Source organism: Polyodon spathula, unplaced genomic scaffold (genome assembly GCF_017654505.1).
Source record: "Polyodon spathula isolate WHYD16114869_AA unplaced genomic scaffold, ASM1765450v1 scaffolds_864, whole genome shotgun sequence".
Lineage (NCBI taxonomy): Eukaryota > Metazoa > Chordata > Actinopteri > Acipenseriformes > Polyodontidae > Polyodon > Polyodon spathula.
Genome location: NW_024472351.1, coordinates 1 through 72089, shown reverse-complemented (window position 1 = coordinate 72089; position 72089 = coordinate 1). Strand labels below are relative to the sequence as shown.

The 72089-nt window shown below is 40.9% G+C and overlaps 4 protein-coding genes across 7 annotated transcripts in view; 1 reads left to right on the top strand and 3 right to left on the bottom strand.

The window, feature by feature from the left end:
* The window catches only part of brd4 (bromodomain containing 4), a 42404-nt gene extending 22626 nt beyond the window's left edge, over positions 1-19778 (bottom strand). The window contains exons 1-2 of one of the 4 annotated variants that reach the window (XM_041241971.1): positions 19694-19778; positions 9514-9724 (exon numbers count right to left, since the gene is read on the bottom strand). Coding sequence is in view for 2 of the 4 variants with exons in the window: in XM_041241969.1 (XP_041097903.1) it covers positions 1359-1447 (89 nt within the window). In the remaining 2 variants the exon portion in view is untranslated. Of the gene's footprint in view, positions 1-1177; positions 1256-1358; positions 1495-9513; positions 9725-19693 lie in introns of those variants that run through there. The other 3 variants (XM_041241969.1, XM_041241970.1, XM_041241972.1) reach the window with 3 other exon arrangements.
* A 2299-nt stretch (positions 19779-22077) lies between these two features.
* LOC121309094 (volume-regulated anion channel subunit LRRC8C-like) lies at positions 22078-29189 on the top strand. Its single transcript, XM_041241973.1, has 3 exons — positions 22078-22503; positions 26883-27270; positions 27313-29189. Exons 1-3 carry the CDS (start codon positions 22366-22368, stop codon positions 29187-29189), a joined length of 2403 nt encoding a protein of 800 aa, XP_041097907.1. The 5' UTR covers positions 22078-22365.
* A 3825-nt stretch (positions 29190-33014) lies between these two features.
* akap8l (A kinase (PRKA) anchor protein 8-like) lies at positions 33015-45785 on the bottom strand. Its single transcript, XM_041241974.1, has 13 exons — positions 45730-45785; positions 44504-44557; positions 43893-44151; positions 41129-41636; positions 39117-39228; positions 37725-37777; positions 37399-37429; positions 36977-37082; positions 36429-36570; positions 35802-35907; positions 35400-35530; positions 34729-34824; positions 33015-34484 (listed from the first exon to the last, which is right to left on the bottom strand). The coding sequence occupies exons 1-13, from the start codon at positions 45752-45754 to the stop codon at positions 34008-34010; spliced, it is 2100 nt and encodes a 699-aa protein (XP_041097908.1). The 5' UTR covers positions 45755-45785; the 3' UTR covers positions 33015-34007.
* Positions 45786-55941: 10156 nt separating this feature from the next.
* Positions 55942-70465, bottom strand: LOC121309096 (G-protein coupled receptor 54-like). Its single transcript, XM_041241975.1, has 4 exons — positions 70369-70465; positions 62536-62671; positions 59671-59927; positions 55942-56320 (listed from the first exon to the last, which is right to left on the bottom strand). The coding sequence occupies exons 1-4, from the start codon at positions 70396-70398 to the stop codon at positions 56000-56002; spliced, it is 744 nt and encodes a 247-aa protein (XP_041097909.1). The 5' UTR covers positions 70399-70465; the 3' UTR covers positions 55942-55999.
* Between the last annotated feature and the right edge of the window lie 1624 nt (positions 70466-72089).

The following is a 72089-nucleotide window of genomic DNA, read 5'->3' as shown; positions in this document are numbered from 1 at the left end:
GAACTATTATTTGGCTGGCTAAATAACTGTAGTTTCAGACTGAAATTCAAGCAAAATCCCACATTTCTACTACACTTCAATTGACATGCTATGCCTGCACGTATGTAGGGCATGTTCTAATATTTAAGTGTACTGCCCACAAGTTTGGCCATAGCTATAAAAACACCTAAAATGTGTAGAAAACCTGTTATGAGAAGCTATTTTACAGCCAGTAGTTGATGCGTGTTATCATGGAAACTATTACAAAAAACTAAGCAGAGCAAAAGTCAAAAGTACAGCCTATTTTTCTACAGATCATCCAACTGGCAATTACTGAGACTATGTTTGGATGCAACCTACCTCTAGCAATGTTGAAATCAATGCATAACAGTTAAATTGTCCCCTTGAGGTTACTCTTGTTAGGGATGCATGTATGAACATAAAAAACACATTTTTTTGTTGTTCATAAGAGTGCTTTGTTTATTAAAATAAATAAATAAATAAATAAATAAATAAAATAAATACTCTCTCTCTATATAAATATATATATATATATATATATATATTTATATATATATATATATATATATATATATATATATATATATATATATATATATATATATATATATATATAAGGATAGAGAAGTTTGTATTAGAGACCAAAGCCATCAGGAGGCAGGTACAAATAGAGAGAAGTACCCCCCGCCAGACACATGCTGCATAACAATGCTGCCAACATTAGCAGGATTCTCATTCTAATTCACAGCACATACACAGGCAGCCATGGATTTAATGTTCCTCTGGCACCGGTACAATCTGTGTCAGTGGGGGAGTACCACAGGATTACAGGTTTCCACCTGACCGCCTCAGCCAGCTGCTGATAGCAGGATTCACTGCATAGCCAAGGAAGGTTCTTTGCTGCCTGGATCACAGCCGGCACTTTTGATTGCTTCTAAATTCACTGTACTCATATCAAACACCTTAATTCCTGTTTAAACCGCACAGCTATCAAACCAAGAGGAGAGGTTGGTGAGTGGGACAGACACACAGCAGGAATAACAAGCACCAGTTGGTCAAATTCATTTTTGCTAGTCTGTAATACAAGAGGGTTATAATATCCCCCACCAGTTTGCATCTGGTGCAAGTTTTAAATGCTGGGGCGAACTCTACCATGAGTTGCTTGATTTGATCTTACCTGGATGCTATTAACTGATAAACAATGTGCACTTATACAAAGTCCATCTCTAAAAATGCCTATTGATTTGGCAAGGCCTGTTGTCATTGACGCAAACAAAAAAACAAAAAAAATACAAAAAAAAGGGGCACAGGAGGAGACCATTAACACTCCCCAAAATAAATCGATCACAGAACAATACCTTAACACTGTAACAGAGTAATGCGCTATCTTTTCCAGGAGTTCATCCAAGGTTTGGAAATCCAACAGATCCTTTGACTTCGAGTGCATTTTTTGTAATCCAAATGCTCAATGTTTTGAAAAATGTTTTGTAATCCAAACAAACAGGCAGGAAGAGAGAGGGGGGGGGGGGGGGGGGGGGCAGTATTTTGTACTCCAAGCGAAATGCCTCAAGGGAAAATAAAATCCTCTCCATCCAACATCCAATCCCGAAAGAAACAAAAATTTAAGCTGCAAATGAAATAAAAAATAAATAAAAAAAGGAGGTATGTCCCATTCATTAATTCCAGAAACCGATGTCTATCCCATCACTTCCCTGTCCCCCCCACCCCCCCTTCCCTCCTTTTCTGTAGTGTCAATTTATCTTCCATTTCTTGTATTCATTTATAAACAAGGAGGAACTGAAAGTTTCCTCCCCACTTTCTGAAAAGTTAAAGAAAGAAGGTGAAAAAACAATACGCTACTTATAATCCCAAACAGATTTTTCAAGCACAGCAAACTCCTCTCAAACTCACAGCAGAATGGCTGGGCTACTTCCTCATTGCTGATAGCTGAACACATAAGGCCTCTCCCGCTCCCACCCCCTTCCTCTCTTGACTGAGTCAGCCCCCACCCCACCCGTCTAGACTAGCTGAGCACAGAAACAAAGGTCTAGGAAAAATAATGGATGTCGATCTATGGGTCCAAATAAGAACTACAGTAAACACTTTAAAGCAAACATAAAACAGGACAACGATAAATAAAAAAAAACAAACAGACAAGATACAGAAATGCAAATCGCAGAAATCAAGCTCAGTTGTAAGATTTAACAATGCACACACTTGTACGTTGAGAGCTACAGAAGCATACCATGAGGAACTCATACAGCCAGAGCCTGATCACTACAAGCCAGCTCTCATTTGTCTTTATAAAGTGATAAACTTTAAAGCAGGTATGTTTTTACAATGTAAAGTTATACTCCCTCTGTGCCACTCAGCCAATTACTAAATCACTGATGCAAAAAAAATAAATAAATAAAAATAAAAAGGGGCGCAATTGCACTGGTGGACTTCTAAAGGTTTACCCTTAACCTCACAGTATCAGGGTTCGAAATTAACAGCGGCCAAGCGACAATTGCCACAAGTGCCCTTGTCAATTGCCGTAATGCCCTACCATAAAGCGTATGTCTATTCATGGTCATTAAGGCCACAGTGCAATCTCAGCTACAGCAACTAGAGAGCCGCCTGGATATCCAAACAACACGATTACGTGGTTTGCTAGTTTGTTGCATCAACGTGGGGAAAAAACACAACAAACCAAACACGACCCTTTCAAGCACATGTACTTCTACCGAGCGTAATAGCACCACCTCAGAAGAGTCCAGAAAAAAGTAGCAAGTCTTGCTCAATCTGCAAAGAAATGTTTACAATACTAACAAGTGTTTTTTTCAGATTAATAAATAACTTACTGTAACTAACTTGAATAGGCTTAAATTGCCGTTATCCCATTAGTTCCTTATTTTTACCAAACCAGTTTTTAAAGCTGCCCCTAAATTGAAATAAACTTCTGTTAATTAAGGGTTAAACCTTTAAACTATTGACAGTGTTAACTAATTACAGCGAGGCAGCATGACGATACAACAGTCTTTTACAATATTCCAACAGTAAAACGCATCTTAAATATTTTTATTTTCATTATGTATTTTGTAAAATCAGGAGCGGCGATATAGAAAAACTAAATACTAGTTAACTTCAGCATAAAGGGCAGCTACACTTCATAAAATTTTCCAAAAATAAATCTGCTTACCGGCATTCTGTTTCCTGGCAGCCAGCTGGCAGTGCAGACAAGCTCAGGGCACAAAATATTATTCAACTGAGGTGAGGAAGAGTTTTCATTGAAAAGAACACTAGGTAACCTGTACAACATTTGCAGATTTGGGTTTCGGAAAGTTGGTATCTTTATACATACATGCAACTCAGTGACTCCGATTATTATATGTACACCATGGATTAGCGAGAAATGCCAATGCCTGGCTTCAGCGCAGGGAACTTTGTCTTCGCAGGCTCAAATCTACAGCTCTTTCCAAAGTTTGGCATGACTTATAGAATTAACCAATTTTGCATCAACGTCGAATGAAACCTGCTGAATAATGTTACGTTAACATATTGAAAAACATACTGCTTTGCAGTTTTCCATAGTACTTAATGTCAAACTGACCAATTGAAAAATGGTTCAGAAATCTAACATGAAATCCTGTACTACTAACAGCTTCTGGTAGACTTGTGATTTCATTTTGTAGTTTCTTTGATTACATGTTAAATAAAAGATCTAAATTATGGTTGTACAGTTTGTTTGTTTTGGTCTCGATTCTAAAATTCTAGGTGACGTAAAACTTTTGGCAATTGCTGTAGGCTGCTGGCTGACTTTTTTCTGAATCAATACATTGTTATTAATAAAGTTAAACTGTGTTGTTTCCTTCTGTGGTCAATAATTAGCTTTATATATGAAGCCTACACTTTGGCCTTGACTTAAGTTTAGTGGCCTTGGTGCCCTCAAGAAATGTATTGAACTGAAGGCCCTTTTAGCCATGCCCTTTCTGTTGCCAATGTAGAGTCCTGCCGCATATGATCCATATGAAAAAGGCAGCACCAATAAGGCCTCCATGATTACATCAGAGTAGATTGACTAATGAAAATGGGAGGTGGCATTAAACTGGCTCTGGAATCGCTGCTAGAAAAGGAAGGGTGGGGTGGGGGGGGGGGGCTGTACATCTGTCAGCCCCCCTGCCCGGGTCACAAATTAATGGTCCAGCAGGTAGTCACATTCATTCTCACAGATGGTCTGCAGATAAATGTGCACAGATCGTGTTATTTCAGGACACATACAGAATCAACCTCAAAAAACACAGAATTCCCCAGACTCCCCTTTCAGTGACATCAGTTTTTTTTTTCCCCCCCTGGAACTGACTCCCCAGAGACACATTCCCAATTTCACACAGAGGAGCCGATCTTTTCAAGTCCTGACTCAACATTTTATGCTTACTAAAAGATAACAGCCCACTCAATCAAACTCAATTGGAAGCCCCACAACTGCAATGTCCGTCCCCCCCCCCCCCCCCCCCCCCCAACAAGGTGTTTGATTAAGGAAAGGCGTGGCATCTTTAAATTCACTTGCATCTTCTCTACATCTAAGGACAGCCTAAACTGTTGGTTTGTGGTGCATAAATTTGGAACAGGTTTTCATACAACAAATACCACTATTTTTACAGCCCAATATAAATCTGTACCACTGCTCCTCATTACACAAATCCAAAATTGTCTGGCTGTTTTTTTTTTTAGATTTGTAGATTCCATCCACACATATAATCATGCATGGATGATAAACAAGTATGGTCCATTAATGATAATGCGTGACTAAGCTGTTATTTAAACTGATGAGCCCCTACGTGGCTGCAATAATCCAGGACTTAAGTTTAAAGCATAAGCCAGAACACACCCAGACACCTACTCGTCTAACCACACAGCATCTGGTAGTACCTCAGGGCACCAGTTCAAGTCTCCAGTTTACTATATAATCAAAATACACCAGCTAAGAACACCAGTTCAACAGAACAGAGGATAGGCAGGAAGCAGATCTAAAGCACATCAAAAGGAAGTTTAACTTAGTGTAGCCACTGAAACACACACCATATAACACCAATTTTTATTTATTTTTTTAAAGAGGAAAAAAAGTAAAACCACAACTCATTTCTTAAACTTGGTGCGAAAAATTCTGGGCCCTCCCATTTTAATAGCCATCATTAAATAATGAATTGGCAAGACCCGATTAAGGTATTTAAAATTAGTTCATTTAAATTTACTGTACAAAGATGGCTCCATCTTTCAAGGTCCAGAATTGTGCACCCTGGTCCTGAACTATAAAAAATATCTGGGTAGTAATATTTAATGCCACATTTACATAACCCCCCCCCCCAAAAAAAAAAAAAACCAAACAAACAAACAAATAGGATTGGGATTCAGTGCAAAACAAACCAATGCCAGTGTTCATGGCTCCAGAGAGAGAGAATGCCCCCCAGCACAATTCCAGTGAGACTGCAGAGGATTAGGTATCACTGTGAACTCCAGAGCTACTGACAGGAGATGAAAGAGCAGAGCAGTTCATCCAGTTTGATCTGGCCAGGATTTCACTCCTACTGCATGCAGTGCCTCAGTCATTTAGAGCCTGGAGGCAACTGTTCCTCAAGGCTCTGCAGTCAAACAGTGCAGACAAACATGCACTCTCCAGTTTAAAAAGAGTGGTCACCATACACTCTTGTGTCATGTTACGAGTGCACACTGCAGCAATGGACTGAGCTAGGAAAACACACAATCTTTTTAAAAAAAAAAAGATCACAAATATGTATTACATACAATCATGGCAGTTTCACGAAAGGTACAACAGGGGAAAAAACATAAAAAAAAGGAATTTACATAAAATAAATGACACACTTAATATACATTGCCAAATCAATGGCAGATGCGCATCAAAGCCAGTGAATAGGCCCTTTATGCAACTAACCCAGGAATGACCCTCTAGATGCACTATTTAGCCATAGATATACACCCACACGTTCCTCAAAGGTTAAAAGGGTGACAAACCTCAGTAATGAAAGTAATGGATACAATCCAAGCACTGGCTATGCCCCATGCTCTAGGCTAGCTTTAATATCATATGCAGCTTCTAATAATCAGCTACTCTGACCCACATTTGAGACATGTGGCCCAACATTTCAACCGTGAACAGGATTACACATATCTGACCACAGGCCAGTTCAGATCACTGCTCCTTTCATGACACTAGTAGTTCTTATTCAACCTAATAATTCTAAAATGTGAACCAAAATCCCTACAGGTCTTTGATTATGGTCTTTGGTACGACTGTTTAAGACTATAAAAAGGTCTGAACTGTAAAAAAAACAAAAAACACAAAAAACCTGCAAAACACAGCATTACACCTAACAATGAACTGAAAATGTGCCATTTTGTAAGTAATCTACAAAAATGTGAATTGCAAAAGAATATAAAAAGTGTACTATAAATATTAAAATCAGGTCTACTTTTTCAATACGTGTACATCAGTTTAAAAAGTAAAATGACCATTCACACAGGTTTAAACATCTTAAAAAAGCTTAAAAATGAGCAGGTTACATGTGACAGAGGAATGAGACTTGCATGCAAACCATACAACTACTGCATCACTGAAGCTGCGTTTGTTGATTTTTACTGGTGATCCTGTTTTGAAGCACTGAAGACTGTTCTTTAATATCCTTGGCTGTACCAATATTATCCCTGGATACTCTTTTACAACGTTCTGGTACCGTTTTGTGGAATCCTGCATGCCCCGACATTGCCCGATAAATAAATCTACAGTGCACTAGTGTTAGCGTGTGTGTGGTTTATTTTTTATAATTGAGGCTCATAATACTGTAAACATCTGTTACTTTGGGAGCCTCTTGTTTTCAGTTAATTACACTCATGTTTTAATTACCATATATGTTTCTAATGAATTGTTAATTTGAGTTGCGAGTGTTCTTATGTGTCTTGTGCAGACAAGCCTGTGCCATATTGCACTTTCATACCACTTCCATAAACCCTGGCAGCAATATCTTTTCAGCTCACAAACCGATCTCCTAAAGCAAACACTCAATTGTTTTTATCATTGCAAGATAAGACAAGAATGGATTTTGCCAGATTTCCACTCCAGTACATGTCAAAGGAGATTCTACAGAACAGGGTCTAGCTTCTCTAATATCTGCATAAAAATATAGAATTCAACTCATTGGTTTTACTGTGATTTTGCATTCCTACACTTCTACATTCATACTTACCAAGTTTAGCAATTTAATAAGATGAAATGAAGCTACAGTTCTCACAATATCAAACTCCCTAACCTGAAGACTGATTCCCATTGGAGAGTAAATACATTCAGGCAGTCTAAACAGCAAGGTTACTAAAAGCAGGCCTACATTAAGTCTTTAATGAATTTTTCTGACCGAAAACAGAGACACTGGTCTCAATAAGAAATCAATGCAACTACCCAAAGTTTGAAATCAACCTGGAGTCGATACAAGATGCTTTTGACAGCAGAACTTAACAAACCTGTTCTTGGCTAGTTACATTTTCTGCACACCACTATACAGAATGTGCAGAGTGGAACTAACAAGTTATCTAACAAAAATCAAATACCCCAGCACTATACTGTATCGCAGAGTCCGAGGGATTGTTAAAACCGATATACAAGACGAGTTTCTAAAACACTTTGCTAGTAGCAGTGTTAATTTGGGGTTCAACGTCTCAGATTAAGAACAAAATCTGCTGACATAATGGAAATGTGACTATTCTGTCATTTTATGCAAAAACACAACCACAAGTGTCATCTATGAACTCGAACTACATCAATAAGCATGCAGTACACACACATACTGAAAAGTATCCATGGTTGACAATTACTGACTTTCATTTGAATAGTGTTGTAAAGAGTGCAAAAGATTAAATAAATTATACAGCTGGCATATTGCTAAGCAAGTCTCTAAAGCAGCCACTGGAAAGCACGTTCCTGAGTGTTGCAGGATAGCATTAACCCTTTAAGGACCGGGATCATGTTAGCATCATCATACTGAAGAGGGTTTCTAGGATCGCGATCATGTAAACACAATAAAAAAAAGCACTTTGTTTTGACGACTTACAGGGTCACCGTAGGTTGCAGTAAAGGCTTGAAACACATATCAATGGATAGTAGAGGGACTGACGTTCACATCCTGATAGTTTATTTTTCGTGCAACGTCACTGAGAAGGGAAATTACTGTCTAAAGGGCAGAGACAGTTTACAGCAGCCCAGCAGACAAAACATCGCAGGAATTGTTTAGAGTGAATAAAAAAAGGGGAAACACTGTAAATCTGATGTATTTGACTTAATTATATTAGGGCATTTATTCAGTCATGTATTTTAATATATATGTTTTTACAACACTTATAAATATCTAGAAATAAATGGATATAAGCGTATACTATTTCATGAACTAAATGTATTTTTTTTTCCTTATTACTGATAATGGAATTAATAATTTATTGTATTTTTAAATATGATAAAATAGAGTAGTGTCCATTATTGCTTATAAAGGGAATAAACATGTACTAACAATGTCTTGTAATTTGGCCAAAGATCAATATTTTTTCAAGAAAACTTTCAGGAAGTATTCTAAGGTCCCTCAGGTCACAGAATAACACATTTTTATACATGTATCTCAAAGTAGAAAATAGCAAAAATCAAAATAGTGTTACAAAAGTGTAAAGTTTGTATGATCTCAAAATACTTCATAACATTCCCCAGTGTTCTGAAAAAAATGACACCATTTCCAAAAAAGACTGTGAATTGTATAGGAAAGAGTCAACTACATCCAAAAACCCCTTTCCTATGAGAGCATCCCACTGAAAAATGCTAGTCCCTGAAAGGGTTAACAGACATACTTCTTGACCCCCCCCCCCCCCCCCCCCCCCAAAAAAAAAAAAGTGATGCAAGACACGTAACAGTTATTTACATGTCCGGCCCACTCTCTCCTCCCACCCCTCCCTCTTTGTTGGCAGAACAGATTTACAGGCAGGCTCTCATTTCAAAGCACCCTGCCCCCAGCCTGACACGTGCACCCCTCTGCAGGACAAAGCAGCAGCAGCTGCCGGGGTGACAATAGCACAATGAATAGAGGAATGCAGGGCAGACAGACGAGGTGCTAATCCAGCCTGAAGGCTAATCAGGAGGAGAGAAAAATCAAGCAGTACACGCAGGCAGGCAGTCTGGAAACTACCCCCACCCTCAAACACCACTGACTTATACCATGGGAATGGGGGACGGGGGACGACAAGCTTACAATACAGAGGCAAGGTGCTGAATCGGTATTCAGTCTGCTCAGAAAGGAATGTGTTAAGATCCACACATAACTATTAAAACACTCAAGTGCTGCACTTAGAAATACATTTGTGAATGAAGACATTGAAAAAAATGGAAACTCTTGCCATTGAATTTATTACGTTTCTTTTAGCATTTCCAAAATGTCCCCAGCCAAACCCACAATATTAAAACATGTAAAATTCCTGTTTGCTTACATTTTGCTGCTCTTCGCTGGGTTGGATTTAGCGGGGTGTGAGGTGGGGGGGTTTCCTATTTAAAAGGGTTCATTTTTACAGGTCGTCGCTCTTTCAGGGGCGCAGAGGCTTTCTGAGGAGTAAATGCAGAACCGTCTATTTAAAAAAAAATAATCCAAACTTTAAAAGTGACCTCGGACAGCAGGTCGCACTGACAACGGTGGCGTCACACCTAGAAGGAAAAAGAAAAAGAATGTTTTGGTATTCTACATACAGTAACAACTATAGCAATATTACATCTCAGCAAGTACAAATAGCCAGACGTGGGCCTTACAATGCCAAACTTCATTTCTCTTTAGAAATAAAAACACATTTGTGCTACTTTATATCCCCAAGCTGCATTTAAAATGAAGTTTCTAAACCCTATTAAATAAAACTACTTAAGCAGGGAATGCATTTCCTACACAGAAATAAAGAAAAAAACCACACACACGAAAAGATGATGCAATCACTGTGAAACCTGGACCATTTGATGCTTTTGAATATGTATGACAATGCAGAATAAAGCAATGAAAGTCACAGCTGTGACTGGCAAGGGGAAATCTGTGAAAGCACAGCATTAAAGAAAAAATAATTACTTAGCTCAGTAAGCAACTGGTGCATCAAGACCATGGTAAAGAGCAGTTTGTTAAACGATCAGATAATGCACTTCCCTATTATGTTAAGAATTATATTTAAATGAAGCACATGTAATTCTGTAACAAAACAAATGGTCAATCAAAACCACAAGCACCATGAAAAAATAACGGATAGACAGTAAGTGGTTTAGTGGGTTTACAACCAATCAGTAAACCTACCATATATCACTCCACCTGAAGGACTGACTAGATTTGTGTAATCATCTTCTGGTGTAATTCAGCAAGAGGGGAGTGTTGAACGATGTCCAATCAGTATATGCTTTACCACACATCTTACAGGCTGATCTCATTGTTTAGGGATCAGATAAAGAACTTGCCATTGACTGGATATCTACTTCACAACGCTCTTTGCAAGTCATACTTATGCAGGTATTTGTAAGTACACTCTTCATCTTGGCAAGTACTGGTTGACCTAGCGAAACTGCCCGTTTCTAATGTATCGGCTACACCTGTTGCATTAAACTTGGAATCCACATCAAGCTTTTTTGTGCAAAGCTTTAATGCTTGCCCTCTAATCTCAAGAATGAGTCACTGTGGCTTGGTTTAGATGCATGTGAAAATTGAGTCATGACTGTGTGATGTTGTCACGCAAACACATTATGAAACAGCAAAAGGACGTCCTTTTGGCAGGGCGACTAAGGGCATGGTCAAATCATTTTCTTACGATAAAAATAGCTGTAAAAACCCATGTAAACCGAGCAGGAATCATGCTTGAAGCTCAGGAGATTAACAGTTAGAATCCTGTTCTCATTTAAACCGCGCCCCCCCCCCCCCCCCCCCCCCCCCCCACACGTACATTTATGGACTACTTCAACACTAGAGCCGCCGCGGTTACTCATTATCACATACATTTTAAACACCATCAATGGCAGGGAAACTATCAGATACAACTCAAAAGTTTTATTCAAGCACATCACATCAAAAAACTGCATAGCCGGAATGCTGTATTTAAATGAACAATTAAACAGAAGGGTGGTTATTTTCTAACTTACCACATATAAAGCACTACTTCAAAAAAATGAAAAACTAATAAACATTTCAAAAGAAACTTGTGTGTAAACAGGTCTATGTACATACAAAACTAAAAACCAAAGTAGCTTTTAATCGAAAATGAAAGTAACATATGATTTCTCTTGTGTCACTGGCAGCACAGAATCCAGGTTGAGCTGCTGCAGCCTGCAGCTTTCTGATCAAAGTTTCTGCTGAAGCGCTGTGGCTAGCTTCAAGATGAAATCTCTCATTTATATTTTCCCTGGTGCATTCCTTGTACAAAACGAAGGAATTGATGGCTGCCAGATCCAGTAGAGATAACAGGCTTGTATATAAAATAAAATTCAATATTGTAGGTTACATTCAAAATAAAAACATATCTTATTGTAAAAGGTGGTTCAAGCGTTAATGAAAGGTGCCTTTTAGATGTTCCACAAACACACAATATAAATTAAGTAGTAAAACTTGTACTAAGTAGAAATTATATTTTATATAATTGCATGTGCAAGTGTGTGTGTTGGAAAGGTAACCAGACAAACAAGTAGCTAACGCACAGCGTAATTCAGAATGTGCGTGACAACACGTGAATTCATTTCTCTTGTTAAATGTTTTTCTCTCCATGGCAATGCACGAAGCTCTCCTCGCGATATTCAGGGTCGTTCTTTTCCTACGTAATTAGCAGACACGGGCATTGAAATATCCCCTCCCCTAAATGACTATGAATTGGGTAATCTGCATTGGTACGGCCAATTTTTTTCATAAATCAGAACTGCATAGCAACACATTTACTGAAAATTATGGCAGACGTCGTGAGGAAAACTGTCATGACCTGTGCATGTAAACCCCGCCAATGTTGCCACTTTCCTTCCTATTTCTGTCTCTTCAAACACTGTTTCAAATATTTTACTATTTCAGCTTGTTAGAAACCCCTGTAGGGCACAATAGATTTATTAAAAAAAATGTAAAAAAAAACACATCTAAAATACGACCCCATCCCACTGAGGGGCAAAAGATTCAATTTACCCAAAGCGTTTTCATCATTTCATGTAAAAGTGAGATGAATTATTCTCCAGGGAAATAAAATACAATTAAAAAACAAATAAAAGCTTTAAAAACCCATTTTTGCTCAATAAATATTTTGCAGACCTTTTTTTTCTAAGGATGAACGCGTCAATTATAGTTATGAAACGTATTTGACAGAAATAAATGTTTTACTAAAAACATATTAGTACTCACTGGAACCGGATCCCTGATATTTGTATCCGGTTCATCGGTACCCAATCAGTAACTGGGTACGACATTTCAAAGGAACCGGTTCACACATCTCTACATTTTGGAAGCGATTTACACTAGCAGTGGAGCGGAGTGGGAGTGGAGCTGGCTGCAGAATTAGAAGCACCGGAGCGGAGCGGGGAAATAAAAACCTTGGAGCGAGCGGTTTCAAAGAGGGCGAGGAACGGCGTTTATGAGCGCTCCACTCCGCTCACATGCTCTGCTGTGGAGCCACAGCAAAGGTGGATATTATAAAAAGGAAGTCGTTTTTCTAATTGGTGCAACAGAAACATTGACACTGGGGCAGGTTTTATTCTCTGTCTATCTGGCGCTACATTGGTGCACTCTGTGTTCATGCTGTAGTGGGCGTGGTATGGTTCTGTCCTCACAGAGTAAGAAAAGCATTTGAAAAGCGTTTGTTATATATTTAATAAAACTGTATCTCTAAATAAGGAACAAGGCAAAGCCACATTTGGAACTATTTCGTGGAAATGGACAAAATACCACAAAAACAAATTCAATGCTTCATCATTCGAAATGAAAACATTGAGAACTACTGTGGATGGAGCAGTAAAAAGCAAAACATCCATAATAAGCAAAATGCTCTGGATGGCGACTGAATACATAAAACACTGTTTTAAAAGGAATGCAGTTCCCCCCCAAATATAAAAAATTCAGAGAATGCATTTGCAAATGAATTATGTATAAGCTTTAAACTTACCAGTACACTTTTACGCAAATCATTTGTTTAAAAAAAAAAAAAAAAAAGTCCTTGATATGTGTCATGTGTTAACAGAAGGGGATATTTAAAAAAAAAATTAGAAATGGATTTCCCGTTTGCGTCACCGATCCCTGAACCGTAGCGTTAATATCCCAATGTATTGGAATCTGTGCCTTTCATAGATTCTGTAACATATGTAATCTGTGTTTTTTATTATGGTTTTGTTCTTTGAATATAATATAAAAAATATTTTTTTGTTGTTTATTTTATTCACTTTGTGGCCACAGGTCCAGCACAGGTACATCAGAATAGCACAGTACAAAACACAGTCTATTGATTTTTTATAATTACATGCCAGACAGCCGCTATTAAGATTGTTGTTTTTATTAAAAATCACTGATTAATCAACTAGGCCTAATGCCAACAAACTGATCAAAAAATTTAAAATTAAGTGACAGTGTAATTTCACTATATACTTTGGTGTGCAAGTGTTTTTTTTCTTTTCTTTTTTAAACTTTGTAGTTAAGTTGTTGTGATGTTAAAATGTTACTGGCTTATTTAGGGGTTCTTGGCTAGGAAAATACTAACCAGGGCTGTCAGTACAGGTCAGAATGGAATATAAAGAGTGTGTGTAGATCTGGTTTAAACACCGACACATGCACAGCATTTAAACATTCAGAAAAATGTACCAACAGAACATCTCTACAAGGTACATTTCTAATGCGTATGTAAATCAGAGAATGGCACATATTTACATAGACATCTCAATTACCATAGGACTGAGTGCACACCAGGTGAACCACATTAAGGCAGGAAAACAATTTCAGATCGAAACACAGGACAGTGCTGCCATGACATTTCGCTGTCTTTATATAAAATATAATAATAAAAAAATGTTTGTGTTAAATATTGAAAAAGTGAATTAGAGAAGGGCATATATTTGTTAACACATTACATATATTGAAAGCCATCAAATCCAGATTTTTCAAACCAAAGGTTGTGCCCACAATTAGACTGGAGATAGCGTTTCCATGGAAACTGTAGCAATACATGACTATCATGACACTGTTGGAACTGCAACCCAGCAGATATTTGTATCAGGAGAATCAAAGTTTATGAAAACACATCACCCGGCCCTCTATAACCATACAGTAATTGACTCATTCTGCAGGACTCAAGAAAACTGGTCAGGAATTAACATTACATTTTTGACCCCCCCCTCTAAATTTGTGATCTTGGTGTACATTTTGCTGAACTAAACATTTGACAGTGTACAAAATACAGACAAGTAGAATATAACAGGATAGGCCATTAAACACATGACATCTGTAAAAACCAATAATACATTTACAAAAAAAAAGGATCAATGTAATGCAGTATCCGTAAAACATTCAATATAAAAATAAACAACTTAAAAGATAATACTACTACTAAACTCATCTCACTATGCCACAGTCATATGATTGAATGTGTGCTACTATGCTTTCCTACCGGAGCAGATGTTCTTGCCAGTACAAAGTATCTTTATTATTTCACATAGCTATCATCTCTTCAGGACCTGAAGGTCTACACTAATTTAGAAAATAGCCGACATCCTCAGGCCATGTTCTCTGAAAATGTTCTTAGCAAAAAAAAGCACAAAATGTCCTGGCTTTCTTGTTTTAAATTCCTCTCTAAACAGCGCCACAAAACAAGCCTGTTTTAGAGCTCTTGGGTACTAGGAAAGTGTCTGTTTTACACATCATGTTAAAAAAAACAAATGGAGCTCATATTATGATAAACTAATCTAGATTCCTCAACCAGGCTGGGCCAGCAGTGCAACTTCCACTCTACTGGAAGATCTTAAAGAACGGCAGCGGTTTGTCTATTTTAAGAGTACAGCACGGTTTTACTTCATTGATGCATCTGCAAAGTCAAAAACCACAGAGCTTTGCTTTTAACTCTCGATTACATCATCCAAAACAGTGTGAGCGCTGCTTTGGCTGCTTCCTGAAACCAACTGCACAGGCCACAAAGTTTATCCCTTCTGCCAGTGACACACTCCCTGATCCTGTACCCTCTTTCACTCTGCTACACAGGCAGTCTCCTTCTCACACTGGCTACTTGATTTTGCACTGCAATGGGGGGCTACTTTTCAAGTTAAATTATGTAAACTATTGTTTGCTAGGCCGCTCCAATGCCCCATGAAATAAAAAATGTCCAGCTGAATTTCTCAACGCGTCCGTGTCCCCCCCCAACCCTTTACATACCAGACGCAAAACCAATATGCAGTAAATTAATGCGTTTTGTATTAACATAACATGTCTGCCGACAGGCTAATCTTTTTTACTTGTTTGTTTACACTTGCGTTTTCATAATTAAACTCCCTTGCCATTGTTCTCCAGTCCAGCAGAATGCGCGCACACCCTCCCTGGTTACAGTCAGTTTCACAGAAAAGCCTGAGTAACAACATCAGGCTTGTTAACATGGCCCTGTGCAAATCTTGTATCCCCATTACACATGACCATTACTTCTGGAAGAATAAGCAATCAGCTTCAGCAGTGACTGTTCAAATGTAGGCTATTATATTTGTGCTTTAAAATACAGTGAAACTCACCCGCTGTAAACTTATCTATTTGCTAGCCAAAATATCTGTCTCATGTTTGGAGACATGGAGTGACCTAGCAAGAGAATGGGAGAAATGTGTACTTCTGCGTACTACAGTACAGTTTATAGACAAAGTGCAGTAGATTTGTGAAACGAAAACTGCATCACCGATTTAAAACAAAACAAAAAAACAATAGCCAAAGGTAACATTACAAAGTATGTGAAATTTGTCTTTTCTATGACAAAAAAAATGCTAAAATTCTGGGCCAAAATAATTCAGTATGCTTTAAGCACCAACTGTCTCTTGGCCATTTCACCAGTAGGCCTACAATGACATGATAAAAAATATATATATGCAGCGTATGTGACTTTATACAGCACTGTATATATGCCACAGGAATTGGAATAAAGGAAATTATGTAATACAGTTCATGTGCAGTCATGGTTTTGTTAAGTAGCATTTTAAAAACTATATAATTTTGTGCAGTATTAAAATATAGCAAATACACAAAACCAAGAAAATGTGTTGTATATTTGACATTTTATTTTTAGTGTCCTGTGTAACACAGGCCATCGTTTAAAAAATGAAAACAGTACCTGAAGCAGATATAGGGCCTATGCGTTTATTATATCAACATGTGTTGTAAAAAATAAATCAAAAGCAGTTTTGAAAACTGTCCAAAATATTTACTTGGGGGGGGGGGGGGGGGGGGGGGGGGGGTAAATGAAAAAATGTAAACACTCCAGAAATTGCAAATTATTGCATTTCTTTCTTTATCACAGGCTACATAAATCATTCTATTCCACACACCATATCAGTAGAAAAATGAAACTAGCAGAGAATCTGTTGAATTTTTAGGTCAAGTAGTTCGCAAAGACAACAATATTGCTGTACTACAGAACAGTGCTAAACACAAATCTCCCCTCCTTCCTCTCTCCCCATCCTCCATTACAGCACTGTCCCCCAGGAGATTGCTCCATGCCAGACACAGTTCACTGAAAAGCTGAGAGATCTGGGCCTGAGACACTCAATAATGCACAACCCCGACTGCTGGAACATTGCTACAGGAATACCTCCCGCACCACGGTGGGAGGCAGGAAGCAGGGGAGGGTGAGGAGGCGGCTCTGCAGCTGGCTGATCAAGGGGGTAAAGAGGGGAGGAGTCTCAGTGGACTCTCAGAAACCTGAGCCGCAACACAAACAGGGATGGGGGTTACTATATCCTATAACCCTTATTTTATTTTGTTATAAAAGAAATGCTATTTAGAATCTCGCGTAGTATTTGTGCAAGCCCCATATCCTTCCACTCGATAAGAGGAATACTTTATTCCTACATTGAAACATCTGCACCCCTCATTGTATTCACTACAGTAAAAGCCACGTTACGATTTGCAAAGCACCGGCGGGGGAGGTTACAAGCCACTTCGGGGTCTGTTCTGTTGTAAGATCTAAAACAGAAATCCATCTGTGTCAGTTTATAGCTTCTTCTGTGCTCCATTTTCAGACCTTTCACAGTTCAGTTTCTTTACATTACCCACACATAGCTTTTAGCTGTAGGTACCAAAGCTTTCTCGCTCCTTGAAGTTCTGCTAATCTATGTTGGAGTTTGTTTTGTCCCCCCCCCCCCCCAATGTGGATTAGCTCCATTCCTTCCCTTTTAAAGCTGTGCATTCTTATTTTCTGGAGGAAAGAAGGGTTGCTGTGGTAAGGCATGTGCCTGAATGGTTTCTGCTTCTGGTATTTGCACTGAATCTACAGAAACAAGCTGTACACCTTGTGTCTTCGATTGTAATGAGTGATGCACTAAAACTACTTTCACTTGACAACCTACCTAGCTAAAACCTCTTAGATGGCTTCAGTATCAATTCATTTTATATTGTACAGTATCCCAGGGGTAGAACACACACTAGTCGTGCATCCAGTCCTGGGGGGCTCAAAATATTGTCTTCTGTTAATTTAAATAATATACTTTACTTAAATGAGGGTGGTTATAAATACCAAGGCTGTGTGGAAGGCTGCTGTGTTTCTGACCCTGGTATATTGCATAGGGGGGGGGGGGGGTTGCATGAGGATAAAACACAAAACCAAGCTCCAAGCCATACAGATATGTTAGCTGGGGTTCCCTGGTAACCAAGCTGCATTTGCTCACAGGCTATGCCGAACATCTAGGCGCATAATTATTTGCATGGGAATCACACTCTCAAAGCACTCTGCATAACATATAGGGCTAACCAATTGAAAATTAAAAAGTCCACACAGACCCAAACTTACAACCCACGGAAATTGTGCTCGTCTATAACACCCACCTCACACCTTAAAACAAACTTTTAATAAAGCATCCTAGTGTGAACTGTGGGAAGTACAGTAATTAAGAACCATCCGATTGTACACAGAGAACATAAAGTATTAACTTGCAATGCACTTAAGCTAAGGTGCATGGATTTTTTTTGCACTCAGGAAAAGCTAGAAAGATGCAAGTCTACTTCTGAACGCATGCGATCTATTTACAACGTCCATAACCACCTTGCTTTCGTTGAGAAAGGTAGCAGTTCGGAGGATGCCATCTTCCTATACAACTACTTTACCACAATAAGGTTAGAAACAAACGCTGCCATCTGAATAAGACTACATAGCAAGTAATGGGTTAACTACTGTAACAAATCCTGCAGGATAAACACTGGTACTAGGGTCAATCACTAGTTCCAATTGTTTTGGCATTAGTTCAATGCGATATACCAGTTTAGGTAATTACAAATGACGTCTAGGTCTCAAATATAATTTCAAAAATAAAATATAAATACAGTGACGCATTTGTGATTTTAAAAAAGACAGTGCAATACTTTCCAGGGATATTATTAGAGAGCGGAGCATTGCCATACAACTACAGAGAAAACACTGACAGTGCAGCCTATCTGAGTGAAGGACGCGTGTAGATATACACTATATGCACATCTAAATAACTAGGAGAGGCGCACCAGCAGCGAGATATACAGCAGGTGCCGCCTTACATGTTTTAAAATACAAAACAGAGCACTTCCATGGAAAGAAAAAAGACAAAATGGCGGCCGCAGGAAGCTCCGACACCTCGGCTTTCATCCCAATCCTAGGTAGCGACTCCAACAAACTAGGCACGAATCCCGCTTCTATTGGTCCGAATGAGTGTTTTGATTTAGTCTTCAAGTTCAGATAGCTCTTAAAAACACCAACGTCTCCCCGCTTACCTGCAGCCCATATCTAACCCCGTTTAAAATAATATCCGTATCACCAGCTAAGCTAATGACCATCTCCCGTACACACGCTTCTTAGCGTAACCACCCACCTTCTAATGCAGACATAGTACGATGGTTACGGAACTAATTTCGATAATAAGCCTCCCTAGGGTAGATTTAGCTATGCAGCCAACACAGTGCAGCCGCTACAGCCTGTTTTGCGCATATCCGCTTGGAGAACATCATCGAAGCTTGCTCTGTATTCCCGAAAGAGCCTGCGTGATTCGCTGTACGTACAGCAGGCGCCACAGAACACTACATACGCTACGCAGAGTACGTAACTTTTGTCACGAATACGGCCTTGGGCTCCAAACAAACAACCTCGGCGATTTCTTTATGTTTCGGCAACTCCTACGCACGGTCCACTGAGCAAGATTATCCCTGCAAAGCTGCTGCAGAACCTACAACTAAAAACAGCAACAGCAGCCGCTTAAAACAACGAAAAGCACCACATTAAACAGCGTGCAATTACTCTCACTGCCCCCTTCCTTACCGTGCAGCAGGCCTCTGTATAATACGCCGTTCCCGGTTTTCGGTCTACAGTCTTAACGCTTAAATCCCACCCTTGTCACCTGCCGTTCGCGTTTATTTGGAAACCCCAGTTGGAAAAGCATCACTTACCATATCCCCCGGGCTTTAATCGGCAATAAAAAGCGTTTATTTACCTTTTTAATTGGTTGTCAGTACGCGCGCGGATCTTCCTCCCCGAATCCAGAACAAACAGCTCTCCGCCGTCCGTGACGTCACACGCACTGCCGACGCAACGTAACGCCGATCAATCCCGGTCCCTCCCCTTGAATAAATGAATGTGGCACTGATGGCAGATTCAGAAGTAGCACTACAGGAGAAAGGGTTCAAATAGCAGAGGAGTCTGGAAAAGGGTGGACTGAAAATGAATGCAGAAAAATCTGAAATAATGGTAATGGAGAGAAGAGGAGATACTATGACCAATGTTGAGGAGACATGTGGAGGAAAACTGAAACAGGTTGATGGCTTTAAATACCTTGGATCAGAACTGGTAAAGGGAGGAGAAACACTGGAGGCAGTAAAACAAAGAGTGAAAGCTGGATGGAACAAGTGGAGAGAAATAACTGGAATAATCTGTGACAGGAAAATTCCTAGAAAGTTAAAGTGCAAAATGTACAAGACTGTGATTAGACCTGCACTACTATATGGAGCTGAATGCTGGGCAGTTGGAAAGAGGGAAGATAACCTGATGACAAGAACTGAAATGAGGATGTTGAGATGGATTCTGCAGATTTCAATGAAGGATAAGATCAGAAATGAAGAAATCTGTAGACGATGTAGGGTGGTGGATGTGGTTGAGAAGATGCGAGAAGCGAGGTTACAGTGGTATGGACATATCATGAGGAGGGACGTTGAGGAAGTAACAAAGAGGGTAATTTGAGGTGGAAGGTAACAGGGGAAGAGGCAGGCCTAGAAAGAGATGGATAGATTGTGTGAGAAAAGATATGGAGGTATGTGAAGTGAGAGAGGAAGATGTGCTCGACAGAGACAAGTGGAGAAGAGCAACCAAAGCAGCTGACCCCAGGACAGTCTGGGACTAAGGCTGTGAAAAAGAAGAAGAAGAGAAACTCCTGCACGTATTAATCTTTTACATTGAACAGTGTCAGTGTAGAGCGATCCGTATTCTTTAACAAACATTTACACTGGCAAAACTAAACAGTGCAGCTGTGACTGGAGATTAAGCAAAGAAGCTCAAAGGGTTTTGCATATTTTTATTTTTTATTTTAAAGTTTAACGTTGCTTGCGTGTTACTTCTTTTTGTTCGTTTGTAGAATTCAAAAGCCTTTTTTTTTAATGCATATTTAGTTCTTTAAAAGGTGTTTTACAAAGTAGGGGGCGCCCCCACAACGTCGTTTTTTCAGGAGTTACTATCTTTGTGGGCACATTTTCTCAAACTGTATCCCCGCATTGATAGTAATACATGCCCCCCACCATCAGAATCATTTACCTTTTATAACTTTATAATGCCTATATATATATACACTATACAAAAATATATATGTATATCTTTTTAAATTATTTAAATATAAATTTAATGTAGCACACCTGTTTTATGTTACTTAACAGCGACATCTGGTGTAATAAATATGCAGACAAGGATAAGCGCACAATCTCGTATTTCTCAATTCTAGGTACTAGTCTACAGTACGAGTGAATACATGTAGGATGTGAGTACAAGTAAACCCGTACGGTACAGAAATACATTCATCAAAGTTCAAATGCTGTACGAACCTTTACAACAACAGACCGGTAATGAAATCTTAAACTCTTTCAGGTCTGGGGAGTCGTACATTAAAAAAAACAAAAAAAAAAAAAAACACACACACACACATTCCTTCGATGCTAATTTACACTGTTGATTGAATGGACTTGAATGTACGACTTATACACAGTGCTGAATATGTGGTCCACTGCGAATTCAGAAATATAATTTCAATATACATTATGCAATATTTGTGTCTATCGATATTATTTAATAATAATAATAATAATAATAATAATAATAATAATAATATTTTTTTAATTAAACACATCATTATACTAGTTTTTAATTGTACCAAACACGTGATAAGATTTATATTTATTATTATTATTATTTTTAACGAAAAAGGAACGTTTGGAACTGTCTTGAGCGTTCAAATCTGCCGCGTGAAACCTGTCACGTGAAAGGCGTCCGTTAAGTTCAGTTGAAGAAAGCTGTCAGCCCCAAAGGTACCACATTCATTTACAACAACAGAAAGAAAATGCATATTAACAAGATACAGCTTGACTGACTGGATCATTTTATTAGGTTTTTCCTTTTTAATGGATGGCATTTATGTCACCACAGAAAATAAATGTAAGCCTACAACAAATAATAATAATAATAATAATAATAATAATAATAATAATAATAATAATAATAATAAAATAACAGTACTACTGCCAATAATAATAATAATAATAATAATAATAATAATAATAATAATAATAATTGGTGCTTTTGTTCGTATTATTTGTTACTTGTATAGGAATTATCTGCCCCGTCAGTAGATTGGAATTATCTGGCATAGTTTTCAATTATGGAGTTAAATGTAAGCTTTTGTCATAATCATTATTTTTCTTCTGTATGCAAATCCTGCACATTATTATTTAGCGCATTCACAGACACCAACAAACAAATAAAAACCTTAGAAAACAAAATCTGATCTTCTCCACTGTGGGGAAAATCTCACGGAACTTGTGCATGAATGCGACTATTTCCAAAGTAAAAAAAAAAAGAAAAAAAGTGTAAATATATTTTTGTTTTTTTGTCTGTGTTTTCAGGGAAATGATTTCTTTTTCTGAATTCAAGTGGTTTAGCGAACACGACCCCGCTTTTAAAATCCTGAAGCCTTGGTGGGACGTGTTCTCCGAGTACCTCACGATCTTCATGTTCATGATAGCGATGTTTTCAGGAGGTTTGCAGGTAAACACAACGACATGTTTCTGCTAAGTGATGCACCTCTATTTGTATGCACAGCTATGGCCAAAAGTTTAGCATCACCTCACAATTAACAAATTTAGCTTCATAGAGTCGAATGCAACCTGCTGAATATGCAATGTAAAGACAAAAGGAATAGAAAATAGTGTTTTTTATATTAGATTTACTGCATTGTAACAGAAACACAACTTTTTATGAGAGGCGAATGGCTGAATCAGCAATGTTCCTCTAATTTTCCGTTAATTCAAACCCCATTCCTGAGAAAACTAAATATTGTGCATCAATGCAAGGGGGTGAAGTACAGTGCAGAGACATAGGAGGAATAGAACACAATGTTTTTATATCAGATTTCCGGCATTGTAAAAATACAATACTTTGAAGACAGTCGATTCACTAAATATATGGGCTTGCTCTGAATTGCAAGACAGACACCACTACAGAATAAAAGCAGGACAATTCATAAATTTATTTGTGTTTTATTAAAATAAATAGCCAGTAAAATAATATAAGATGCAAAGCACCAGGGGGAGGAAAAAACATGTTTACTGACGGAAACCTCCAGGATTGCATGGATAGCAGCTGCCCTCTCCTCTAGGATTCCACGACTAGACGCTACCCTCTCCTCCAGGATTCCACAACTAGAAGCTACCCTCTGCTCCAGGATTCCACGGATACCAGCTACCCTCTCCTCCAGGATTCCACGACTAGAAGCTACCCTGTCCTCCAGGATTCCACGGATACCAGCTACCCTCTCCTCCAGGATTCCACGACTAGAAGCTACCCTGTCCTCCAGGATTCCACGGATACCAGCTACCCTCTCCTCCAGGATTCCACGGATACCAGCTACCCTCTCCTCCAGGATTCCACGGATACCAGCTACCCTCTCCTCCAGGATTCCACGGATACCAGCTACCCTCTCCTCCAGGATTCCACGGATACCAGCTACCCTCTCCTCCAGGATTCCACGGATACCAGCTACCTTCTCCTCCAGGATTCCACGGATACCAGCTACCCTCTTCTCCAGGATTCCACGGATACCAGCTACCCTGTCCTCCAGGATTCCACGGATACCAGCTACCCTCTCCTCCAGGGCTATCTATTTTAAATCTGCAAAGTGCTGGCAAATTAATTCTTGCTCGTTTTACCTGCGGGAAAAAAACTAGCATTAGATTTCTGAAATAAATAAAATTATAAAAATGCAATAACACCTTTTTCTTTAAATTAAATAACTAACATTGTGATGTAGCTATTTACATAGTAAAATGAATATCTATTTGCCATATCGTAAAGCTCTAAATAGTGTTAAATTAAAACAAATCTGAATATAGTCAGTTAGTATTTCAAATAAAAAAATATATAATCTTTTTTAGGAGAGAGTTAAAAAGGTGGTTACCTCTAAGCAGTACCTTTTTTGCACACAAAAAAACTGACATAAATACTACAACTGCTGCCATCAGTTTGTATTGGAAATGTAATACATTGCTGTGCAAATTCTACACTGAATTTTATGTCAACTATTTGCCCTTTTAAAGATAAATATTGCAAAGTAAGATACCTTTGTAGAGAGGAAAGTATTATTTCAAGACTTCCCTTGTACCTCTTTAGGGAATCATTTGTAGTTGTATATTTTTAGACTTTTTGTCTTCTCTAACCAGTGTGATTAAAATCAACATCCAATGTGATGAATGTATATTCATATTCATAAGAATTTTATTGAGACATAGGTAACAGTTCAGATTCCCCACAATAAAGATTATTCAGGCTTTGACTTATGAAAGTGATTAATACTGTATTTTTCTGAGGGATTTTACCATTTTAAAGTGTTAAATAAGCACAAATTATTTTGTCATTTAACCAATTACCAGTACCAATAATTAACTTGATATCATCAGAAGTCAAATTAATTGTTTTTATTCCAGAATGCAAAATATAACTATCTTTATAGGCAACAACTTGCTCACAATCAGTTTTCAAGAGTGGTTTTGCTGAATTATGCAATATTCTTGTATTTTATCAAACTAAACCAAGTCATACACTGTTACTGTATACAGTGCCGTGAAAAAGTATTGGCCTGAAATTCTCCTGTAGAATTCTCTGATACAGAGCAGAATTCATGGTTCCTTCAATGATGACAAGTCGTCCAATTCCTGATGCAGCAAAGCATCACCAAATCATGACACTACCACCACCATGCTTGACCATTGGTATGAGGTTCTTACTGTGGAATGCAGTGTTTGGTTTTCAAGTTCCAGTTTTGACTCATCTGTCCATAGAACATTGTTCCAGAAGGATCATCCAGGTGCTTTTTGGCAATGTTGAGACGAGCATTCATGTTCTTCTTAGTGAGCAGTGGTTTCCGCCCTGCAACTCTACTCTGATTTTACGCCTTGCTGTTGGAGAGATTTTGGCAGGACGGCCGCTCCTGGGGACATTCACCACTGTCCCAAACTTTCTCCATTTGGACAGTATGGCTCTGACTGTTGTTTGGCGAAGCCCCTTAGCCTTAGAAATGGCCTTATAACCCTTTCCAGACTGATAGGCATTAACAACTTGATCCCGGAGGTCTTCCGGAATTTCTTTTGATCGTGGCACGATGTGCCTCTAGAACCTGTGTGCTGACAACTTCACTCTTATGGTAAGGGCCAAAGTTAGTCAGATTTATATTGGACAGGGCTGGCCCAAATCAGGCCTGATTGTTAACCAAAGTATAATTAGAGCTGACCCTAATTATCACTTTAATTGGGCTGCATTAACTAGGGGGGGCAATAACTTTTTCACACCTGAAGGTTGCATGTTTGATTACCTTGCACATCAAACAAATGAAAGAAGCACCAAACTTGGTGTCATTTTTTTCTCTCCGACTCCCTCTATATATTACAACAACCCACAAAAAGATCTGAGCAAATTCAATGTGAAAAATGTGCAAAAATGCAGAAAATCAGACCAAATACTTTTTCACGGCACTGTATGTACATTTTTAAAACATTTTCTGAATCACTTCAAAAGTATAAACAATATTTTGGGCATTGTTGCAGTATCATTGCTGATTATTATTTCTAAATAAAAATCAATTAATTTAAACAGAGCAGAAGAGATTTTATATGTGTGCTTTCTAAAAAGTGAATGAAGAATAATTTCTTCTGCATAACATAGAGGTGCACTCCAGTTTGTTTTTACATTATTGATGCCAGATGTAAAACATTGCACTTTTTACTGAAATTGTTACAGGTGGAATTTCCGCAATGTAAACCACCTGAGTGTTTTATAATAGGGCAATCAGAGGCTATACAATCTTCAGCTCCTTTTTGGTTGACTTTTCTACACCTTTTCCTCCCTCCTCAAACCCACACCCCTCCCAAACCTCATCCTTTGCATCTGATGACTTTGCCTCCATCTTTTGCTCCAAAGTAGAGGACATTCAGAAGTTATTCTTCAGTCCATCTTCTCCTTCCCCCTTCCCATCTGAACACATCCAACCCTCCTGCCCTCTCCCCTCATTCTCAACTTTCACTCCTCTACCTGACTCGGATCTTTGCTCCTTACTCCTGGATTCCAGGCCAACTACTTGCGCCCTGACCCCTTTCCTACTCGCTTCTTCCAATCCATTGCCCCAGCTCCTTTTCCTTGGATCGCCTTCCTCATTTACACATCTGCTGTCTGGCACCTTTCTATTAGCCTTCAAAACTGCTCACATCACCCCGATTCTTAAGAAACCTTCTGTTGACCCTACCTCCACCCAGAACTATCGCCCTCTCTCTCCTCCCGTTCCTGTCTAAAACTCGTGTAAGCTGTCCCCCGCCAGCTGGCATCCTTCCTCAGCCAACATTCTCTGCTTGACCCTCTTCAATCTGGGCTGTCTTCCTCGCTGTAACTGACTCTGTCCTCTCTGCTCAGGCTGCCTCCCTCTCCTCCATTCTAATTCTCCTTGACCTCTAAAGAGATTAAAGACATTACAGCAGCTAAAATTAATACAGTACAGGCATAATACAGTTATTTAGAAACAATAGTCTTTGCACTAATGTGGACCCTTTATTGTATTTTTATGAAACAAACTCAACCGGAGCCAGTGGAAATACAAAAATCCACCAATAATTTTATTTTGTAATTGCAAGTTTAGTTAAATGCTACATTCAGCATGTCTAACATCTGTGTATTTAATGGCACTTAAAAAAATGTTACCATGAACTTTGATGTAGACCTTGTAAGAAACTAAGTCAAGTGTTTCAGCTAATGCCTTCTTCAACATTGATGCTTCATAAAATCTCAAAGTTTAGTATTGAATTAAGTAATCTTAAATTACCTGTAAAACTTTATGAAAACTCAGAATTTTCTAGCTGTGTCTTTGGTGTTTGTCTTTTTTAAAGGTGACACATAAAAAGATTCTTTGTGTTCCTGCACCGGAAGGCCTATTTGTTTATGGCAGACTTTGGAATTTAAGTGTTCTAGAAGGACGTCTCAATGTCTACGGCTCAGCATTTAAGACGAAACTGGATCTTCAGCAGTATTACTTGATCAATCAGTGGTGCTACGACAACGCGGTCTTATGGTTCTCCAAATATTTCCCTTACTTGGCCCTTCTCCATACCATGATTTTTGTCATCAGCAGCAACTTCTGGTTCAAGTTTCCCGGCACAAGCTCCAAGATTGAACACTTCGTCCTTATCCTTGTCAAGTGTTTGGATTCTCCGTGGACCACAAAAGCCCTTTCCGAAACCGTTTACGAGTCCAGTCCCAGGCCTCCTCTGACTTCCAGTTCCACCATCGCTGCTGTATATTCAGGTCAGGTCTCTGCAGTGAGCAGCAACGCAGAGAGGCGTGATAGCAATGACGGGGGGATATACCAGACCTTGTTCAGCGACAAAAACACAGCACTTGGGACTAACAACGCGGCCCCGGCTGAGAGCTACCAAATGGACAACTCTGCAGTGAAAATCCTGGACAAGAAGGAGGGCGAGCAGGCCAGGGCTCTGTTTGAGAAGGTGAAGAAGTTCCGCGTTCACACAGAGGAAGGGGACATTCTATACAAGATGTACATGAGGCAGACCATTCTCAGGACGCTGCAGGGGCTCTCCATTGTAATCTACATCACCATTTACATGCCGTCCATGAACCACATTGTCCATTGCGTCGAGTCTCTGCACATCACGGGCTACACTGACTTCTACTGCGTCCATGGTCTCTGGAGGATATTCACGATGCTGTCTGTGCTCTACGTGACCTCTGTCATCATATACACCTGCACCTGCTTCTATACTCTCTACTGGATCTTCTACTACAACCTGAAGGAGTACTCCTTCGAGAACATCCGCGTCGAGTCAGGGATGGATGATATCCCGGACGTCAAGAATGACTTTGCCTTCTTGCTGTATCTCATCGACCAGTACGATATGCTCTATGCCCGCAAGTTTGCCGTCTTCCTCTCCGACGTCAGCGAGACGAAGCTGCTCCAGCTCAACCTGAACCACGAGTACACACTGGAGAAGCTCAAGCAGCGCATGTCTGTCAGCGAGGACAACAAGGTGGAGCTGCACCTCTACATGCTGCCGGGCATCCCCATCAACGTATACGACTTGGTGGAGATTGGGGTGCTGAAGCTGGAGCTCATCAACGACGTGACCCTCATCTCGCCTGTCTCCAACCTGAAGCAGCTCCGGGAGCTGTGGCTCTGCAACTGCACCATCAAAGTGGAGAAGCAGGCGATGGCCTTCCTCAAGGAGAATCTAAGGGTCTTCCGCGTTCGATTCTCATCCAGCCCTGAGATCCCAACTTGGATGTATGGCCTGGGGAAACTGAGGGAGATCTACCTGGAAGGATGCCTCCATAACATAACCCTTCAGCCCTTCCGTGACCTTATCCACCTCCGCTCCATTCACCTGAAGTCCAACATTTCCAAAGTCCCGAACGCCTTCTTTGATACGGCCAGCCACTTGACCCACCTCTCCATCCACAACCAGGGGACCAAGCTGCTGAACCTGACCAACGTCAAGAAGCTTTTCTGCCTGACCCGCCTCCGGCTCCTCCATTGCAACATGGAACGGATCTTCAGCTCCGTCTTCAGCTTCCAAAACCTGCAGGAGCTTGACCTCACCGACAACAACCTCAAATCCACTGAGGAGCTGGCCAGTGGTCAGCAGCTGCGTAAGCTCATCTCCCTCAACCTCTCGCATAACAAGATCACCTCCATCCAGCCACAGATCTCCAAGATCACGGGGCTGGAGAAGCTGTACCTCAACAAGAACAAGATCACTGCCCTACCCGCCAGCCTCTTCAAACTCTCCAAGCTGCTATTCCTTGACGTTTCCTACAACAACCTGACAGAGATCCCAGCTGACATTGAGCAGTTGTCCCACCTCCAGCACTTTATCGCCTCCAACAACTCCATCTCTGTACTACCCCAAGAGCTCTTCTCCTGCACCAAGCTGCGGGTCTTGGTGCTGTCTCGGAACAACATCACCTACCTTTCCCCGCTGGTTGGGCAGCTGTCAGACCTGCACCTCCTCGACCTGAAGAATAATAAGCTGAACACACTGCCAGTGGAGCTGACACTGTGCCTGAACCTGCGGGACAGCCAGCTCCTTGTGGAGCCTGGTGCCTTCTGCTCCTTGCCCATGGAAGCCAGGGAACAGCTCTGCAATAGGAAAGCACAGTCCGGCAAGAATGTAAGTCTTTAAAAGCCCTCTGGTTCCCATGCCATGTTTTGTTAAAATACTAACATTGTTGTTGTAGGTTTCTTGATGGTGAGTGTCATGTTAACAGTATTGTACCGTACTAAATTTATTTGATGAACAACCCGTGGTCCCACATAGACATTTATTTAGAGGCGGTGCACAAATCCAGTCCTTCAGCTCAGGAGTCCTTCAGGTTTTATTGGTATCATTCAGTAATTAGCTGATTAAGACCTGGATTGAGGTTCAATTAAATAGTTTATGGTAAAGGTAGAACATAGATGGCTTATTCGGTGTACAGTCAAATCTACAGCTATGGCAAAAAGTTTTGCATCACCCTACAGAATTAACTAATTTTGTTTCATAAAGTAATGAAACCTGCTGAAACGTACTGAATTACATCCTGCTTTGTAGTTTTCCATATACGAAAAACTGACTTAGGAAATTTCTAAATCTAACATTAATACTATACTACTAATATGTCTTCTGGTATTTTTGTGATACAATGTTGTAGTTTCTTTGATTGTATGATGTTAAATGAAAGATCTAAGTTATGTTCATGTATTTTTATTTGTTTATATATTTTTTTAATTATATCTCAATCCTAAAATTCTAGATGACGCAAAACTTTTGGCGATAGCTGTATGTTTACGGTCATGTGAATTCACTCATCTTACCAATTGATAACTCAGGGAAATGTTTTATTCCCAATACAAGTGTATTACAGATACACCTTGGTGAGTGTAAATAAACCAAGCAGCAAGTAACAGGTGTTCACACAGGAACTGCAGATGTTACCTAAAGCTGAAGTGCAGGGCTTTCCATTCATTTCACCCTTGTTTGCCATTGTTTTCCAGTACGTTCAAACCCTTCCCTTCCTGATCTTGTCACAACTGGTTCGATACAATCTTGGGAACTCATCATTACCTCAAAGTAGCAAGCACTTATGTATGTGGGGGAAAAGGAACAGAGGCTGTGCTGTATTTACTTTCACAAAAACTACTTCAGGATTCATTTTTCTATTTCATTCAGTACCTTAACTAATTCCTGGTGTAGGATTAGTTAATTGATAAGGAAGTTAGGTAATCTCTCACTCCAAGTTTGTAGGAAGAACTAAGCTGTTTTAAAGGCCAGTGAAATTGGTATTAATAATTCAAATAATAATGATGACCTACATTTGCCTATTTGTTACCTCTTTAATGTCCCATTAAGCATGTTGTTTGAGTCTTTATTGCTGTTTCTGCTTTGATTGCTATCTGCCATGCTTATTGGCTGTAACAGCAAAAACAGAACATATATCACATGACCAATGCTTTTTATTCTTTACTGGTTGCACCATTTTATGTCCCCAGTGCAACGCCTTTCATATCTGGAACACACAGATGTGTAAAATTGATCCTGTTATTTAAAATGAGACCCAGTTGCCCCCCCCCCCAAGTTGCATTATCTATTGTTACATTTTTTCCTCTCTGCTGCAGCTCAACATTTAGTAAATGTGTTGTCAGAAGCAGGTATGCAGGGTGGTTCAAAGGTTGCATGGTAAGTTCAGCATGGTGAATAGCCAAAGTATTCTATGGCAATGGTATGGTTGATACATGGGGGCACCATCTTTCTGAAGTGAAGTTCTTGCAATCCCTGTGCTGCACTATGACAAGGATAACACCCCATAGGATGCAAGCCATTCTGGAAAAACAACTGCAATTGCACCAAGCAACTTTAACCATGTAATGATACCTCTCACGTGTTTGTTGCCAAAAACAAAATAAACAATGCCCAAATGCTTGAAAAACTGTGCGCGTATTTGTTACCCAGCAGAAGAGCCCCTCTGTCTTAAGCAGTCTCTGACTAGCAGTCAGGTCCTACATCCGCTATGTGAGAATGGCATGAGGCTGAACATATGGCTTTCCGTGCATAGCAATGCAGTCTGCTACATGAAGTACTGCTTCCCTTGAAGTAATCCTGTAGAAAACGATTCAAAACTGCACTTGCAATCAGCTTCAAGGAAAATAAACTACTTGGTACTAAAAATAAGTAGTCAGCACTCAGATATCAGTTATCCAGATACACATCAGTCACGTTAGAACACCCTTGTGTTAAGAATAAAATCAATCCCCATTATATATATATATATATATATATATATATATATATATATATATATATATATATATATATATATACACAAATTAAGAACATAAAAAAGTTTACAAACGAGAGGAGGCCATTTCAGCCCATCTTGCTCGTTTGGTTGTTAGTAGCTTATTGATCCCAGAATCTCATCAAGCAGCTTCTTGAAGGATCCCAGGGTGTTAGCTTCAACAACATTACTGGGGAGTTGGTTCTAGACCTTCACAATTCTGTGTAAAAAAGTGCCTCCTATTTTCGGTTCTGAATGCCCCTTTATCTAATCACTTACCCGTCACACGTGATTTTTGACTCCGTCACCAGTTTTCTGATACAAAGCCCATCTCTTCAATGTTACAATGTACTTTTTAAACTGTCACAGCCCACGTTTTTTGTTCTATTTTTCTGGCATGGCAAATTATTCTGTCTTTATTATTGTGCAGTTACGCAGCGCTTTCTCCAAAAACAAAGTGAAAGATTAAAGCTACTGTAATGTAAAAGTTAATTCATCATTAAACCGTTTTAGATACTGTGATGTAAAAAAAAAAAAAAAAAATACATCTGATCTTTAGTTGCTTTTATATATTTTCATTTGCAAGTGAACTGTGACATTAGGATTTTAACGAGCACTATATTTTGCAATTTTGAATACTGATTTCAGATAGTTTTAATTCTAGAAATTATTTTATTTATTTATTTCCTAAATTGCATTGCCTTCTACGTTTTACGCACTTCTGTGCATTAATTTTGCCGTTGGGTCCTTGATGGGGAATTTTACATAATGCTAGTCCAATACATACTGGATTTAAAAGTATGTGCTGTATTATAGTGCACGTGTCATCTATTTTGGCAAGTGATATTTTCAGAATCATATTGTTCTGAATTAAAATGCTACTTGTTAAATATAGTACTGTACCAACAACCAACTACAGTATATCTAAATGGAAGCCTACATATTTAAAAGTATTTTCAGCTATGTATTTTTTGACATTGTGTCTATGATCACTGAAAAAAGGACAAGTTTTTGTCTTACTATTGTGTTATTCCCCCAACTCATGCACTAACAAATTCCAATGAAAGAATCAATGAAGCTCCTCTGGATGAAAAACAAAACCAACAGGAGGACCGTCTTCAAATAGTTAAACATTCAAGACAGATTGATGTAAATATCCTGCCTTGACCCTGCTGAATCAAATCTTCAATGATCTAACATCATCCACCTCTAGTGATATGTCCGATAAGAAAAACAAAAATAAATAAAACAGCAGCAGTGCCAAGGAAAAGAAAATACGTCTCCCTACACAGTTCCTCAAACCCAAGGGGTTGTCCGAGTGGTAGGGGGCTGGTTACAGCATATTCACCTGCATACACGTCAAATCTGGTGAAATAATCACATATGCATCACGCTCGTTTAACCGTCACTGAAGTCAAAATTTTGTAAGGTCGGACATGTGAGTGCTGACTAGTACATTTCTTTGACAAATCCTTAACAGTTTTACTTGAAGTATTAAACACTGGTCGCCAACAATTGGGTGTTTAATTACAATCAGAGCAAGAAGTATAACTATTATTGAGTGTCAAACTTGAGCATGATTTATGACACTAATAGAGATGGTGTTTGCATGGCATTTTAGTAAAAACTTTGAAGTCGGGCACCCTGAATTATGCAGAACAGTTCCTGATCAATAAAAACCACCCAAGTTTGTGTAAAAAAAACCAAACTGTTTAATGGAAGCCTTTGAAAACACATTATACAGAGACAGCATTCAAACCTACCACCATACAGACAGAACAGAGGAACTATCTGTACAATGTCATAGAAAATGCATCCACCAGCCACCAGTTTAAGAACAGAACACTGGTGAAGAATTAACATTGTTAACAAACCATTTGCATTTTACTTATTGCACGGTGGCCTGCTTCTTCAAGTTATAAAAAGTTATCTCCTAACATCTTTACATTCTGTCTCAAAGTCCAAACCGCTCTGCAGTTTTACAATAAACAGAACAGCTCCTTCAGGGAAAAAAAAGTGACCCAACACTGACTATACAGAAACAAAATTAGAAGAGAACCCACCATCAGAGATACTGACTGAATGTACAGATAAATACAACTCACTGCCTCATTTAAAAAAAAAAACAAAAAAAAACAAGTGAAATGACTGAAGAAACAGCTGCTTGGGTGTTACTGCGTTTCTTAGGTGACACTGTTGAGAACAGATATCCACACAAACCCAAGCAGCTGTTTCATCACTTGTTTCAGTTGGAATTGGTAAGCTAGCCCAACCGACAAAGACCCTCAGCCGAGGAAAGCTTGATCCGAATAATCGGTTTGTGCAGCACTAACAAAAAGATATCCTACGTAAAGGGGCATCACTGTAGGTACTGTGTGAAGACTACCACTGGCTTTAAGTGGAGCATATGTTGATCATTTGGTAGATGATGCAGTGGGGAGATTTCCTCAACCTCACAATACAGCAATGAATACACTCCAATCCTGTTAGTCAAGACCACCCCCAGTCTCCTTAATCCGTGTATCTACAAGAACAGGTTTTGTTAGTGCTGGGACCTTTAATTTTCTTGAAGTGGTGGCTGGTCCTAAACAAATCATTTAGAATTTGTCAGCGATAATCTCCACATTAACTTAAAACAAATACAGGCTATTGATGAAAGGCGGAGAAATGAACAAAATTAAAAGCAGCTATTCTGCAGCAGGTTCCTCAATGCCTTCAGCAGTTTTGTTGGCGTCACCACCTTCATCAACAGGGATCCCCTCTTCTTCACCCAGCTCCATTCCCATCTCTTCCTCCTGCATCTCTGCAGTTTGGGGGTCCCCCCCTTTCTCCTCAGCAGTAGCCCCCTCTCCCTGCCGCTGCTCCTCCTCCTTAACCTCTTTTTCCCCATTCCCATTCTTCTGTTCCCCCTCCACCAGACAATCATTCATATCCCCTCCCTCTGCATTCTCCTGTTCCCCCTCCACCAGAGACTCATTTACATCCCCTCCCTCTGCATTCTCCTGTTCCCCCTCCCCCAGACTGTCATTCAGATCCCCTCTCTCCACATTCTCCTGTTCCCCCTCCCCTAGACTGTCATTCAGATCCCCTCCCTCCACATTCTCCCCTCCTTCCTCTTCTTGATCCTCTTTACTGTTTGGGTCGTATACAAAGGGGTTCTCTCCCTGTGGAAGAAAAAAGACAGATATGGTTGTAAATGCATGTTCATTTCAAAGGAGATATTTTCTTCTATCAAAATAATAACAGACATATTTTTAAGTTTTCTGTTTTGCAAACCGCAACACAATGAACCTCATTGCAAAAAGAAAGTGAACATCATTGTATTTGTGGGAGTTATGTCCCTTGTCCCTTAAAGGGTTAACCAGGTCTTGTAAGCCAGTCTTTGGCTCTTGTACGTTCAGCTCTTACCTTCAGGTACTGGTCCAGCTTCTTGCAGATGACTTTGTGGTTCAGGATGCTCCGGGCAACAGACATGCTAGCCCTCTTGGACTGTTCCATCATACCCTGCGGCAACAACAACATTATGGTCAGGAGCTTACTTCAAGTCAAACCATTTGTCATTGAATTTAATATTTATACATAATGGAGCAATCAGGCTTCTCTTCTGAGGATTGAATGTATATTACTAATTATCTCCCAGTGTTTTAAACTCACACTAGCTATGCTGCACCCAGTCCTGGGTTTCAGAACTTAAGTTATGTCATTGAAATGACCAGATGCCAGTAGTTTGTTCATAAAACTAAGGGAGGTACAATTTAACAAAAAATAATAAAGTGAATTCTCAAAGTCAATTTCAAGCCATGATGTCCAACATTACAAGTCAAGTCCTCATTGGAATCTATTAACCACAATTCCACTTATAATTTCTCAGTGTAGGTCTTGCACCCGGTTCTATATAAAACAGGTTCTATAGAAACAGATTAAAAAGATTACCATCAGCTTTGTCATTTATTTAATAACTTGTTTAACTGTCCATATCAAGTCAACAGTAGTTGATGTGTCAATACAGCATACATGAACACGCTCGACTGTAGTAGAGGTAGCACCAAACCCTTATAAACACACACTGCAAGTGTTACCTTGCGGTTAATGTTGTGCTCATGGGATTTCAGGTGCTTCTGGATCAGTCCGGGCTGCATGGGGATGAACAGGTCACAGGCAGCGCAATGAGCAGCCTCCACCTTCCGCACAAAGTGCTCCATACCGATATCTGCAGGGACACAACACAGCGTGTCACATACCACAACTTTACAAAAACGCGAACGCCAACCAGCAAAACTAACCAATCTAATGCACTGAAGAGTCATGAGAAACACAACAAAAGGAGGATCTGCACAAGCAGCTGGCAAGAGGGAAACGCAAAATATTAAAGCAGGAATGGATCAGACTGCTACATCTTCTTTCCATCCCTGCAGTGCATGTGTGTTTTTTCGTCTCGATTGAGTTCTTTCCCTCTAAAGACGCCTCTAACGCATGCTTACCCCGAGTGAGGTCCTGTTCCTTGTAGATCTGGGTGATAGCGGCGCTGATGTTGTCAATGTGGCCACGCCTCTCCTCTGTCCGCTTGCTTTTGTTTAACAGGTATTGCTGTGTGCAAAATAAAACGGTAATTGTAAAAGGACTTTGACGTGTGCTTAAAAAGATGCTTCTACATACTTCCCAGACTAATGCTAAATTCTGTTCAGGAGTAAAAAGTAGCCTGTACCCAAGTATATACCCTTATGTCTAGGTGCACAATCATACAATAATCCAGTGTGCTGCACATGTATTTTATTTAAGTGCATCATGTACAACCTGCAGCCTGCTGAGCAAGACCACTGTCTTACTCAAGAAGTAGGATTAAAAAGATCTAAATTGCCAAAGTAGATCCAGCTTTAACTGTATGCAGAACAACCAAAAATAAACTGGTACAATTATTTACAGGACAAGCCTTTATCATAAGGCTGGTTCATAACTGAATCATGCAACTGTTGCCGAGGGGCGGGGTCTCTAGTCTTGTGCCACAGTCTGCAATACTGGCATGATCAAGCTACTGTGGCCTACACCAATGTTTTTTTCCTGACCGATGCACACACACATTAACACAGTCCACACTTGTCAGCCCATACCTGCAGGAAGGCGGCTGTGGGGCTGGACAGCTTGGTGGCGAGGAACTTGAAGTGGTCCTTGTGAAACTTGCTCTCCAGGTGACTCTTCATGTCGTCATCGTAGTAGGAACGGAACTTGCACACCGAGCAGGCATACTGCACCCTGCCAGGACAAACAGAGAAGGAAAAACTGAATCACATTTCAGGATTATCATCAAGTCAGTTTGCCCTGGCCTTGAGGGAGCACCCTTTCTGTTAGGGGTGATGGAGGGAGAAATTAAATCTCCATGCCTCAAGTCTGCCATGAATAGATTTTTTGTTATCCAGAGATTTAAAAGAAAACTATTTCACTTGACACAATGGCTGTTTTCACAGGCCAATTACTTTATATAAAACATCAGGCTGTCCAGGAATAAATGCAACCTGATTTGTGAAACTATCCCCAAAAAAACAGACGAGAGGCTAGTCCATTAACCTACTGCACTGCCAAGCCAAACAGCGGGTCAGTGTCAGTTTAATGTCAATTACAGTAGTCCTTCAAGGGTTACATTTGAAAGGGCAACAGTTACCTCTCGATAAGCCGGCTGCGTTGCCGCCTCTTCTGCTTCTCCTGGGTCTGCTTGCTGGCCTGCAGCTTGAGTTTGATCTGGTTGATCTCCTCCTGCATTGTGAGAGCTGTGCCACACAGAGAGACATGAGCACATCAGTGACAAAGAGGCACAGCAGCCACATTCACTCCTACAATTGCCAGGGCTGTCAATTGACAATTAGAACCAGCATCCAAAACATAAAAAAGGAGATTACCACAAACTACCATACTGATCAGTGTTTATCCCTTACAGAATCAATAACCTGTGCTAAAGAATGTCCTGAGCAAGTTCCATCACAACTGGATTATCCATCCACTCTCCAGATGTATGCAGCGTGACAGACACCTCAGCTACATCTCTGCAGGGGATTAGGAGAATATCAAAATAACAGGTTTGCTTACCATCTTCCCCATCCGCTGTACCTTCACCTTCCTAAAAAAAACAGAGGAATTACTATTGGCATTTATCATCCATTAACTAAAAGATTGCAATAAAATATTATAAACCCAGAGCATGCATTCATTCGGTTACACTAATACACTGTACACAGAAGAGAATTTGTTTATTGGTAATGCTTTAACTTCATCTGAAATTGACCCAAATCTGGGAGGCAAACTAACAAACCAAACCAGGTAGACAATGTTTCAGCGTCCAAAGACCTGGGACGGCCATAATGCAATATTATAACAGCACCGAGCCCCCTGATGTAGCAGGTAAGTATTCTTACAGCTTTAGGCTTGGCTTCCTCAATGTCTGCTTGTGCTTCCTCAGTCTCCTTCTCTGCAAGATAAACAAACAAAGCGGAGTCAGAGCCCCTCACGCTACACAAAATCAACACAGCGGCCCACACGCAACACACAATCAACACAGCACCCCACATGCAACACACAATCAACACAGTGCCCCATACAATCAACACAGCGCCCTGTACGCTACACACAGCATCCCACACACTACACACACTCAACACAGCGCCCCACACAATCAACACACAAACACAGCGCCCCACACAATCAACACACAAACACAGCGCCCCACACACTACACACAAACACACAGCGCCCCGCACACTACACACACAGCGCCCCGCACACTACACACACAATCAACACAGCGCCCTACACGCAACACACAAAATCAACACAGCGCCCCACACACACACCCCACAAGCACAGCGCCCCCCACACACACTATACAAACACAGCGCCCCACACACACTACACACAATCAACAAGGCGCCCCAGACACCAGGGCATGAATTACAGGGCAGGATCACGTATTTTCCAAGTTGCTCCCGCATATCTGCAACTTTCAGTGAAGGAAAATCCCGCAGAGAGATTAAGACACCAAGTTACTGTGTTTTTCACCCAATTTAGAATGCATGAAACGCTACAACAATCTATAAGGAAGCGGGTGTCAGTATGAAAGCACTATGAGTCGCACTCTGACGAGTTCTGGTTAAAATAAATAAATGAATAAAAGGAGTGCTGGATATTTTAAGTGCCGTGAGACTTTCTCTCGTAGGTGATTCTCTGCTGCTATCTTCAAGGAATACAGAAATTCAGTACACTGGAGTAAGTAAACAGTCTTGAAAAAAAAAAGACAATATTAAGTCTAAATAAGTGACTTTCGATTTCCGCACATATTACTGAGGCATCGTAAAAGCCACCTACATGTTAAAAGTACAGACTAGCTCTCCAAAGACGTATTCAGCATGTGTATGCGGTACTGCTAGCCAGAACTACAATCGCCTGTTAAGCCTCTCATGTGACAGATCTGGTTTAGTTTTGAGTCTACTGCTCCGTCAATGTACCAGCTAGACTGAAAGCTTTGGAAAGCTCAGCAGCTCAGCTTATTTCAAAGCAACACCAATGCCTTCATAAACTGCATAAACACAGCGCCCCACACACATACAATCAACACAGCCCGCCCCGCCCCCCAAAATCAACCACACACCCCTCAATACTGTCAGGTTATCCACAGAGCATACACTAGCACTGAAAGTTCTTTTAAAACGACGTGTTCACAATATTTGTTTAACACGGGGGACAGAAGGTAGACCGTCAGGTTTCCGCAGTCTAAAATGAGCCCACAGGACACACAAGGCCAGAGCACTTACCATTTCCCAAATTGAATTCCAGCTGTTCCTTTTTTGCTACTTTGCTCTCTGGTGCATCCCCGCTGTTCTGTGGCTGCTTCCTCTTATTTTTGCCGCCCTTCTGCACCTTTGTCTGTGGGAACACAATACAGTGAGAGTCCTCCCCTGCAAAGATATACACTGTACAACACTGCCTTACCCACTGAGGATAACCTACCCTCACAGTCTAGGACAAGGGTGCCTTACACTATTCAAACCAGGGTTGTGGAGTTTAAAATGCTTAAACATAAGCCAAAACTAGAATTTACCATACCGTTGTCTAAAACATGCAGGTCAGATAACCTTTGTGTTATCACAGTAGTATGTGCATACAGTAGGGCAATTTATTTCACATTCAATAACTCTTCAGTCTTTTTCACACATGCAGTACACCAGTGGTTCACAAACATTTTACCAGCGGCCTACCTGTTCATCTGCATTGGGCACTGTGGCCCACTATTAGCGTATAAGAAAAATGACAATTCAGAGCGTTTTAAACCTGTAAATAAACTGAATCCAAATGGTTCTTTTTTTCAGATGAATCTTAGTTTTTCTTCATTAGTATTTTATTGTTGCTTCTCGTAATATATATCTTTAACTCGCTATAAAAAAATGAGTGTTCTTTTCATACTGCAGACAGGCTCAGACGTTAATAGATAAATGAACTGATCACTTGTTAATACATGGGAATTGCTGTTCACAGGGATGGTACTGCCGCCTCTGAGGAATGAATTTAGAAATACGTTCCCAATGTTTTCAGACCCATCTTTACAAGGGCAGCAGTCTCGAGGGTAACGACACATTAGAACACACACTTGCAATTTTCATGCTCAAAAGTTTGTTACAATGCCTTGTTTCCAGCGCCAGTCTCCAGGTACAGCTGAGCTGCCAGTCTGGGAGAGCTGTAGTGGTGTTTCCACTGACGCTCAGCTACACCTCAGACAGCACAGTGTTGTATCATACCCAACCTCCCAAAATGTGCAGAAACATTTGCTAAAAGAAAGCATTTTGAACAATGACTGCTGTTTTCCACCTCTTCTGTTACTGGTCGACTGAAGACTACTGACAGCTGAGCATAGACTGAAAACAAAACACACTAATGTTTGTTCAACTTTTCTCATCTTTGTTTGCATATATTGAATCCATCCCACAATCCAACGTGATCTTTTACTGCCGCACTGTGACCTTTCAAGAACAAGCAGTTAGAAATCTGAAAGGGTCTGACGATCACGGAAATCCTGCGGCAGCTATTCAGCATCGAGATAAAAGAAATCGAAAAATAAAGATTAATACTACTACTAATAATAATAAAGTGACCTTTACTGCAGCACTACTACTTCCAGAGTCAGCTGTACCTGACAATTCCACTGGAACACAGACAACCATCTAACTACACCTCATCCAGACCGGCCAGCTCATCTATACCTGGGGACAGGCAGTGCAAACGAGGCCCTAGAGGTTGCACAGAATGACATTATATAGGAGACTGCATGCCAAAAATCCACTTTGAGTTAGTCATGCCTTCCTGCGCTTACAATATTAATCATACCTTATATTTAATCATATAAGCCAACAAATGCAATAGAAATTGTGTTCCATATTAAAAAGAACATTTCAGTTACAAACTGAGTTTGAAATTCAAAACTATCTTCCTTCCCTATACAAGGAAAAGGACGGGGGAGTAAAAAAAAAAAACTGCACCAACAAAAAAAAAAAAAAAAAAAAAAAAAAAAAAAACAGCAGCGCAAACCTAAAGATTTTATACAGTGTCAAGACCCAGAGAAGAAATGAAACCCAACTGGGCCACAATTCATACCATGTTAAATAAATATTTTAAAAAAGTTCTTGCAGTCCACACAGCACTTGGATAGTGTGGTGGGTTTGCTGGAGTGCTTTTAAAGTAATAAAGGGATTGATTTGGCAGGAGGGGTGTGTGTAAGGCATGAGGAGTAAGACACAGGTGTGTGTGTGTGTTTTTAAACACAGATACTTACTCTGGTGGGCACCCTCTTCCTCACACGCTGTCTGTCGGCCCCAAACCCTGCAGCGCCTCCGAAGCGCCTGTCCCCAGGGGAACCCTTTTGGAACGCACCCATCTCGGGGTGCATGTCGTGGGAGAAAAGCGAGGGGGGCCTGCCCCCTGGGGAAGGGCCACGACTGCTGCCACTGCCCCGGGCTCCCGTTCGGGGCTCGCTCCACCTGTCTCCAAACCCCCTGCCGGCAGCTCCTCCCAGGCCGCGTTGAGAACGGCCGGGCCAGCCCTGGCCGAAGTTGTCCCGGGGTCTTTGGCTGTGGGCGTGGCCCGATCCGTAGGAGGGCATGGCAGAGGAGAAGGAGGAGGAGGGGGCGGGGTTACTGAAGCGCCCAGCCGCGTAGGAGCTGCCGCCCCGATGTTGGCGCTGTGGGTCCAGTCCCCCTTCACTGTAACCGTATGCAGATCTGTAGAGATCACGGTGGTTCAGTGAGGCGGACCGAGAGTCGTAGGACTCGTATTGGTCAAACCTGAAAGAGGTTCAACAGCAAACAGGTCAGGGCAATCCTACATCTCCACTGTGAGGTGCTGTGCAGTACAGACAGAAAGAGATATAGCGTATTACTTTGAATTAACGGTGCGGCAAGTTTTATTTATTTACAGTGCTAAAAACAGCTGCAGTGCTTATAAGTACTATGGTTTTCAAACGGCAGTTTGTTATTGTGTTTTTTTAGGGTATTTCAGGGGCGTATATTGAGGTTTATTTCTGCAGATTCATCTTGCTCATGATGGCGAAGAAGTCCTATAACTTTAAACTGAAAGCTGTTGAGCTCACAGATCAGTGTTTGACGAGGTGAGGTCACATACCAGTGTAGCATGGCGAGTGAAACCAGAAAGAAATGTCAATTTAACACCCAGGAGGTAGATTTACTTTCCCTTTCTTTTCTTACAGCAGCTTCACAGAGTCACAGGGCTTAACCCTAATACATGGTGTGGTTCTATCTCTTCAACCAACAAGACAACTAAGCGCTCAGTCTCCTGGTCCAGGCAGGGCTTCGGTGAGGAAGAGCAGTTGATCAAATGGCTATCCCCCTAAACAGAAACGCCACAGGGAGAGCGAAACTAGCTTCTGTTCCCCATTGACAGTCCAAAACACCACACTCTCTGAACTTCCTGTCTGGATCAGGATTCTGAAGAGACTATTCGCTAAAATACCATGCATACACCCAAAACAGAAATGCATTTAAGAAACTTCAAGAATTAATCATACAGGCTCCTGCATTACAACAAAAACTACTTTACTTGCCAATTTCTAAATATATGTATTTTAGTGCTGCTGTATTTACTCCTACACCAGTATCAGTACATAGTGCTGTGTACCTAGGTATTCTTTTCTTTTTGTTTTGGTTCCACAACCTTTACAGAAAAATACCGGTATGCTCCAGTGTGCAATTGTATTTTCAAATACATTGAATTCAAGGTTATTCAATTAATTTTGTTTCTATTTGTAATGTGCGTTTCTTTATTAAGTGCTGCATTTATCTGAGCTGGGGCAAGAAAAAAAAGGTACATGCTTCATTATTGAGCAGCGTTTACTCGAGGGCAGCATCTATTACAAATCAGATAGCTGAGTGCGGCACTCATGCAAGGGCGGCGGTAATTCAAAGTAATACAGTATATACAAAAATGTAATAAAAATCAAGGCAACCTTTTAAGATAGCCTTTAAAAACACATTCAAATAAAGGGGTGAACAAAACAGTACAACAAAACTATGTTAGATCAAGAGGTTCTAGGACAGTAGGGGCTGATCTTTGCTGGCGTGGGCATCTGTGATCAGCCGCTAAGGTCAGGGCGCTGGCTCAGGGTAAACTGGAGAGCATCGGGGGAGAAACCAGAAAGATGGCTCGGCCAATCCAGTCAACTTCAGAGGTTTGAGAGATCTAACCATTGCGACTCTACAGAGCTACAGCACAGCGAGAAACCCTGCTCACAATTGCAAGACAGGCGCAAGTGACGCGCCCCCAAGATTTTATTCCACATGGGCAAATCTTGGATTTAAGAAAGAAGTACAAGTTAACTTTCCTCTTTGTTGCTCCTATGATTACACAAATATGCAGACCCTCCCACCCAGTAAATAAATGAAAGGTTTGAAATTTGTTCTGGCACCATTAACAGCTGTTCTGGTTTCTCTCATTGAATAGATTCATATTTCAGATGTAAAACGCAAATAAAACATTTAAGACGCACTGGGGCAGACTTCGAAATGAAGCCTCTAATTAGACTATATCCTGAAAGCATCTATTTTTAAGCTCACATATGTTCCTGATTTGCATGCTAACCAGTGACAGCTTTCTCAAATACCGTAATGGAGTAAAGGAAAACAAGTAACAGAGGACCAAAATGAAAGCCAATGGGCAGATGCAATACAAAGACGTACGAACATACACTCTTATTAAAAAAAAAAAAAATAAATTCCTGTTGATTTGCAAAAAAAAAAAAACTAAAACAAAACACCCCAACTCAAAGCTGTTCCCTGGGAGACCCATACAAGAATGACAGATCTAGTGAATATATTCCTACACAAATTCAGCAACTTATATGAGGTTTAACATAGATTTATAAGGCTTCTGAGCCAAAGAAAAAACTAAAAATGTTACGAAGCAAGAATAAAAACAACCATGCGGCAGCCTCTAAACAAACCAGGAATCCCCTTGAAGCCCCTCCATCTACATTGCGTACCCCTAAACCCATGTGATTGGGGGAGAGGGTAGGGGTGAAACGTTACCTGTCTCCCTGCCGACCGCCCCCTCCTCCCATCGTCCCGCTGTCGCCCTCTAGCTGCGACAGCATGTCGAGCCGCTGGTTGATCTTGGCAATCACTGCGTCCGCGTTGGTGCCGGTGCTGGAGAGGGAGGAGCCGAGGCCGCTCTGCTTCGGGAGCTCCCAGCTCTTCGACTGCATCCCGTAACCACCATAGCTGCCCGACCCAGAGGAGTCCTTCTGCCCATAGCCATAGTCGTAGGAATCGTAGCCCCCTGCAGACCCTGCAAGGACAGCAGCCAAGTTAGCAATGCAGCAGGTGTGGATTCATGAAGACTATGCTGTCTCCCTTCCCCATCACAGGGGTGGAAAGAAGACTCCCACTGCATAGCAGTTTGATCCATTCCTGTTTTTACTATGAGGATGACTAGCCACAGTGTATATGCAATAAGCTCAGCTCTGTCTTAAGCTCGTAGTGGTTCAAACTTCTGACAGTCTTATTTCCACCCTGCAGACTGCACAAGACAAATAATTTAATTAGGGAGAGTGTCACAACTGAAGGCAGTTAGTAAATGATCCTGGATAATTGATCACTAAAGCGTTCATTAACCCTTATACTGAACACATTGACTTTACCTCTGTTACTGGTTCCAGTGTCCCAGCTGGAGTAGCTTGAGGAGTTTCCATACCCTGTTAAAAAAATGATAAAGCTTGTAAGAGCATCCAGTCCTGGCTTTCAGAACTCCCCTTGTTCAGTGGATTATTGAAATGACCAGGTGCCATGATACTGAACAATCAGGCCTCTGCTAAATCTACTCTGAACTGAGTGTTTCATGCGGCTATAAGGGAGTGACAATTTATTTTAACCCTCCTGATCACTTATGTATTACACTAGATTGAAAGCGGTTCTGAACCCCAAGACTGGGTGCAATAGGGCTCCTGATCATTTCAATAGACTTCCGTCAAACGAAGGAGGCTACAGTGTGTATGTGTTTTTTTTTAATTTATAAAATCACAAAGTGGTACCATATGTATAAAAAGTTTAAATGCCAAGTCTAAACTGCTAACTTCGTAATACCGCGGTAAATATCTGATTTACAATTACTTTGTCCGCATTTCATATTAACTCAATGTATCTTCAGTACGAATTGTGTGTACGGTTCGTTTATGTATTTATCGGTACACTACTGGTGGGTTTTGGAAACATTGCCTCGGACTATAAACCGGCCACAATAAATATTTGTAACAAACGGTTACCTTTTCACGTTTCAAATATTTACAATAGATAAAACGACTGGCCCACTTTTTGCTAGGCTGGTTTGCTTTGCTAGCACCGGTTCCTAACACAACTGATCAATTACTTCTTTTTCTAAGACCAGGGTCGTTGTTGTTTTCATGCTTGCTCAGTAAATCACTGCAATACAGGAGGCCCAGCCCAAAGCCATTGCCATCCGAGCAAAGAAGAGGGCCATTAACAGCGGCGGACATTTTGTATTGTGCTGCCGTTACTCTCGCCATCTTAACTGTAAAATTGAACGCACGCTTTTGTTTTGACTTTACAGACCGCAAAACATCTGCCACAACTGTACGCTGCATGCATGTATACGCACCGTGCATTTATCAAGTACGAGCGGCAGCGAGCCGCTGGGTTTGCTATTTATTTTACTGTGTAATGCACCTCATGTATCCGTCATCATCACCCTAGTATTGAATCCAGCACCGCATAAAGACTGGGCAACGCTGACACTGTAATTTACGAAACGGAGATAGCACAGTTCTCTAGGTGAATATCAGTATTGTTTGTTTTTTCCCACATTGTTGATTTAATTACCAAAGTGGCCACATAGAGCCGTTTTCCTTACCCGCTTTGTATCCACGGCTATCCATTCTTCATCGATGTCTGATCCAGCTGCCGGAAGTGGGGGGACTATAATAACAAAGACAGCACGCCCCCCCCGAAACGGATTGGCTGAAGGAAATAAAAGGGATATTTTAATTTGGTAATGTGGCCGCCATTCAAATTTATGTAAATAGGGGTGGGGGCGGGACATAAATAACACGCACTGATAGGTTAACAGAATCACCGTTCTAACGCCTGATTGGGTGGAGTGGTTGCGCTATTTGTAACAGATGGCTATGGTTTTTATGGCTGGGGCTATGTGTGTGGCAGTGGCAGAGTCAGACTTCAACCCATTCAGTGAAAAAAATCAGAACACAAGTTAAATAGAACATTACAAAAGCAGGTAGATGCCAATTAAATGCCAATTTGGGAAAAGACATCAGTGTTGAATAAACACTCAGCTGACACAGGGTTATTAGAATATGACTCCATGTACACCAGGACAGTTTAAGACAGTTCAGGCATTTCAACTCACATGTTTTACCTGTCCCAGGTACCTTTCACAACAGGACTACACTTACCAGAATGCACTGGGGTGTGAATTGAAAAGCCTGAATTGTCCCAAACAGCCTCCCTGGTGCATCAGCACACACAGCGCCGGCGATGCTGACCCCAGGGATCAGCCAAAGTGCAGCCTCCTTAGCGCCTCAGCATGGCAGCCGACTGGAATGAGCTGGGTGGGCACATCTCAGGGGGTTTCGGATGGGCACCTCCCGTCTGAAATGTAAATCAAAGCAATTCAAATTACTTTTGAAGATACCAGCGCTTTACTGTTCATTCTGTTCTAACTGCAGCACAGCATGTGATCTCATTGAATTTTAATGACAGCCTAAGCAGGATATTCAGCTCAGTGACACAGCATTTGAAATGATCAGGGATAGAAATGAGACTCTCCTATTCCAGGTTTTACTATGCGCTTCATTAGCCCCCAGTGCATCGGTAACAAGCTCAGGTGTGTCTCGTTACTCTCACAGTAAAACCAGAAATGGATCAAACTGTCTTATTTCCACCGCTGAGGAATGCACAAGACCAGAAATAATTTTTTAATTAGGGATGGAGTCACAATTGAAGGCAGTTAGTAACAGTAGCTCCGGAACAATATTTAAAAATGGGGGTGCTGAAAGCCATTGAACAAAACTGTAACTGCAGTATATGATGGAAGCCATGCAAAGCCAGGGGGCTCTGCCGCACCCCCAGCACCCCTAGATCCAGAGCCCCTGCTTAGTAACTGATCACAGAAGTTTCAAAGTTCCTTGTTCAGGTATATTATTGAAATTATATTAAATAACCAGGGCACTGTTACTGAGTGTTTCATGTGGCTATAAGGGAGGGACAGTTTATTTTAAAGCAAACTCATGGCTCCTGATCATTTCAATAATATACTTAATTGAACATGTTTCTGAAACCCAAGACTGCTTGTCGGGCTAGTGTGAGTTTGTAATCCTGCTGAAACTCCTGGGTCCTGATCATTTCAATAATAGACTTCATTGAGGGGAGTTCTGAACCCGAGGACTGGGTGCAGCAGCAGCAGGGCTAGTGTGAGTTTCTAACCCTGCTCAAACTCCTGGCTCCTGATCATTTCAATGATAGACTTCATTGAGGGGAGTTCTGAACCCCAGGACTGGGTGCAGCAGCAGCAGGACTAGTGTGAGTTTTCAACCCTGCTCAAACTCCTGGCTCCTGATCATTTCAATGATAGACTTCATTGAATGTGTTTCTGAAACCCAGGACTGGTTGTCAGGCTAGTGTGAGTTTGTAATCTTGCTCAAACTCCTGGCTCCTGATCATTTCAATAATAGACTTCATTGAGGGGAGTTCTGAACCCGAGGACTGGGTGCAGCAGCAGCAGGGCTAGTGTGAGTTTCTAACCCTGCTCAAACTCCTGGCTCCTGATCATTTCAATGATAGACTTCATTGAGGGGAGTTCTGAACCCCAGGACTGGGTGCAGCAGCAGCAGGGCTAGTGTGAGTTTGTAATCCTGCTCAAACTCCTGGCTCCTGATCATTTCAATAATAGACTTCATTGAGGGGAGTTCTGAACCCCAGGACTGGGTGCAGCAGCAGCAGGGCTAGTGTGAGTTTCTAACCCTGCTCAAACTCCTGGCTCCTGATCATTTCAATGATAGACTTCATTGAGGGGAGTTCTGAACCCCAGGACTGGTTGTCAGGCTAGTGTGAGTTTTCAACCCTGCTCAAACTCCTGGCTCCTGATCATTTCAATAATAGACTTCATTGAGGGGAGTTCTGAACCCGAGGACTGGGTGCAGCAGCAGCAGCAGGGCTAGTGTGAGTTTCTAACCCTGCTCAAACTCCTGGCTCCTGATCATTTCAATGATAGACTTCATTGAGGGGAGTTCTGAACCCAAGGACTGGGTGCAGCAGCAGCAGTGCTAGTGTGAGTTTCTAACCCTGCTCAAACTCCTGGCTCCTGATCATTTCAATGATAGACTTCATTGAGGGGAGTTCTGAACCCCAGGACTGGGTGCAGCAGCAGCAGCAGGGCTATCAAGCCATCTGTTACTGTTCAAAATGCATGGAATGAGAGTCCAATTTTTAATATTTAATTATTGGAATTTATACCACGTGGTACAGTGTCTATAAAAATAATAAAGAAAACAAAGTAATACCACCATACATTTAATGGATGTTGTTTATTTTTTTGTACTGCATTTCATATTAACTTGATTGACCGGTGCAGGCACCATTAGACTGGTATTGTACAGCCAGTGTTAAGAGCACCGTATGAATTGTTGTGTGCACTGTTCATTTCTGCAGGATACTCAGCACAATTGCAGTATTTGAAATGATCAGGGATGGAAATGAGACTCCTATTGCATAGCACTTTCACCCATTGCAGGTTTTACTACGCGTTTGATTAGCCACAGTGTATAGCTAACACATTACCTTATTAAACATGAAACCAGGAATGAATCAAACTGCTATGCAACGAGAGTCTTATTTCCATTCCTGATAATGATGATGCAGTGTTTGTTGACATGCTCAGCGATGTCAACATATCATGTGCGTCTTCGTTGGGGAAAACGTTTTCTTTTTTTTTTTTTTTTTTTACTGATACAACTTCTTCATCTTTTCCACTGTTTAGCTTTGCAAGGTTTTCAAAGGGAGGGGGCTTCTCACCTGAAGGAGCCTCACAGACACCCCCAGGCAGGTCCACACTGTGCATTCTCCTGGCTTTAGTTTTAATGGCATTCTCCTTCTTTGTTTTTTTCTCATTATTCAGTTGCATTGAAATGATATAGCTGGACCGATATGACATATTTTTCATGGTTAATAAAACCAAAACCTGATCTGCCTGTAAAGATGGAATGTGGTTGCTTCTTAAAGCACCTCCTCAGTTTGCTATTGGCTGTTTCCTTCTCTGCATCATCTGTGTCTGTCTTCCAGACGCTGCAACACACACAGTACAAGGTCCTGTATCTGTGAAAATAATGTATTCCCCAGTTTTCCGGGTAAATACCTGCTTCTGTTCTTTGGGAATCCAGAGCGTGTAAAGCTGGTGATGTTAAGCTGCATCAGTGTCTTAGACATCAGACAGACCCATATTTCACTAAAGCTGTTATTTTATTAAATAAATATATACCAAGAGTAAAGCCATGGATTTTTTTTTGTGTGTGTTTGTGACAGGACAGCGTCACGGCCCAAGCTGTTACTGGCAAGTGTTAGAGCGCACGTTTATTAATCCCACAAGGGGACAAAATCACAATAAACAAACAAATATAGTACAAGGGCCAAAATATAGTGTCAAACACAAAACTTACAACAGCCAGGCTGAGCTTCACTGGCTTTCCTTCTCCAAACACCACCCCCAAACAAAGGGGTGCTTGCTCCCTTTTTATACAGATGTCATTCCTAATTAGCACCAATTAACTCGTTAGGGAATGAGCTGTGATTGTGTGCAGGGATAGAATTTAACCCCATCGCTGCCACACTGTCAATCAGTATTTTTAACATGCTTGAGTGGGTCACATTATGGGTGAAAACTCTGAATCGAGGATATCAGTGACGATGGGCTAATGGAGAGCTGACCAACCTCTTTGGTTTAAAGGGCCAAACTGATGTCCAGGGAGTTCCTGGAGAGCTGCAAGGTCTATGAAGGTTAAACATATAGTGGGAGCACACTTGAGAATGCTGTGGCCCAGCACAGCTGCAAGGTAAGCAGTCGCAGGGAGATGTTTCCACCCTGGATACAGACGAACATGGAACTGATAAGGTGGGCTAAACCTGACTTTGTGCAGAAGGTGTTCTGTGGCTGAAACAATATCGCTGACACACCAAGGAATTGACAGTGTTTATTGTTAGGAGAACAGCGAAGCAGCAAAGTTCAGAAAGTTCAGCTTCACACACACACACAGGTAGACAAGCTAGCTGAATCCTCTCCTGACGACAGGCTAGGTAACTAGGTGCTACTTTATTGTGGCTAATGTTAATGTTTAAGCTATATGTGTGCAACTTGAATACTGGAATCAATAAAGGAAACTTGACACATCAGTTGGTATTGTGTGCACTCATTCACAGACATTGTGAATTCGTTCATTAGTTTCTTTACAGAGCCAAACAATACAAGTACAAGATTACAAATAAAGAAAGACTGCAACATAAAATAAGTTCAGTTTACTAAAAACGAAATGGCACACTGAACAGCAACAGAGACATTTAAAAAGTCAATGAGGGTTAACCTAGCTGCACTTAGACACAGCTTCAGTGTGACTGTGATCATGAAAACAGGAGTCATGTTTTCACATTTTGACTGTGTTCGTTTCTACCAAAGACAAGCCCTTGTCCTCTTTCAAAACCATTTAGAGCCTTAAATAAGATACTCCACTTCTGATCCAAGAGTCATATTGTGGAGCTCAGTGAGACACTTAGGGCTCAAATTATGATGTTTATAAATACACCCACTAGGGGGGGCTGTGACACAATATACTGAATTCCATAAGTTTTAATAAACAGCCAAAAAGCATTATGCATCAGACAAAAATGAACATATATATACATAACATAATCCATCTGCATGAAAACCTCAGGGCGTGTGAATTTCAATTTTAGGTCAGCAATCAGTGATATAGAAACAATAGGCACTCTTGTGTGAAAATGTTAAACCACTTTGTGCTTTAATTAAGCATTTGAAACCTATTCTATAAAGCCTCATGCATGTTCCCATTTGTGTCTACTTGTTCCTTTTCACAATCTTTAGTTTGCCTATTTGAACAGTTTTTCCAAGATGTTCAGCTCGTGATTTGATTTCATATGTGCAACAAATCAAAACTAAAGAAGCAACAGGGTGTTCTAATACGTTTGGACACTGCTGTATGTATACAACAAACTCTAATGCTCAAAGCATTCCCATTAAGGAGTGTTAATTGTAAAAATATATACTGTTTATACAGTGTCAGCATCCTGATTTAATTCAGAGTCTATTTCTTCTACACATTATTAGTGATGCGTGCATTAATATCACAACCATTTATTTAAACCCTTCTTGTGAGGGGTTATCAGAGTGGCTACCAGCCTTCACAATATGTTAACGTTTAGAAGCGTAAACATTTTTCCATCTTAAAGTTTAACTGTTTAAGATATCAGACAGTATCCACCCCCTGCCTTTCCCAAGGCAGGTAATGGGATTGTGGAAAGTGGAGTGTGGTAACCAGCGGTGTACCACAGGGATCAGTATTAGGTCCTCTGCTATTCCTAATCTACATTAATGATTTAGATTCTGGTATAGTAAGCAAACTTGTTAAATTTGCAGATGACACAAAAGTAGGAGGAGTGGCAAACACTGTTGCAGCAGCAAAGGTCATTCAAAATGATCTAGACAAGATTCAGAACTGGGCAGACACATGGCAAATGACATTTAATAGAGAAAAGTGTAAGGTACTGCATGCAGGAAATAAAAATGTACATTATAAATATCATATGGGAGATATTGAAATTGGAGAAGGAATCTATGAAAAAGACCTAGGAGTTTTTGTTGACTCAGAAATGTCTTCATCTAGACAATGTGGGGAAGCTATAAAAAAGGCTAACAAGGTGCTCGGATACATTGTGAAAAGTGTTGAATTTAAATCAAGGGAAGTAATGTTAAAACTGTACAATGCACTAGTAAGACCTCATCTTGAATATTGTGTTCAGTTCTGGTCACCTCGCTATAAAAAAGATATTGCTGCTCTAGAAAGAGTGCAAAGAAGAGCGACCAGAATTATTCCGGGCTTAAAAGGCATGTCATATGCAGACAGGCTAAAAGAATTGAATCTGTTCAGTCTTGAACAAAGAAGACTACGTGGCGACCTAATTCAAGCATTCAAAATTCTAAAAGGTATTGACAGTGTCGACCCAAGGGACTTTTTCAGCCTGAAAAAAGAAACAAGGACCAGGGGTCACAAATGGAGTTTAGAAAAAGGGGCATTCAGAACAGAAAATAGGAGGCACTTTTTTACACAGAGAATTGTGAGGGTCTGGAATCAACTCCCCAGTAATGTTGTTGAAGCTGACACCCTGGGATCCTTCAAGAAGCTGCTTGATGAGATTTTGGGATCAATAAGCTACTAACAACCAAACGAGCAAGATGGGCCGAATGGCCTCCTCTCGTTTGTAAACTTTCTTATGTTCTTATGTTATTCAAACAGGCCAAAACACTAGCCACCCAAGTGACCCAGATTTCACAGTTTAGACCCTCAAATTGACATTAAAATTGTCAGACCTGCACATAAAACTCATCTGCAAGATCACTGTTTTGGTGGTGATTGTACGTACACTACAGCCATTAATGGGCTCTTAATTCAAGTTGCAAATGAAATCATTTTAAACAAACCAATGCTGTTGTTTTCTTTTATCTTTCATTGATTCGAAATTTTAGGTCAGGTGAATAATTTAGGTCAGAAGATTGGTTGTTCATACACAGCAGATAGTCTGGAGCAGCATTCCAGTTGCTGAAACTATACATGGCAAGAACGATGCTGTCCGGTTCTCTCTGACGCATTGCAGTGAGTCTTAGCGAGACAGAACAACATCGCTTTTTATTAAGAAAGTTTACAAATGAGGAGGCCATTTGGCCCATCTTGCTTGTTTGGTTGTTAGTAGCTTATTGATCCCAGAATCTCATCAAGCAGCTTCTTGAAGGATCCCAGGGAGTCAGCTTCAACAACATTACTGGAGAGTTGGTTCCAGACCCTCACAATTCTCTGTGTAAAAAAAAGTGCCTCCTATTTTCTGTTCTGAATGCCCTTTTATCTAATCTCCATTTGTGACCCGTGGTCCTTGTTTCTTTTTTCAGGCTGAAAAAGTCCCTTGGGTCGACATTGTCAATACCTTTTAGAATTTTGAATGCTTGAATTAGGTCGCCACGTAATCTTCTTTGTTCAAGACTGAATAGATTCAATTCTTTTAGCCTGTCTGCATATGACATGCCTTTTAAACCCGGAATAATTCTGGTCGCTCTTCTTTGCACTCTTTCTAGAGCAGCAATATCCTTTTTGTAGCGAGGTGACCAGAATTGAGCACAATATTCAAGATGAGGTCTTACTAATGCATTGTACAGTTTTAACATTACTTCCCTTGATTTAAATTAAAGACTTTTCACAATAAATCTAAGCATCTTCTTGACCTTTTTTTATAGCTTCCTCACATTGTCTAGATGAAGACATTTCTGAGTCAACATAAACACCTAGGTCTTTTTCATAGATTCCTTCTTCAATTACCCATATGGTATTTATAATGCACATTTTAATTGCCTGTGTGCCGTACCTTACACTTTTTTCTATTAAATGTCATTTGCCATGTGTCTGCCCAGTTCTGAATCTTGTCTAGATCATTTTGAATGACCTTTTCTGCTGCATCAATGTTTGCTACTCTTCCTATTTTTGTGTTGTCTGCAAATTTAACAAGTTTGCTTTCTATACCAGAATCTAACTCATTAATGTATCCAATATAATGCAAACATGTACAAATGCCTGACAGTGTAGAAGGTTGAAAAACAGATGTATTTTAAGGCGGACAGACATCACATTAAATAACACTGTGTATGATGATACTGTGGGGCAGTAGTCCTGTTCAAGTCATTATATTTTTAGTTTTGTTTCCCTTACAGAAAGTTACAGTGGTGTAGTGTCTGGTAAAAGCACAGCAAAGGATGGCACAGGTAAGGAAAGCATGGTAAGGTAGGTAAGGAGGTAGGCACAGGTTCCCCAAAAACAAGAGCTTGAGATGATTCTCAACAGAGGATTTTTCCCAGCAAGGGTAGGCACCCTGTTTCTATTTTTTTTTTATCAGTGCTGACCTCTGGTAAAAACCTGATTAACCACGCAGCCGCTGACCACTTAACATTAACACCTTAAACACAGCACAGAAGAGCCAGGGCAGTCTGTACAAGCAGTTATAGCCCTTCACCTCCAGGGCCAGAGCATCACAAGCACATTCTGCAATAAGTGCTGACAGATCATTGAGCGACTTTTCAGTGCTACTGAATGATTTTTAAAAAATAATTTATATCTCATTTTGGAATCTTGCATTTATTCAAACCAGTGGCATAACTCTGGCTTGAAAACTGGAGGGGAAAGTTTCAGTACTGCTGCAATCTCAGGAGATGCATCTATGCTTGTGGTATCACTACAGTTCATGATGTACCCTCTATTTGCAAAATGAGACAAGGGGACATGTTTTCAAAGGTTTTCTCCAGTCTTAAACTCCTGCTTTTTGAAAGGAGAAAAAAAAGCATGCAAATTACAAAATGAGAACTGCTGAATGCTTTGGATAACATTGCTTAGTTGTTTGGTTCCAGTTTTGTAAAATTAACAGGAGTCGTTCACCTCTTTCAAAAAACAGGAGGTCGTTAAAGACTGCAGGAAACACTGTGAAAATATGGCCCAAAATGTTAGCAAGGCATTTTGCTAAAGCAGTTAGGAGCTGGTAGAAGTCGGTGAAGTGGAGTCCAGTCAGGGTTGGGGGACTGATTGAGCTGACAGATAGCGCTGCAGCAGCTGCTCATATCCACTCACTTCCAGTCTGAACTCTTTCCAATTGAATTCTCCACTGATTCAAAGGAGCGCACAGCAGTAAATCTGTTTTCTCAAGCACACTTTCGGAAGTGGCTGTCTCTCCAAACAGACGTGACGGATTAAAACCCACAGCGGAATTTTGACAATCACAAAAGCCTTCCTCTGCGATCAGGAGTCAGGGCAGACCTGCGTTTCTGTAGTCTTTATCAAAGTGCTCTTTCATTTCTTTTAAGAACATTTCTGTCAGCGGAGCGGAGGCTGTGTGGTCCATCAGTTCTAAGTTGTTGACTGATCTCAAAACTGTGTCAAGTCGGGTCTTAAAGGATCCCAGTGATTCAGCAGCTACAACACGACTAGGCAGCCCATTCCACACCCTCATCACTCCCTGTGTGAAGAGTCTCCTTCAGCAACATGACTAGGTAACCCATTCCATCCCCTCACCACTCTCTGTGTAAAGAAGAGTCTCCTTCAGCAACATGACTAGGTAACCCATTCCATCCCCTCACCACTCTCTGTGTGAAGAAGAGTCTCCTTCAGCAACATGACTAGGTAACCCATTCCATCCCCTCACCACTCTCTGTGTGAAGAAGAGTCTCCTTCAGCAACATGACTAGGTAACCCATTCCATCCCCTCACCACTCTCTGTGTAAAGAAGAGTCTCCTTCAACAACATGACTAGGTAACCCATTCCATCCCCTCACCACTCTCTGTGTGAAGAAGAGTCTCCTTCAGCAACATGACTAGGTAATCCATTCCATCCCCTCACCACTCTCTGTGTGAAGAAGAGTCTCCTTCAGCAACATGACTAGCTAACCCATTCCATCCCCTCACCACTCTCCAGCTATGTCCTCTGGTCCTAGTTTTTGTGCTGCGCTTTTAAAGATTTCAGCCAAGTCCCCCACTAATTCTTCATTGCTCTTGTGATTTTTAATTCCCTTCTTAAATTGAAAACATACTGAAAAAAGCACAATGAATTAAAATTCAGCAACATGTGCATGAGTTCTGATGTGGACTCCTCTAAAGTAAGTGTGTCATATCTCTTAATAGCGGCCCTGTTAAGAGTAATGTAGGGGACGTTAGCCTCTCGAGTTGCAGCAGTTAAGAGTAATGTATGGGACTCTCGAGTTGCCGCAGGTTGCAGGATAGGAAAAACAGAAAGAAACAAACAAACAAACAAAGAAAGAAAGGTGCGTTGGGTCTTGATTCCTTCGGTGTCGAGCTTCACGTCGCCGTGGTTACGGCAGCCCGAGTCCCGTCTCTGACGCGCCTGCGGAACATGGAGGGGAAGGCCTTCTTGAAGGACTTGCGGAAGCTCTCGCCCATGAAGGAGTAGACGATGGGGTTGAGCGCGGAGTTGGCGTAGGACATGCAGTTGGCCCAGGTCTTGATCTTGTAGGTCTCGTAGTTGGCCTGGAAGCCCCTGTAGAAGCCCTGCACCAGCAGGAAGAGCTGGATGGGGCCCCAGCACACACTGAAGAGCAGCACGATTGCCACCACCATCCGAGAGACACGGGCACGCAGCACCACAGAGCGCTCTGAGAGCTGGGGCACCGGCTGAGAGAGGAGGGGAGGAGGGGAGGCGAAGCAAGAGGCAGACATAGAGAGGAAAGGGAAATAGGTGGGAGATCAAAAGAGTGGGGAAGAGAGAGGAGATAGAGGGTGGAGAGAAATGACGGAGAGAGAAAGGTTTATGCCTGGTTTCCACTGGATTGGTTCTCAAATGTTTTTGCAATGAGAGTCTTATTATTACTAATGTAAAACCCAGACTGCTCTGCAATGGGAGGGCATACAGCCCACTGATCTACCAGTGCTAAGGCTGTCAATGCGTTCAAGAGGCAAGAAAATAGATTTAAAGCTGTGTCTAAGCCTCTGAATTCATTTGGATTTTAATTGAGCTCAGCTGCCTCTAACATGAACTGAGATGAATTCAAACTCAGTTTCTACTTGGAGTTGTGCATCAAACATCAGCTAGGCAGCTCATAACATTCAGGCTGTCTGAGATCCTAAGCTGATCCTTTAAAAAAAGATACTTAGATAAATCTTTCATTCGCCACATAGGTCTGAAATGTGCAGTTTTGAAAGAAACACATAAAAGTTTGCTTGCCTTGTCTGCCAGGAAGTCTGTAACTCTTGGACTTCCTAGCTCATTTCACCTGTTTCTGGGGTCAAAACATCTTAGTGGCTGCAAAGCATGTCAGTCATTTGAGGAAGCAGCTGATTGGTTACTGACAGGACATATGACTTTGAAGTGGGGAAAATGTCACTCTCCAGGAGAAATGAGCCAAGAAGTGAAAGACTGTGCCTCTGAAAGCAAGCCCTGCAAACAGAAATGTCTTTAACCTAGTGGTGATACCATGTCTTACAATTAAAATACTGTACATGCTTGCAAAAACTCCACATTTGATAACTATAGTAAATGGTAAAGCATGTGTGGGCAATTTATTGTGTTCACTTCTAGAAAGCACTTGGAATAATAATAAGACTGAACAGAAAGATAAGATTGAACTCACTGCAGATTCTGCAAGCCTGGCAGTTTGGTTTTCCAGGGATGAAAGACTAATCCTGACTCTATGATGGATGCCCCGGTAATTTCAGATTGTTATCCAACAGAAGACACATTAGAAACATTTCCACATTTCTTAAACGCATTGAGTCACTCATTCTGAGATGTAAGCAAGACAACAAGAATATGCATCACGATTCTCTGGATCACGAATACGAAGGTCAGCGTGACCTACAGACACAGCGTTTAGAAAAAACAGACATGCAAGACATGACTTATCAAGATCTTCACATAAAGAAGTAAAAGACACAGAGTAACACTGCTAGCGTTACAAAACTAGTAACAAGGAAGGCTCATTTAAAGACACAAAATTATTCCAAAGTGTGTTTTATTTTCCTCTCATACCTCGCTGATTTCATTTTGCTGTAAAGACCTGAGTAAATGTGGCTCCTAGTGATACCAATTCCAATATCTGAACAGCATTGTGAAACGTGAGTCACACATATTAGTAAAGTCATGTTACAAAGCAATCAATTGATCAGTCTTTATTTATACAGTGCAATTAGCAATGCAGAGTGAAGTGTGGATCTTTTGAGGGCTGGAAGTTCGCTTTGTATGGACCTGCCATCGGCTGCAGGAATGCACTATTATGCATTCTTATCTTTTTCCTGTGTTTTGAATCCTATGTTGTGCAATTTTACTCATTTTAAGGTAATTTTCCCTACTTTGGATCCTTGTTTTAAAGTGAGTGTCATCTTTAAACAATGCCTTTTAATATGTATATAATACATGAACTTAAGAAAGTTTACGAGTGAGAGGAGGTCATTCCACCCACCTAAGCTTGTCAGTTTCCTAGCAGCTGATTGATCTCAAAACTGTGTCAGATTGGCTCTTAAAGGATCCATGTGTTTCTGCATCAACAGCATGACTAGGTAGCCCATTCTATACCCTCAGCCCTCTCTGTGCAATGAAGTGACTCCTTCCTTTTGTCCCGAGTCCCTCTACAGATGTGTCCTCTGGTTTTAATTTTTGTGCTGCATTTTTAAAGATTTCAGCCAAGTCCAAAAACGAATTCTTCTTTGATCTAGTGATTTCAATTCCATTTTTATACCAGATGATAGAAGTCTATCTCCTCTCAATATCCATCTCAATGCTCAACATCATACACTGAAGATTTTTTTATGTTAACAAAACAGATCCATAATAGGAAAGAAGACCTTGTAATGACCATTGAAACACATGAAGACCTTATAATGATCATTGAAACACATGAAGACATTGCAATGACCATCCAAACACATGAAGACCTTGTAATGATCACTCAAACACATGAAGACCTTGTAATGATCATTCAAACACATGAAGACCTTTTAATGACCATCCAAACACATTAGTACTTTGCAATGACCATCCAAACACATGAAGACCTTGTAATGACCATCAAACACATGAAGACCTTGTAATGATCAAACACATGAAGACCTTATAATGATTATCTAAACATATGAAGACCTTGTAACCATCAAACACATGAAGACCTTGTAATGGTCATCCAAACACATGAAGACCTTGTAATGATCATCAAACACATGAAGACCTTGTAATGACCATCAAACACATGAAGACCTTGTAATGACCATCGAAACACATGAAGACCTTGTAATGATCAAACACATGAAGACCTTGTAATGATCATCAAACACATGAAGACCTTGTAACCATCAAACACATGAAGACCTTGTAATGGTCATCCAAACACATGAAGACCTTGTAATGATCATCAAACACATGAAGACCTTGTAATGACCATCAAACACATGAAGACCTTGTAATGACCATCCAAACACATGAAGACCTTGTAATGACCATCAAACACATGAAGACCTTGTAATGACCATCGAAACACATGAAGACCTTGTAATGACCATCCAAACACATGAAGACTTTGTAATGACCATCCAAACACATGAAGACCTTGTAATGACCATCAAACACATGAAGACCTTGTAATGACCATCCAAACACATGAAGACCTTGTAATGACCATCAAACACATGAAGACCTTGTAATGACCATTGAAACACATGAAGACCTTGTAATGACCATTGAAACACATGAAGACCTTGTAATGATCATCCAAACACATGAAGACCTTGTAATGACCATCAAACACATGAAGACCTTGTAATGACCATCCAAACACATGAAGACCTTGTAATGACCATCAAACACATGAAGACCTTGTAATGACCATCAAACACATGAAGACCTTGTAATGACCATTGAAACACATGAAGACCTTGTAATGACCATTGAAACACATGAAGACCTTGTAATGATCATCCAAACACATGAAGACCTTGTAATGACCATCCAAACACATGCACACAGTAGCTTTGCAGGTTACCTGGTAGTTGTTGTCGATTGGTTCCACCACTGGTCTCCCCACTCTCTTCAGCATGAGTGTGTAGCACACACAGATAGTGATGAGGGGCAGCAGGTACACAGCCAGGAATGAGTAGAGGATGTAGACTTTCTGCTGGGCCTCAGTGGGGAACTTCTCAATGCAATAGGTGCGCAGGCCATACCAGAGCCCCACCTCGATCCGGTGGTACAAAGCCATGGGCAGAGAGAGGATGCAGGACCCTACAGGTCAGGACAGATCAGGGCAGGACAAAACAGGTCAGGACAGGACAGTGTTAACCACCTTACTTACTGTATGTGGATTGAACCCTATGAATCTGCATGCTACAACAGTTTAGTTCATTGAGACTTTGTTAACAGCAAGCACAGTACAGAGAAGGTAGCGACCAGTGGCGGAAGAAGAGGAAAAGGACCCCAGTGCAGGACCTTATTGTGGGCCTCCCTCACCAAACGTTAATTTAACCCTTATTTATAAACATCAAACACACCAAATCAAGTGTTCAATATTGAACTGTATTTAAATGTCAGAATGTTAGCATGTATGAAACAGTATGGAATAAGAACGTGTCCTACTCACCTGCTTTATTTTATTCTGCGTGCATCTTTACATCCAACACTACTCTATTTTTAATCATAAACTAACAGGTTTAATCACTAACCCTACCAGGATTCCCCAATTCTGCGATCACAGAAATTATTACAGAATTCACCATTCTGCACAGACATTTGCAGAAATTATCTCACATAGGAAACCGTTTGTTTATTATTATTATTATTATTATTATTATTATTATTATTATTATTATTATTATTAATTAATAATAATAATAATAAATCAGAAATGCAGGCATGTTGATTTGCTGTAGTTTATTTTGGTCCCCGCAGCAGCACCCAACAACTTCCATCTAAACTACAGGATGAATCGTGCTCACAGAATATAACTGCAAATGTCAGTGCTGAATAGAACCCCAAAACCCTCCATGAAGACGTGCCTCGTACCAGCCTCCAGGGGAGATAAAGTGAGGATAATTAAAACAATAGCGATACCTGTTGAAATGAGGGAGGATACAAGCTACTGGCACCGCACACCGGCAGCTACAGTGATACAAATGTGTAACATCTGTAAATATAAATGCGAAGGATATTATCACTGTTCAAAAATAAATAAATAAAAAAATAAATAATGTTTGATGTTTAGTCTTACATTGGTTTGTACATTGTATTGAAGTGTTTCAGCCCTTGCAGTATCTGGGTGCATTGTTAACACTGTGTGTGTAAAGCAACGGACATATAAAGGATGGCAGCAGGCTGGCAGTGGATAAGTAGGACCTGACTCCAGGACAGAGAGTGAGTGAAACCAGAGCTCACTCTCCACTTTCAGTTATAGTTTCAATCAGAACTTCAGTCGATAATGAGGTGAAAAAAGCCACACAATGCATTGTCATGGAATATGTTTGTGGATTAGTTAAAAAGATAAAACCCACAACACGTGTGTGGGATCATATTCCCACTTCACTGTTTAAAGAAGCATTCCCTGAAATAAACACTGCAGTTTTGAATACTGTTTACAGTTCTCTTTTATCAGTACTGTTCTGAACTCATTCAACACTGCTGCAGTAAAACCTCTGCTCAAGAGACCCGCCTTAGATCCCAGTGTTCTTAACAACTACAGGCCTGCTTCCAATCTGCCATTTCTGTCTAAAGTCTTACAAAGAGTAGTGGCTGAGCAACTCAACACATTTCTGGGAGTTCACAGCATATCTGAGAGATTTCAGACTGGGTTTAGGTCTTCTCATAGCACTGAGACAGCACTTATTCGAGTGCTAAATGATGTGCTCTTATCCTCTGACATGGGCTCAGCTTCGCTTCTTATGTATATATAAGGCAGTTTAATCCCATCAGATTCTATAGTGGGGCCCCAACCCTCACCCCCAAAAAGCTTATCATAATCATACAGTAGCCCCTCGATAAACCGAACATGTTTGTCACACATAAGGAGGTGTCGTGTTTAAAAACGATACAATAAAATCGCACGCACATACATTTATAGTTCTCGATGTATTTAAATTTAAATTATTGCACTGAAATAACACACATGTGTTTTGAGTAGGCTACTTATTACATAAAGTAAAAATATCAATCTGTACAGTAGGCTTATACAGTAAACAGTACAGTGGTAAAATCAAATGAATACCTAGCGCACTTTATTTGTATTTTAGCCTACTGGTAACACAAAATTGGTGTACAATGCAAATAAAAGATTATTTTAAAATGAAACTAAATACATTTAAAATTATCTATCTATCTATCTATCTATCTATCTATCTATCTATCTATCTATCTATCTATCTATCTATCTATATATATATATATATATATATATATATATATATATATATATATATATATATATATATATATATATATATATATATATATATATATATATATAATTATTATTATTATTAACTTGGTCTTTTAACACACAATAGATCACAGTCCTATGCTCAGAACGAGCTGGAGGGGTTAGTGGTGCATATGTGCAGTCTATAGCTCCCAACATACTTGGAAAACCAGAAATGTCACAGAAATGTGTTTTCAAGGCTTGGGAGTACACCCTGACACCCATAATTACATATTCATTTAAGGCTAAAGCATAAATAAGAACTGCGGCTGCAAAGTATTCCTTAAAATGATGCTAACAGCGCTGCGTTTATTTAACACATTTCACGCTGCACTTCCTTGTGGTTTGCATGCGGTTTGCAACGATTGCAACACTTCAGTGCATCTCCCCCTTACTCTGTTAAAGCAGATTTACAGCCTCGCTTACCGATCCAGATGCCGACGCTGACTGCCATGGCAACGCGGGGGGTACGTCGCCGCAGCGACTGGAGAGGGTACAGGGTGGCGTAGCAGCGATCCACACTCATGGCCGTCAGCGTGATGCAGGTGGCTTGAACTGTGACCTACAGCAAGGCAAACGGGAAGAGAAGGACGAGGAACGTGTAACCCGACAGCTTGTATTTACTTACTGTCCTGAGCTTTTCACTAGTCAGTTACACTGCACTGATGAGCCACAAGCAGGGCGAAACACGTCTGCAGTTACTGTACTTTGGCTGGGTTGGAAGATGATCTTTAATATATAATACTGTGTATAACTCTGGCTACTATAAAATGAGTGAAATGGATTGTGGGTGCAATGTGCCGTATTTTCATAGTATTTTCTTCATTCTTTAATTAACTCCTACTTTTTGAAAGGAGAGAAAATCGTGTTAATGTTCCAATATGAAAAACAGAACTCCTTGAGTGCTGAAGAGGAATTTAAACCTATAACTCAGTTGCTTGGTTCTAGTTTTGCAAAACAAACATGTGTTTTAGTGCTTTAGAAGCATAGGAGTTAATTAAAGGCTCGATTGAACCCTTGGAATATAGCGGTATGGCCTGATGGCTCATCCTGCTCTTTTAAAGCATTGGCGAGGTTTACATGCGAGTTTCTCACACTCTGATTGATGATACTGACCTCTGGACTGATCTGTGAAATAAAAATGAACACATTAACGTTCCAACAGCAATTAAACATCTGAATAACAACACAAGCTAAGATCTAACAATCTTCTTGAAGCTAATGCAGATATTTAGTTTGCTGTCCTCATGTTAAAGCGTTTTACTAAGAAGCAGTTTGCAGTTTTGCTGTTAGATCAGTTGCAGGTTTTTTTTCATGCTTCAGTTTTATTTTACTTTGGTTTGAGTTTCTGTAAACCAGTCCAGCACTGCTAGAGAAGGAGAAGAACCTATGGGAGGGACGAGGGTCTGCTTTGACGAGCTGCTGCGTCACCTAGGGGCTTAAAACGGCAAGCCGAGCTGTCTGAAGCAGGAGGAAATGTATCCAATTACAGCAGCCCCTCATTTGAAACCACGACCCTCTGATGAGGAACACACGCAAATTCGTGAAGCGTTCCATATTTTTGTTATTTAGGCAAAAAAACAAAACGAAAACATACTTTCAAGTGGTCCCTATGTGCCAGGCAGTGTTTTGTGATCCACTGGCGTTGCAGATTCTGTCCTGCCCTCTGTCGGTGAGATGAGGTTAAAGGCTCTGAAAGCAGGAATGCAGGCGAGCCCGGCTCTTTAGCAAAGCTGTTAAGACACTTGCTTGTGGTTACGGTTCGTGCCCAGCCTCCACCCTGGTACACCAGCAATGTTAATTCCTCCACTGAAACCCCTCCACTTACACCAAAAAAGAAAAGACAATAAGCAGAGGATGATTTGGATGCATCAAGCTCTGAGTTGTGGGCCAGCACTCTTCCACAGTGTCACTCCGCTCCACGGGGTTAGAGGCCAGTTTGTACACTGCTTATGTGTTAGAGCAAATGAATGATTATCTCGGGAGGACACATGCCTGAATCAGGGGGTTTTACAAGGACAGTTTGTACAAATGGCCAGCACACAGTAAACAGCTTTTAAACCACAGTAAACAGCTTTTAAACCATGGCAAACAATGTTAAATGCATAGTATAACCATGGGGAATAAAACTGCTAAATGACTGCAATTTTAATGCGGTCAAATTTTATAAAGGTAAACCTTTACAAAGTCAACTTTTGTAGTTGCACTTTCTTCACAATGCAGTGTGTTTTGTACTTGTAGCAATGTGGTTTAGTTCTAGTCAAGGCAAGTGGCAGCTGCCTAGGGTCCTACTGTATAACTGGGAGCCTGTTGTTATTGTACCCGGAGTACCGTCCTGTAAATAAAGACTGTGAACTTCCACCTGAGTCTTCTGCCTATTCCCTACAGAACTAACATTGGCGACGAGGTAGACCTACAGAAACTCATGCTAAATTAAAAACAGAAATTAGGGAGTATGGCAATTTATGGGAAAATAAGCGAATTTGAGCCTGACTCAGAAGACTGGCTACAAGACGTGGAGCGATTAGGGTATTATTTTGAAGCAAACAAAACAAGTAACGCAGCAAAACAGAAAGCTATTTTCTTAAATGTTTGTGGAAACAAACTCTATGGTCTTTTGTGGGACTTAATCCAGCCCCGCAAGCCAACAGATTTAACGTTTGTGCAGCTAACAATGGTACTAACCAACCATTTCAAGCCAAAACCGAGCGTCATGGTACAACGTTTTAAATTCCACAGTTTCCAAGTCAGGAAAGAAGGGCAGACAGTGTCAGCTTTTCTAACGATGATCGGATCCAACGCTGGTTGCTTTCAGAATCCGATCTGATTTTACAAAGAACCGTGGCGTTAGCAACAGCCATGGAAACCGTGGCCAAAGATGTGTTGGAGTTACAGCGGCAGTCCAAAGCCGAGTCTACAATCAACACAATCCAGTCTTCTGCGTCAGAAACAGTAGGTACGTTCGGGTTTTCCGATGTGGTGGAAAGCACAGTGTTGAGACGTGCCGATTTGTTGATGCAACTTGTCACTCCTGTCACAAGAGGGGCCATTTTGCCCGAAAATGCAGAAATAAAGGAAATGAAAAACATGTAAGAGCATTTAGAGGGAAAAGTGACGTTCGTGGAGCAAATTTCTTGAAGGGGGGGAGAGGACATTGGAGAGGCTTATACACTATCACATGAAGGGGAAGAAGGTTGACCCATTCCGAGTCCTAATAGATTTAGATGGACATTCTGTGGAAATGGAAGTGGATACAGGTGCTTCTTCCACAATATTAAGTGAACATACTTACAAAAGTTTAGGATCGGGAGATTTAGAAAATACAGGTGTAAGCTTGCGAACCTATACAGGAGCCCAGATTCCAGTCCTGGGAGTTGTATCCACCAGAGTGAAATACCAGGGCCAAGAGATGCATTTACCAGCGTTGGTGGTAAAAGGGAAGGGTCCAGACCTTCTTGGCAGGGACTGGCTACAAGAAATTAGGTTGAATTGGAGGACCATATTAAAACTAGAGGCAGATAAACCTCCAAGACTTCAGTCAGTTCTAGGTAAATACACTGAAGTATTCAAGGAAGGCCTAGGCACATTAGTAGGAACCACTGCAAAAATAGATGTGGACCCTGAAGTAAAGCCCAGATATTTTAAACCCAGGCCTTTGCCCCATGCACTGAGAGACAAAGTGGAGGCAGAGCTTCAGAGATTGGAAAAGGCAGGAATAATTGAACTTGTGTCTTTCGCTGAGTGGGCAGCACCAATTGTACCGGTGGTCAAGCAAGACAAATCAATTAGAATACGTGGTGATTAGGACCAAGCCTTTCACAAATCCAAAGCATGCCTCCATTCAGACAAGTCACTGGTGCATTTTGATGCTGCTAAAGAGCTATATCTATCCTGTGATGCATCACCTTACGGACTGGGGGCCGTCTTGTCACACAGATTATCTGATGGCTCAGAGTGACCTATTGGATATATGGCTCGCTCCCTGACAACAGCAGAAAGGGGATATTCCCAGCTGGAAAAGAAGGCCTGGCGATTATTTTTGGCCTTAAGAAGTTCCACCAGTACCTTTATGGTAAGCATTTTACCATACTTACGGATCACAAGCCATTATTAGGTCTATTCAGTGAAAGCAAAGGCATTCCACAGCTTGTAGCTGCCCGAATTCAGAGGTGGGCATTAACCCTAGCAGCCTATGAGTATACAATCTCCTACAAAGAGGGGACAAAACATGCCAATGCAGATGCCTTAACCGTCTCCCCTTGCCAGAAATGCCGGGAGAAACACCAGAAATTGGAGATGTGATTTTGCTGATGGAACATCTAGAGGGAACCCCTATTCAAGAGCAGCACATCAAGACTTGAACTCGTCAGGATCCTGTGCTTTCAAAAATTCACCAATTTGTACACGGCGGATGGCCCCAGGTGTGTTCAGCTCCAGCACTGAAACCTTTTGTGGTCCGCAAAGATGAACTGAGCGTAGAGGACAGGTGTGTGCTATGGGGCAGCAGGGTGATTATTCCCTCACAAGGCCGACAGCGAATGGTGGAAGAGCTGCATGAAGCCCACCCTGGAATATCACGCATGAAGGCCCTGGCCCGCAGTTATGTTTGGTGGCCAAACATGGATGTTGACCTGGAGACAGCAGTAAAAAAATGCCAAGAGTGTCAAGTAAACAAAACAGCACCTGCTGAAGCACCTCTGCACCCATGGGAGAGGCCGAACCAGCCGTGGATGAGACTGCATTTGGATTTTCTGGGCCCTTTCATGGGTAAGATGTTTTTCATATTAATTGACGCACATTCAAAGTGGATTGACGTCCACACAATGACCTCAATCACGTCTACAATGACCATAGAGAAACTGCTGCACAATTTTGCAACACATGGATTGCCAGCCATGGTGGTCACGGAAAATGGCCCCAGTTTTGTGAGCGCTGACTTTGAAACATTCCTGCGGAAAAACGGGATCAAGCACATCAAGACATCTCCTTATCATCCCGCTTCAAACGGATTGGCGGAGAGAGCTGTCCGCACGTTCAAAGAAGGAATGAAGAAAATGACGGGGGGTGAATCTGGAAACAAAAATTGCACGATTCCTTCTAAAGTACAGAATAACCCCCCAGACTACTACAGGGGTAAGACCGGCTCAATTACTAATGGGACGCCAACTGAGAACACACCTGGACCTAATGCACCCCTGCCTGTCGAACAGTCTCCCAGAAGCAAGCGAAGCAGAAGGACCTGCATGATATACATGCTAGAGATCTAGAGTCTGACGCAATATATGTGCGAGGTTTTCAAGCACAAAGAAACAAGTGGATACCAGGTACAATACTTGAAAAAACAGGGCCAGTATCGTGGAAAGTTGTGACAGAGGATGGTCAGATCATCAAAAGGCACCAAGATCACGTGCGCCTCTGTTTGGATCAGAGCCACACCACCGCTCCACGGGGACCACAGCCACTGGCAGACTTCGGTCCCAGCACAGTCACAGGGGAGGAGAGCATGAGTACACCTGTAGAGCAGCACAGCAATGAAGCGATCCATCCTTCCGGCCCTCAAGATATAGAGCCAGAAGTTGAACCACGCTACCCCACTAGAGATAGGAAGGCACCTGCACATTTCAAGGACTATGTAGTAAAAGGGGCAGAATAATCCCCTTATGGTGCCTCGAGTATGGACCTGTCTGCACCCACCCTCTTAGTTAGAGTTCCCACTAAATGTTAAAAAGTTGTTCCCTTTCAGTTGCTGTTTATTAACTACATTCAGACTTTGGGACTAAGAGGGGAGGAGATGTAGTAATGTGGTTTAGTTCTAGTCAGGCAAGCGGCAGCTACCTAGGGTCATACTGTATAACAGGGAGCCTGTTGTTGTTGTTGTACCCAGAGTACCATCCTGTAAATAAAGACTGTGACCTTCCACCTAAGTCTTCTGCCTATTCCCTACAGAACATAACAGTACTGACTCGAATGGGCAAATACTAACTCTTGGGGAAGAATATCTATTTATAAAAAATGTTACAAAGTCAATTGAAAGCAGTGTTCCCAGTCTGTTTCAGGATGCACCTCTCTACATGTCCTCTTTTTAAGCAATGACCCCGTCCCTCACTGCTGAACCCGAAGCTTCTCTGTGGAGCTTCCCAGACGAGAGGAAGCACACACGCAGCCACTTCCTCAGCATGCTGTCAAGGCTAGAAGGAGATTCCTGCGCTAAGGTATCAAGGTTAACAGAAGGCAGTTTCTTCCTCCCCCCCTCTATCTCTCTCTCTCTCTCTCTCTCTCTCTCTCTCTCTCTCTCTCTCACTCGCTCTCTCTCTGTCTCTGTGCTTTGCCTGCTTTTATAAGCTGGTTGATTTGGAGCAGAGCAGAAACCTTGCCTTTCATGTGGAAAGAAAGATGTGGCTCTGGGTCAGACGTCACCAGGGCGACGTTTTCTTCTCTATTGCCTGGAGAATCTCCAAGTTTCTCTTTTATTAGTTCAAACTGGTATGGAGTAACTACATTGACTGCCCCTTAATGGCCATGAAGGTAGCTAACAAACAAAAAAGTTACTTGAAGTAAGCATCCCGAGTCTGTCAGATCTAACGGGTGTGATTTACTACTGTAGAATCACAGTGTGGTTCCCAGATGGCTTTCAGAGAGTGGGGCTGAACAAATGGGGGATTGAATCCATTATGCACACAATGAAGAGACATGCTGTTAAAATGTAAGACTGGCCACTGGGAGGCAGGCCACCACTGTTAGGATGTTTTTCTGAAACGTCTGGAATAGGCTTCAGTTTTAACTGAGGGTTGATCACCAAAAAGAGTTCACGACAAGACTGTCTTGTACCATAAAGGAATGCCTGCATTCACAGACTGGGTACAACCTCAAACCCCCGGCAGTATGCAACCAGAAACATAATTCATACCTCGTCTAGCTTGGCACTTAGTTGTAAAGGTGAGGGAAGGACATTTTCCTGCTTCAAAATCAACACGTTAATGAATGGATTTTTTTTAAAGCTGCCAAAAAATAGTTCTTAAAGGCAATTCCGAGTGCGAGTATCAGCACACTGCTAGTCGTTAAGCCTCTTGCACTTATTAAAACTTTCAGCAGTGGCTGGTTAATACCGGCATGGGGAATATTTCATAGTCTCTAGAACAGATGCAGAAATAGCCACTGGCATATGTCTCTGGTATCCAGTCCCATTCCATTGCTGTACTGAATACTGATGCAGACTGACCCCTCCAGTTGTTTCCAAACTGAGATTTTCCAGCACTGGAGCCCATCAGACAAAAGCTTTTCTGGAAGACTGATTGAATCATGCTTGTACATGGCAGGTGTGATTGCCCTGCTGTAAGGAAATGTCTCAAGCATTGTCTTTCCAAGCCTGATGCAAAGAAAAGCATGACACAAATCTTCTACATTTTACTGGACTTCAAAACATAAGGGGCATCAATTGATCTCAACAGTGGATATCCCACATTGATACAGAAATGAATACACCAAAGAGACTGCTGTGCTCTAAGAACATAAGAAAGTTTACAAATGAGAGGAGGCCATTCAGCCCATCTCGCTCGTTTGGTTGTTAGTAGCTTACTGATCCCAGAATCTCATCAAACAGCTTCTTGAAGGATCCCAGGGTGTCAGCTTCAACAACATTACTGGGGAGTTAGTTCGTTAGAATGCCCCTTTTTCTAATCTCCATTTGTGCCCCCTGGTTCTTGTTTCTTTTTTCAGGTCGAAAAAGTCCTCTGGGTCAACACTGTCAATGCCTTGATGAAACACAGAACATGCCTTACTCTGGAAACACTAAATTTCAATAACAAACACCAGAGGTCTTTTTCCACGTGTCCTTGCTGTATATGCAAGGCGAGGTGTGTGTTGAGCAGGTTTATTCCTAAGGCTAGATTAGTTGTGCTTTTAATGGCACACCCTGGTCTGAAAAAATATGACATGGAACATATATCTACATTTTAGAGAGTATTCAAACACAGAGACCCGGCATGAAATGGGTCTGCTCTTCTCCTATAAACATTTCCATATTAAAAGCATGGCAAAGTGTACCAAAGCATAGTGACAGCATGGTAAAAAGGTATTGTATGCATATTAACAAAAACATGACAAACCAGAGCAAACTATGGTAAATGCATAGACGCATGGAAAAAGCATACAAGATTTCCATGCAAGTGTACTGTGATGGAAGTGCTCTGAGGATGGTTCTGCAGGAAGCTATGTAAACTGCCCTTGGCTCTGCAGCGGCCAGAGCTTTGGAAGCAGTACCTGCTGTAAGTAGTTGACAAACTTGCACATGAACTCCCCGAAGATCCAGCTGGGCAGCGGGTAGAGGGTGGCGGTGAAGGGGACGCAGCACACCAGGAAGAGGATGTCGGTCGTGGCCAGGTTACCTGAGAGGAAAACAAGCTGGAGTTCAACTAGAAAAGCACAAACACCTTTGCATTACAACATCTCCTATCCATCTGCATTTGTAGCATGTTACATAATTGCTATCTATCTGTCTATCCATCTATCTATCTATCTTTCTTTCTTACGGGCAAACCCTGAAACTGGGCGATTCGCCAATTCCTGCTTGGTCAAAGTCCGAAATTAATCTCAAAGATCTTACATTTTATGTTTTCATCCAGTGTATATGTGTGTATATATATATATATATATATATATATATATATATATATATATATATATATATATATATATATATATATATATACACACACACACACATGCACATACACTGGATGGTTGGATAGATAGATAGATAGATAGATAGATAGCTAGATAGATAGATAGATAGATAGATAGATAGATAGATAGATAGATAGATAGATAGATAGATATTTATTTCACAGAATAAAAACACAGTTTAAATATTTATTGTTAAGGACAAGTGCCCTCACAATCCAGTATCTCTTATCCATTCACATTCACCACAGCCTAATGTACACAAACAAACCACGGATTTCTGTGTATTATACATTTTTATAGTGTGCTTGTCCTGCACTCTACATTACCGGAAGCCTTATATACAGTCCACTTAGTTTACATTCCTCTAGTAGTTTTAGCTGTAACTTCCTCCACAACCTGATTACAGCCAGCCAAATAGGAAGGCTCTGACACCTACTTGCAGCAGTGGGAGGTTATATACACGACAGGGAAGCTCTGTTGAAGCTCGGGAACATAATATATAAATATTAAAACTCGCACAGGGCCATTTAAAACACGGACTCCCCTATAAAAGTTCCCTACAGTAAAAGCACAGCAAAGTGTTATAAAGCACAGTGAAAGCATGGTAAAGGATAGGGAAGCATTGAGGTAAAGCATATTTAAAAAAGCACGGAGACCCATGGTAAACTATAATACGTGCCTAGCATAACCGTGGTGAAACTGCAGAATTGCTTTGCAAATGTACCATAACAAACTTTTATAAGCGAAGAACGTAAGAAACGGTGCACTCGTATTCCTAAATGTATATAAAAGTGGGTTTCACCCCTTCCTCTTTACTGTCAAAATTGAAGTTGAATTCTGCCTCTACTGCTTAAACCTGCCTATACGAAAAGGCACGGCCCGCATTTCAGTGAAACACAAAATCATGACTTCAGACATATCCTTAACATCCTCGACAATTACATGTTTTTAGAGTTTTCCTTAAATGTTTTATCTTGACCTTAATCTCATTGAAGTTCCGACACTAGTCTCGTTTGCGCCGCCCCGTAACTGTGTCTCTCCTGAGCACACCGCTAACGATACAATATTCAGTACCAAGGACAGCGCTTTACCGTACAGCGGCTTTCAGCTTCGCTTTGCTTTACTCGGTTTGAATTATTCCAATAATTCAGGAAGATACTTTTAATCGTGGAATTTACTCGAAATATCTCAATTTCTACCCATATATTAAAAGTAATGTTTACGACGTAAAAACATAACCTAACATGTTTGCTGTACGAGTAAACAGAAGTACCAGCATTAAACTCAACAGTTTACCT

Coding starts and splice junctions, on each gene's coding strand:
- akap8l (XM_041241974.1), bottom strand. CDS start 45,754: ATGGATAGCCGTGGATACAAAGCGG. Junction 44,152..44,503: donor CACTGGAACCAGTAACAGAG/GTAAAGTCAATG, acceptor CTGTCCTTGCAG/GGTCTGCAGGGGGCTACGAT. Junction 39,229..41,128: donor GGAAGAGGGTGCCCACCAGA/GTAAGTATCTGT, acceptor GTGTTCCCACAG/ACAAAGGTGCAGAAGGGCGG.
- LOC121309094 (XM_041241973.1), top strand. CDS start 22,366: ATGATTTCTTTTTCTGAATTCAAGTGGTTTAGCGAACACGACCCCGCT. Junction 22,504..26,882: donor TGTTTTCAGGAGGTTTGCAG/GTAAACACAACG, acceptor TCTTTTTTAAAG/GTGACACATAAAAAGATTCT. Junction 27,271..27,312: donor CAGGCCTCCTCTGACTTCCA/GTTCCACCATCG, acceptor AGGTCTCTGCAG/TGAGCAGCAACGCAGAGAGG.
- LOC121309096 (XM_041241975.1), bottom strand. CDS start 70,398: ATGTGCAAGTTTGTCAACTACTTACAGCAG. Junction 62,672..70,368: donor TTGTCAACTACTTACAGCAG/GTACTGCTTCCA, acceptor GCCTTGCTGTAG/GTCACAGTTCAAGCCACCTG. Junction 59,928..62,535: donor CAGCGTCGGCATCTGGATCG/GTAAGCGAGGCT, acceptor CCTGACCTGTAG/GGTCCTGCATCCTCTCTCTG.